Source organism: Tenrec ecaudatus, chromosome 11 (assembly GCF_050624435.1).
Source record: "Tenrec ecaudatus isolate mTenEca1 chromosome 11, mTenEca1.hap1, whole genome shotgun sequence".
In the NCBI taxonomy this organism is placed as follows: Eukaryota; Metazoa; Chordata; class Mammalia; order Afrosoricida; family Tenrecidae; genus Tenrec; species Tenrec ecaudatus.
The window spans coordinates 134,461,010-134,533,098 of record NC_134540.1 but is presented as its reverse complement, the minus strand read 5'-3'; positions in this window follow the sequence as shown (position 1 = coordinate 134,533,098).

Sequence of the window (72,089 nt, the reverse complement as noted above, 5' to 3'; positions counted from 1 at the left end):
CTAGTACATAGTAAACTGAATAATATATTGATTTTAATGGTGATGCATTTTTGCAAAGTAGGAGGTTTTAAGTTTTAGTTATTAATCCGTTTTATGGATTTTCTTTTGAAAATAATAAAGAGGCTATTTTAATAAGCATCAGTGAATTTATGCATTATTATAAAATATCAAAGTATACTGAGTAGAGCATTTTAAAGCAATGGAGAAGTTGGTATTACTTATTTTCACTATTATTTTTGTGGTCTATTCTTATAGTTATGATATCTATTAAGGATGTTTTGTTTTTACTATGCGTTGTAGTACATTTGAGAATTAATTATGTCCCGTATAACTTGCTAGGTAGATTATGTTTTAACTATCCAGGTGAAGAAGCTCATTTTATTACGTGTCTCCTTTAAATCTTCTCTCCTTTATTAGGATGCACAGAGTACAAAATCACAACCAAAGGAAAAAAGATCTCAACGGGCATAAAAATTCATTATGAGGGATCCAATAAAGAGAGTGGAGAGGAACAGAAATCAAAGTTGACCTGCTGTGTCTGCATCCGACAGGATATCTCTATAAGTCCTTCGTGAAATCACCATGCAGTAACCCAATGGCCCCTCAACCACTTATGATATTCTGTTTGGCCTTAGTATTTTTGAATTCATGTTATTGCTTTGCAAATGAATCACATATGCTATTATCTTTGTATTGTCAAATTATTTATGACTGATTCACCAAAGCTATATCCAGACAGTCATAGAGGTCAAGCCCAAACTTGCAAAGAGGGGAAATTAGAAGTGGAGAAGATTTAATTCTCCAATTACACTTTATGTCCCTCTGTCACACCACAGGATGAATAAGTGGCAAATAAATGTCTGAATGACTCAGCTTTAAAGAGAGAAAATCTCATTTAGAGTTACGATGGCTAACTCTTACTGCATTCAAGAGACACGCCTGACATATGGGGGAAAAGAAATACTCTATTTCTGAATTCTTGTTTTATCATTGTTACAAAGTAAACATACACATAGGGGAGATTTTATTACTATTGCACTTAACTTTTTGGTTCTTCCAACAATATATGTGAAATTAAAAATCATTATGTTAATTTTAATGTTATATGTTAAAACATACTCTATAGTTCATTTAAAAATATCCTTAAATATAAGTAAGCAATGCTTTCAGAAAGGCAGATGCATTTCTAAAGCATGGTCCTTAATCTTTATTGCTGATTAGCACTATAAAACCATGAAAACCATTAACAATCTTAAAACAAAAACAACAAAAGCTCCCCCTCTGTAACTAAACAGATATACAACCCTAATTATAACATTGCAATATATGTCTCCCCAAGAGGAAGCCAGAGTTATTGGTCCTGTCTGCATGTATTTCAGAAATACACATAGCATGTATTTCAGAAATGAAGCTGACTTTTTAATGGTAAATAAAATATTTGCTCAGGAAACAAAATGGACATATTCTCAGAGTTGAAGGACATCTTTGGATAAAAAATGTTTAAGTAGAAGCAGGGCTTTATTTTATCAGAAAAAAATATTTTTGACTTTCAATTATTAATAGCAGGTTAATTTGCAGTTTTCTTCCTTTTATTTTTCTCTTTTTAAATATCATTTTATTGGGGGCTCATAGAACTCTTATCACAATCCATCCATCCATCCATTGTGTCAAGCACATTTGTACATATGTTGCAATCATCATTCTCAAATCATTTACTTTCTACTTGAGCCCTTGGTATCAGTTCCTCATTTTTCCCCTCCGTATCCACTCCTCCCTCCTCTATGAACCCTTGATAATTTATAAATAATTATTATTTTGTCATATCTTACACTGTTGATGTCTCCCTTCATCCACTTCTCCACTGCCTATCCCCACAGGAAGGAGGTTATATGTAGATCCTTATAATCTGATCCCCCCTTCTCCCTCACCTTCCCTCCACCTCCTGAGGGATTCATCTGTCCTGGATTTCCTGTATTTTCAGTTCCAATCTGTGCCAGTGTACATACTCCGTTCCAGTCGTATTTTTAAGGTAGAATTGGGATCCATGATAGTGGGCGGGGGGAGCATTCAAGAACTGGAGGAAAATTGTATGTTTCAACATTGCTACACTGCTCCCTAACTGGCTAATCTCCTCCCTGCAGCCCTTCTGCAAGGGGATGTCAAATCCTTTTATTTCTTCTTGTTCAGGCACCCCAATAATTTGAATATTGTTTCACTCCATGGAATGCCACATCATCCTCAAGATTTCTTCAGATTCTTTTGCTTGTTTGTTTGATTGTTTCTTTCATTTGCTGAATTCTGCTTGGTTAGCTTCAAGATGGCTAATTCAGTTTTCCATTTCTTCCAGTCTGTTGTTGAGATCATTGACCTCTTTCTCTGTCTGCTGCAACCTTCCTTAACTCCTGGATTTCCCTTAAGTGCTAGGATTTTAGTACCTCTGTTTTTTCAATAGTTTTTAGGATTGATCCCCTAATTTCTTGTAGTACCCTAAGCATATTATCATGCATTCTTTCATGGCAGTTCACAGGCTGCTTCTTCTGTGTAAACCATTTGGTTTGGGTCACGTTCAGCAATTGACTTGTTTCTCTAGAATTTTTACAGTAGCTACTGGTGTTGACTGTTATGTGCATTGCATCTTGGTTGAGCATAGTCTTCTGCGATGTGTAAGGGGGAAAGGGCTGGCTCTTTAGGAGATGATCAAACAGGTGGTGGAAAGCATATTGTGTGTAGAGGGGGAGGAAGTGTTACTTGGGTGAATAGGAAGGTTAGGGTATGGGTGCTGGGAGTAGATTTTAAGTGGTGGTATTAATCATAGGAAGCCTTCCTTTAAGTATAGTAAGTTTTAATGAGTTGGAGAAGACAGTTATTGGAGATGTGATTTTACTTGTTAATTTAAAGGAGAGTGTGTGTTTGTTACTGAGGTGGAGGAAATGGGTTCCCGAGGTTATGGTGGTTGTGGTAAGTGTGGGGTATATTGAACCTATCAGAATCTCAAATCATCCCTGCTCTTCCTATACTCTGCTTGTAATGGTGGGTTCAGAAATATCCACTCCTTACACATGGTCCCAGGTGGAAATGGGCAATTATAGTGGAATGCCCCAGGAAAGAGTAGATCCCTACAAGAGGGCGATCTGGCTAAGGATCATGGGCCCTTGTTCCATAGGATACCCTAGCCTGTGCTGGGAAAGCCACAGAGAAACCTGGAAATTCTGGGTTCTGTTTCCTCTGGTGGGGTAAGGCATTGTGAGTTTCCTTTCTCCAAAGAAACTTGAAACCAATCTAACAACCTCCTGGACCCCACTGTACTGAGGTTTCCAACCTCTTCTCAGTCTCCCAGGTGCTGGATCCTGCTCTCACTAGCTGGGTGCATCTACCTTCACAGCACAGGCTTCCCCTGCCCCCAGGCCAGGGAGCTGGGCCTGGCTAGGGACTATCCCTGTGCTCCAAGGGCTTATGGCAGGTTCCAGCCTCCAGGCTTCCAGGAGTAGTTCTCAGGTGTTCATGAGATTCCCCCCAAGGTGTCCTGGGCCACCTCCCCACAATGACTAGCTAATGGATGGGGGGATTGGGGTGCTGTCGCTCCATAAACACGTTTGGCAGAGTGCAGGCAGGGGCTGTGAAAAGGAGACACATGATGAGCGCAGCTATGCGCTCTGAGAGAGACCTGACAAAAGAACCTTAGTGTGCTGTGAGATCGAGTCTCCTCAAACATCCAAGCACCCCAACTTGGCCTCCTCACCTGGAAACTGCCCGATCACACAGCAAGCTCTTCCTGCAAGCCATCCTACTCGAGTGCGATCTTCCTGGATGTCCTCAGGATTGGCAAAGTGGAGGGACTCCTTTCAGCTGTACTCCGCAGTGTGCCACTCAGTAGCACTCCTCCCCAAAGGCAGCTCCTCTGCCGGGGCTCCTCTAGCTGTTATCTTCATTTGAAATCTCAGAGGTTACCATTCTGTGTGTTTAAAGTAAAGGTGAAGAAAAATTTGTGAGAAACTCAATGTATTGGCAACCCATCAATAGCTCATTGCTTAAATAAATGTTTTAAAGAGATAATGAGCTATTTGGGAAACATGCACATAATGTTGAACGGTTTTGAGTCTTTAGAGTATTTATTGTCTTCACAAAACATAGGACAATCCTGGTTGCCACTCCTAGTCTCCAAAACAAGGTCAACAAACTGCTGCTTTTGAGGTGTATACTGCTCTTTCTGTATGTATATGTGGCTCTTAAGTAAAATTGAAAAAAATAAGTGTCTTATTCAGATAGTGGTCATTTCAATTATTTGTGAAAATGTATTTGGCTCTTGACTAACTTGTAAATTGTTACAAGTAACTGGATTCACTCTTCTGTCTCAAATGTTTGCTGACCCCTGCTCTAAAGAAAAGTTGCCTGCTGTTTTTTATATCTGTGGTAGATCAAAGATAGAGTAAACAGGGGGCAGGATCTTGTATTTGTCAATCTTGTTTTATCATGATTATTTATTTATCTTCTTCTCTGCAAAGTACATACATAGAAGATATTTTACTATTATTGCACTTCACTTTGCTCCTCCTCCTGACCCCTATTATTCCACTTTGCTCAATGACAGAAAAAATATTTGTCCAAAGAATCTCTCCCTAATACTCAAACCCATAGGCTGGATAACTCTGGGTCAGAAAGCGTCAGGTTTAATTAGAACAAGAAAGTAATTACCAAAGAATGCTAGTGACGAACCTCACTGCTGAGGGATATGCTCCAAATCGGAGCAACTATGCGGGACAGAACAGAACCGCCCTGTGAGCGTCTTTGGTCACAAATCTCTGAAACTGGAGTGGAAAGCCCCGTCTTTCTGCCACCAACTCCAACTTTAAGAATGACTTAATAAATAACCTTAACATTTGATTACTTTATCTCCAAATCGAAGTAAGTTTATATCTATCTAAATTTCCCCCTAAAGACCAACATTGTCCAGATAATTATACTATCTTCCATTAATAATAATTGGCTGAAACAATATAATGAAGAAACTTGTTCAGAGGTGTCAACCCCTCATGAACAAAGAATGGTCGACTTGAGCCCTTGACTTATTTGGGAATAACACAATTGGCACCAGACTCACTAAGGATAATATGAATATATTTTCTCTGTTACAACTGCAAGTTTCTTAACTAAGATACCACAATCAATTCCTTAATCTTATCCCCAAATCTCACATGTCAGTTGAGAAATCACTGGATAACTTGACAGCTTAGGTTTAGTGAAACTTAGTAATATACTATCCTACTATGATATATATTAAGAAAGAAGTCCTACTGTTAGATATATGATTTTATACAGTAAAATGATAAGACAAAGTACTCATCAGAGTACTTCCCCTGATTTTTCCTAACTGCTATCAAGTTCATTCTAATTTTTAACAGCTCTGTAGGTCAGTGTAGCACTATCAAGCTGGATTTCTAAGACTGTAATTTTAAGTGGGAATAACAAGTCTAGCATGACCTTCCTTCCTGAAAGTGGGGAAGACTTAAAGAACTTGCTAACTAGAACCAAATCTTGCAGCTTTCACTGTGGATTGCAACTCAATTTAAAGCTGGGCCAGTCGATAACATGGTAAGTGGTGAAAAGATGTTTCTATTTTTCCCATGGACTTTGTCTTGTTTGCATATACAATCAATTCTTATGGAACCATAAGTCAAGAGATAAAAAATGCAATGCATTTGGTTAAATCTGCTGCACAAGACCTCTTTAAAGTGTTGAAAAGTAGATGTTATGTTGAAGACAAAGGTGTGCCTGGCCAAAGCTATAGTATTTTCTACCATCTCATATCCATGTCAAAGTTCTGCATTGGTTAGCACAACCTAAGAAGAGGAGATGCACTTGAATGATGCTGATGAAGAATATGGAAAATACTATAGGCTGCCAGAAGAACAAACAAGTCTGTCTTGGAAGAAGTACAGTCAGAATGTTCCTTAGAAGCAAGAATGGAGAGACTGTGTCTCATACTATGGATGTGTTTTCAGGAGAGGACAGCAGGCTTAGCAAAATGCAGGGGCAAGGAAAAGGATGAATGGACACAGTCGCTGCGACAGAGGTCTCAAACACAATTGTGAGGAATAAGCACAAGTGGGCAATGTTTCTTTCTGTTGCACATAGGGCTGATCTGACTTGGAACTGACTTGTGTAGTACATGACAAAAACAACAAGGAAAGTGTAGTTTTGTTTCAATAGCCAACCCTCATCTTGTTATGGTGACAGCCATGCAAGAGGCTGCAGGGGAAGAAGGGGGACGAGAGAGAAGGAAGGCCAGAAGGATACAAGGAAAAGAGTAAGAGAGGGTGAGAAGGAGATTGTGAGAGGGGGAAGAGACAGGGAAAAAGGCAGAGGAAGACAGAGAAAGAGACAGAGGGTTTTAAGAATTGTACAGATGTGCTTTACACAATGGATGGATGTATGGATTGTGATAAGAGTTGTAGGAGTTCTTAATAAAATGTTTAAAAAAATTACTCAAGCATCCAAATCATAACAATGTACTCATTCTATCACTGAAACTATCCTTTCACGCCCATTAGCAGACAGAAGTAATAGTGGCATGGCCATTGGAGCAGACTAATCTTTCTTCCAGGGAAATCTAATATGACTGTCATGAAGTGAGAATTTGCTTGTCCATTTCCGAGGGTCTCTCAGGCTTCCTGTAAAAGTATGCCTACTGTATCAAAATTTTGTTCATTAATTCTTGACAAATATTACTCTGTAACTCCAGAATTAATGAGATGCGCAGTTCAGCTCTCCCTTAACTTTAAAAACGATATTGTCCTGGAGAGCATCTGAAATGAATTAGAAAGGGAAATTAATTCAATTGAAGTTGCACAATGTCATACTAATCATTAACCGAGACCGCATCCCTCTTCTGTTTCTCATCTCTAATTATGTTCAGTCACATCATGCAACCAACTTCACTTATTAGGCTTATTGAATGAGCTGCAGTTAAAATACAACCCAATAATGTAATTCCATTTTTAATACTCTTTAACCTCATCTCCTTATTAAGCATGCTGCTTTAATACAGGTACTAAATAGAAATCTAAAACAAGCAGCTTGCCCTAACTTATTTTTATTTTCTGAAAGAGCATTAAAGTTTTAAGATGTGTCAAAATAAATATCCAATAACACTTAATCCTATTCTATTTGTTTTAAACAAGAGGATTTCACACAAGTTCTGTATCAGATTATGAGTTCCACTGTCAACATCTTTAACCTAGGTCATCTTATAATGTAAGTCTTGAAATATAATTAATACAGAGTTTTTTTCTTTTATTAAGTTGATAAATATAGTACTCAATTTAAAAATTATTTCCCTGTATACCATTTCTAATTTAGAATTTAAAAGTTTAAGTAGATAAAAATGTTAAAATCATATAATAGCTACTGCTATATAGGGAAATAATAAACAGAAAATCAACATCACCAAGAGTAATACTTCAGAGTTTTATTTTCTCTAGCGGAAAGGCAGGAAGTGCTCTGGCCCATGTGATACATTTGGATTTATGAATCACAATGCCATCACAGGAAATTATAATTCAGTTCTTATATACCTATTACACACTTACATTAATATGTTCATACATACTTATATACAATATATTCTAGATATACTTTCCTCTTCTGGGGCAAACATCTTAGAAAATCTTAATTGCTCACTTTAGAGAGAAAAGTAAAAATAAAAAGAGAAAATAAGAAATTTTTATTGTTTGAACATTTTCATAATTCCTAGTTATATGTCACAGTTGTTCAGAGAGCAAATATGAGACTATAAAATTATTTCATTATAATTACCTCATTATAATGCTATCCCTATCTTTGTCCCAGTTTATTTAGTTGAATATTTTGTGAATCAAGTATATAAAATATAATATGTTCTTCTAAACTATCAATAAACTTAGGTAATTTGGAAATAGTTCTTGTTTAATAAAATTTCAAAATGATTTTAAAATCTATGACATCAAAATAGGATAAAAATGTATGAAACCTATTCATGTAAGCTCTGAAGTTTTTTGGCATAAAATGTAGTAACGTATTAATAACAAAATAATTATAGGTTTTATTTTAATGAGAATTTTGAGTATAACAGAAACATCTAAGTATATTTCTCAAAATTGATTTAATCTAATCTTATCAATTAAATACTTTTAAAAGACTATTTGTATAATATACTATTTTATTAAAGACTCTCATATCAAAATACAAGGGGGCCTCAAAAACGGCAGAAAAAAAATCTCAACAACCATGTTTTAATTCCATCTTTCCACCAACTTTCTGAAATTCCTAATGTGAGGATAAAGGCGTCATGGAGTCCCGGTGTGGCACAAGGGGATACACATTTATCTATCAGCTGGAAGCTTGGCAGTGCAAACCTAATTAAAGGGGCCTCAAAAGATGGATCTTCTCTTCAAAATCCTTCCTCTTTTTCTCCGCCCCCACTTTAACAAACATGATATCCTTCTCTGGAGACTGAGCTGGAACCCCATCATGCTCTCAGGCTGCTGTCTCCAAGGCCCCGCCCTCTCCCTGACCCCGCCCACTCTCCCAGGGCTCTGCCCTCTGAATCCACATTCCTCTTCCAGTCCTCCTTCCTTGTGCTTTCCTGCCCTCCCCTGGGGTGGCTGCAGTGAACATTTTCAGGTGTCCATTTTCTCCTGCCTCTGCCAGGCAGCCTTGCACACTTCCCCGGGATAGTGTGTACTTTCTGAGACTCTAAGACCTGAAACTTCCCTTTCCCTCTTAAAAATGACTCGGGCTTACTTCTGCCTTGTGAATTCCTTCAGCATTGAGAAGCAAGCACCAAGGCAAACCACGCCAGAAGCCTAACAGAGGGGCAGGGAAGAGAGGGAGACCTTTGACGAGGTGGATTGACACATTGGGGGCAGCAAGGGCTTTAAAGATAAGGACAAAGGTGAGGAAGGTGCAGGGCTGAGTGGTGTGCCTTCTCTTGGACACCAGGTCCCTATGAGTCAAAACCTGCTTGATGACATTTGATATAAATCAAAAGCTTTCCATACTCATAAGAATCGAGGACAACCTATGCAAGTGCCACAAGCAAACCAAGGCTAACAAGCCATGACAACGAGACTCACTGTTGTAGTCTTCACGGGGTCCTGGAACAGAAGCTATGCGAGGATGGCGGCTAAAAGCAAGAAATCTACCTACATCAATAGTGTTTGTTTACAAACTATGGTAGAAACTTCTAATTCTAAATACGATGAACTGATCTACAGAAGATCAAACCTACCTCCAAGCACCAGTGAGATGCCTTAAAAAATAATTTTAAAGGCATCAGAGAATCATCAAAGTGGCTAACATTGGAGGGACCGAGAACAAGGAAGAAGCAAAAAATCACTGCAATGAAATCAGGGACCATTTAATTTCTGGAAGGGCTTTGGGTGTGAACATTTTCACTGGTACTTATTGGCTGATTCAAGAAGGTGGCCAAGTGTGCCCTGTGAATTTGTCCAGGGTCCGCAGGAATCCCCAGCCATTTTTTAGAAAGGCTCCCGCACATATGGTCCTCCTTTAGCCCAGACAGTATGAAGTATAGTTAGAGCTATCAGGGGCGCCAGCCCCTAATGAATCCTCACAGGCCCGGCAGGCACAATTGTACAGCAACAATAAGTAAAGATTATAGTAAAGTCATAGAGAAAACCAGAGATAGAAGAGAGATCAAAATAATGGAGTCAGACACATTTCAAAGTAGCATGCTCACCTCAGCTCCTCTGGGTGGTAGAGGGCAGGAGAGAGGGCAATTTATTGCTAACCAAGGCTTATATATCTTTGAGGGTGTGCAGGTCTCCTAATTACAGGTAAAGACATGTGCCACAGAAAGGGGCTCCACAATAGGTGATATAAGCAACAGGAGGGGGAATGTACAATTGGTTTAAGTGTAACAGGAGGGGATGAGCTAAGGGTGTGTGCTTGATAGGAAGGGAGGGACTAGGGATATAGACGTGACAAGATGGGCAGACCCTAGATTCATGAGGGCGGCCTAACCTTTGTCAACCGTGAGTGGGGGGCTCTCCTTCAGGGAAACAATCTACTACTATCCTTATCAGAAGGGAGTGGGCACTACATAGGGTGGGATAAACTATACAGTCTGATTGCTCTAGATGGGTGATAACCCTTAGCGAGAATGAGAATAACCCCTGGCCTACTTTTGTTGACTTCCTAGTGTATAGTCATGGACCACAGTGTAGCAAGCAGCTAAGTTTGGCATATATTTGGGGGAGACAACTTGGGAGAAATCTTTCTGTTTCCCACAAAGGGACCCCTTAATATCCTGACATTAATACCCTTACATTGATGTGTGGTTACTTACAAGATAGGAAATGCCAAGAAGTAAGGTTCCAGAATGGGCTGGTGGGGGAAAATTTTTCTTTTTCAAGGTAAAAAGCAAGAGGGAAAGCCGAATAATTGGTAATAGCTTTTTGTGGTTTGTTTTGTTTTCAAGGGAAAAACAAAAGTTTTGTCCTAAAGTAAAATGTCTAGTTGTGTCAAATGTAACAAATAATAAAGCTAAACTTAAGCACATGTAGTAAGTTGCACAAGGCTTAAGAAAGTGAACTTCATTTGCCTTGGTTTACAATATCTGCAAATGACAAGGTTAAAAAGAAACAAAATGTTTTGAAGTTTTTACAAAGGAGTTGCCAGAGCAGCTCACTCAATTCTGACTAAACCAACAGTCTAGCTTGGTAGAGTTGCTCTGAAACAGATATTACAATCTTCATTTAAATCAAACACTTTTACTGTCACCCCAAGATGCCCAGGATGTGCACAAGGTAATGCAAAGTTTGCTCACCCTGCCCTTCCCAGGGTTAGAGACAAAGAAAATATGCCGGAAAACTGTTTCTTGATTGTTGTCTTTCATTATTCTTGTTTAAAATAAAAATGTAAATGTTAAGCTGAGGGGGCAGAAGGACCCTTTGAACCTCTCTGGTAGAAAACGTGCTTCCTCCTCAAAGTGGCTGATGGAAAGTCAAGGTGGCTGACAAAGGTCCCTGCCCTGGCTTGATGTGGTTAAAGGCTGAAGGCCATATTTTGTATCAATGGAATAAATTAAAATTTAGATTTTTGGTTCCTTTAATTATTTTGATCACTGGATGAAAAAGGGATGTAAAACAAAAAACCTGCTTCTGTCACCTTCCATCCCCACAGGTGCTTTCTCAGAGGCAAAACAGGGGCTCCTTGTGAAGCCCTGCTAGGGGTGTATAGGTGAGATACGTGGATGTTCTCTGCTCTCCATTGTGAGAGAAGGAGGGCAGGTGCCTGTGGGGGAAGCAGTCAGGGGAAGAGGTCATGGCAGACAGATGCAAGAAGGCAGGGTACAGGCAGAAGCAGGGTTGCCACTGGGAACACCCTAAGCCACAAGAGAACCCCTAAGCGCTGAGAGCGTGCTTTGCAGTGCCAGAAAGTCCTTGCACTGAAAGTTAGATACACTCAACAGCCAGCAAGTGTGACCCAGAAAACATGAAATAAGACAAGAGAGACCATTTGGAGAGGAGTCCTTTCCTTAGGGGCAGTAGCCATGTCCCCGAGAATGAACAGAGAATAACGGGGTCCCATTGCAAGCGGCAGGAGGAAACATGCACTTCCAAGAGTAGCCATTTGACTGACTTTTTTTTTTTAAGTTTAAACCAATAATTCCCTTTCAAAGAAGAGAACATATAAAAGGTTACTGGAAACCAGACTATGGCAAGCTTCATTCCAAACTGAGGGTGAACACTAGGCATAAGGGGTAGTTACCAGAAAAAATAAAGAGTAAAGGGGGAAAAAAAAAAAACACCTTTCACAGGCTGAACTCACAAGTGTTTATCGGAAGCAAAGATCAGTTACCCATTTGAAAACAGATTCTGGTTCCAAAACCTCTGGGTGAAACCACTTCAAGTCCTGTAACAGACTGAATGAATAGGGGAACACTTCCAACACACACCTTTACAATAGTGACAATCCATCTATCTCAACAACACCACAAAGCAGAACGCACAACACTTTTACAACATAAGAAAACTTGAATGTAAATTTTTGGTGTTGTTTTAACCTGTTGTCCACTCAGCCAGTACCATAGCAACCAGTTGGACAGCTAAGACCACAAGGAGAGAAATAGGAGAAAAGGCAAAAGAATTCCAGAGGCAACATGAAAAGGAAAATATAAAAACCAAATTGGGAAAACTGAAAACCAGACCAGACTTTTCCAGTATAAGCTGTTTTTAAATTATCTAGCACACACTGAAAGGGAGTCTTCCTGTGTTAGTCTGGGTACTTTAAAGAAACAAATCCACAGAAACTCACGTATAAGAGAGAGTTTTATATAAAGGTTAAGTGCTCATCAAGAAAACATCCCAACCCAGTGCTGTCCAAGCCCACAACTCCAACATTAACCCATTAGCCCGTATATCTGACACCAATCCACAAAGTCCTCCTCCATCTCACAAAACACAAGCAACGATGCTGACTGCAGGAAGAAAACCGAGTCAGTGAAAGTGTAAACATCTCAGTGCTGGCAGGGGTCTCCACATGGCTGCTCCAGCCCCAGGGCTGCATCCGGGTGGGTCCGTGGAGCTTCTCCTCAGGGATGTGTTGCAGGAAGTGAGCCTTGCCAGCTGAAGCAGGGAACTGGCTAAGGCAGCTGCACCCTGGTCTGACCATCAGAAAGCAAGAGACCTGAGAACTAGAAAGGGGAGGCTCACTGAGTCACTTATCCCTCTGCCCTTCAATTAAACCCACATGCGTTTATCGGCCAGATTGGCACAATAAACTACCTCACTTCCCTTCATGCAAGAGTTACCTATTTTCACAATAGAAACAAAAGCACACACTTAAAGCGATCCACTTTCCAAGACTTAAACTGTTGTAAAGCTTACCTGGGAGGTCAAGTCAACAATCCATTTACTTATTCTGTCCAAATCCCAGGTTTGTGGCTAAAACCACTCAATGTCCTTTCAAAGGCAATACAAAAGATTTCAAGTCTAAAAAAAATGTTTTGCCCAGATTAAAATTCACTTACTTTAGCAAATAACTTAAACCTGCCAATCAAAAGCTCAAAAAGACAACAACAAACAAAAGAAGCTTGCTGTCGAGATGTCCAGTCAGTCAGGCGTTTGATTGTGAGGCCAATGCCCTGAAATCCGGCCACCGGAGGGAGGAAAGGAAGAAAAAGAAACCACACAAGAGTTGGGGGGGAAACATAAGGGCACACACATACACAAAATCAAATAATCAGCTGACCAAGTTACACAAAAAGCCGCGGTTAACCACATTACTAAATTGACTAAGGAGAGGTCTAAAAGACAACAGCTGCCGACTTCACCAGGTTGCCAGACTTGTTAAGTGGAGGTCTGAACGTACAAGCAGGCAACTTTACCAAGTTACCAGCCTTCTCAAGGATTAAGATGAATCAATCCCACCACAACCACCCACCACTCCCCACCCCACTAAGTGAAGCAGGCGAAACAAGCTTCACAGACTCACCTCAGGCAGGAGCATGGAGCTGAATTTCAAATTCTAGCATCCCTGGGCAGTCACTCAGTGAGGCAGGTGGGAGTCTGGGGCCCTGGAGCTTCACCAGGGTCGCCCAGCCTGGATATCCTACACTTCTCAGAGTAGAATTCTGTGTTTTTTGATTTAGAACACATAAAAATAGCAATTTTTGTATACTGCAGGGACTCAAGTTGTGTTTCTTTTAAATGTTGCTTGTGTTTGGGGAACAAAAAGAAGTTGGAAAGGCAAGATGAAAACTGAGATGGATGGAGTAAAGTTTCCAAATGAAATTCTCATAAGACTGACCATGCTTCTCACAAGGAATGAGCAGGTGCATTGTCATGATGGAAACATGGAATTCCAGGGTGCACTTTTCCTGACCCCCATTTTGTCACCAATGCAGTTTTCAGTTTTCTCAAAATGTGTTTTAAATTTGCCACTGTGATTTCCTTATTTCTTCAAGAACATCTCTCCAGGTCTTTTGTTGGTGATACCCAGAATAGCATTGCCAAAGCATTTCATTGGCCCAGAAAACCCCGTCGCAGCCACGGTTCATGTAAGGCCCACTTTTAAAATGCACACCATTGAGACTAAATAGTCCTGCAGTCACACATTGGGCTGTTACCTGCAATGTCAACTTTCTGAAACCCACAGCCACTCCATGGAAGAAAATTGAGTCTTTCTCCTCCCATCAAGATTCGATCCTGTGACTCCCACAGGGGCAGCTGTGCTCTGTTCTCTCGGGTGACCATGAATCCGCGTCAGCTAGAGGGCTGCGAGTCTGGATTTTGGTTGATTGAGACTAAGACCTCTGAATTCTGAGAGAAGGTTTTCGGCAACCTTCTTCGGATCACAGAGCCACTTTTATTCAGGGTACATATGACCTGAAATTGGACTAGAAATACTTTTGACTGATCCTCTTATTGTTATTTGTTGTTGTTTATATTTTTATTTTTGGATGAGCTATGCCATCAGAATTTGATCTAAGAAACATTCTGATAAAAGTGGTTTTTTATTCCTATTATTTTATGAAACTCGATTTAGTTAACAATGAAAATGATGCATAGATACTGACAGGACATATCAGCAAAAATTATTTACAGAGTTATAAAACAGGTGCCTTATGCTTTTAATGAAATCAATATAAATAATCGGGGACTAAACTATGATTCTCCCTTTCACAATGATAGGCCACAACTGACAGGGTTTCCCACCACTTTGCCATAAAGGAAGACATCCACTTAACAAATCCAAAACCATAACCTTTAGTGATGGAAATGGAATTACTTTTTTAAGTAGCTGTTCTCGCTGATGTGGGAAGCAGAATTATAACCACTTCCCCTCAAACTTTGCTTTTTCAAAATCTATTCCTCTGGACAGAGATGGTGAACACAAAAATGCTTGTTTTTAGCGGTCCCCTGGGAACCATCTATCATCAGCAAAACCCTGGCCTTTTAACCTGAAGCTGGAAAAGAAACAGAATCAGCAATTGAAATCGTTAGTATTAAATCACAGAGAAGTCTTTGCCAGCATGTATTCCACGACCCTCTTATATAACGCTACACAATCAAAAAGAGTGCTTGCTTCTCTACTAACTATGCAGATGCAAGAATGGTTTCTTCTGTTTACTTTCCATAACTAAATTTTTAAGAAATTTAATTTATAATGCTGAAACTTTTTATTTCCCCACAGTCGTTTAAAGCCTTTGAATCTGACGTGACGAAATTCCTTGAATTAATGAAAACACTCCCAAGGCTACCATCCTCTTCTTCTCCCGTTTTTAATAAAAGTAGATGCGACCAAAATGTCATTCCATTACCTGATGCAAAGGGCTTAAGTGGAGAGCAAATGCTTTGAAAATGACGAGGGCAAAGAATGTACGGATGGGCTTTACACAATTGATGTAGGTGTGGATTGTGATAAGAGTTGTATGAGCCCCTGATAAAATGTTTAAGAAAAAAAAGAAAAAAGGAAACTACGGAAGGTTGGTTCTATACGAACGCTGCTTACAGTGCCCTCCAGCGGCAGTCCACTGTTATCAGGAAAACCCCAAATAACAAAACCCTATCCCACTGCCATCAAGTCACTGCCACTGACTCATAGTTGCTAAGAGGAAGGTAGGGTTTCCAAGAGTGTGAATCTTTAAAGGAGTAGAAAGCCTCATCTTTCTCCCGAGGAGCAGTCGGTGGCTTCACACTGCTGAACTTGCAGTTAGCAGCGCAAAGCATAATCCATCGCACCACCACGGCTCCTTCAGGAGAGACTCATCCCTGAAAAGGACATCACGCTTGGTGACGTACGGCCTCAGTTAAAAATAGAAACGCCCAAGAGGAGATGGATTGACATAGCTGCAAGAGTGGGCTCAAACCTAGCAAAGATCATGAGCATGGCACAGGATCAGGCAGTGTTTTTATTGTATTGCATCTGTTGCTACTAAGGCGTGGAACTGACTTGATCATATCTAATACAAAAACAGTCAGTGTCAACTCCAAACCCTTCTGTAGTGCGAGACACATGTATTCATCTGTAGTGAAGGTTAACTTTGTGTATAAGTTTGTTTTAATATATTAGTGAAACCTAAATTAGATTATGTTTTCATTAGTAAGCAAAGGAGCAATGCCCAAATAAATGGGTTTTCCATTTTGTGATTCATCCATTTTCTTGGGTGAAAGGAATATGTTATCCTTTTCAGCTGAAAGCTAAATCTGTGGAACACTTCATATAACAGTTAATTTTAAGTATGTATTGTGAAATGTCAATGTTTCAAAAATTCTGTCTTCTGGGAAGACCCGGGTATTTTCTGATGTCCACAAATTCAATATATGTTTCAGTCATAGTGAACCACTGAAATAATATGGAAGAATTCTGGTAAAATATCCTACATATATCAACATTTTGTTGGTTTTTTGTTTAATAATGACAGTCAATAAAATAAGAGGGTTAGCGATCAAACTTTTTATTCTTTTTTAAAAAAAACATTTTATTAGGGGTTCATACAACTCTTATCACAATCCATACATACATCAATTGTATAAAGCACATCCATACATGCTTTGCCCTCATCATTTTCAAAGCATTTGCTCTCCACTTAAGCACTTTGTATCAAGTCCTCTTTTTTCCCCTCCCTCCCCACTCCCCCTCCTTCATGAGCCCTTGATAATTTATAAATTATTATTTTGTCATATCTTGCTCCGCCGACGTCTCCCCCCACCTCCTTTTCTGTTGTCCGTCCCCCAGGGAGGAGGTCACATAAAGATCCTTGTAATCGGTTCCCTCTTTCAAACCCACTCACCCTCTACCCTCCCAGTATCGCCCCTCACCCCCTGGTTCTGAAGGTATCATCCACCCTGGATTCCCTGTGCCTCCAGCTCCTATCTGCACCAGTGCACAACCTCTGCTCTATCCAGACTTGCAAGGTAGAATTCAGATCATGGTAGTGGGCGGGGAGGAAGCATTTAGGAACTGGAGGAAAGCTGTATTCTTCATCGTTGCTACATCGCACCCTGAGTGACTTGGCTACAATCTTCTTTAGTTTGAATTTAGCATCTTCTTGGCCAGTGATTTTTAATTCACGAATCCATTTTCAATGTATTAGATTTATGTAAATAGAAGTGTTTAGGATTTCTGTCAGACTTACTTAATCTCTATACTTGGTGTTCTTGATATATTCTTGGTATGCCATTATTGGTACTATTTGGTGTGAAGTTGGCTTTGACTCATGTCACCCTTAAGAAAAGGAATGTCCCCTGGTCTTGCACCATCTTGAGTCCACTACTTCAGCTAGTGTACCAATCCGGCTCATTGAGCGCATCTTTGTTTTTGCTGAACCTCTACCAAACTGAGAGTCCTCTTGCTCTTTCCTGATAATGTGTTCGAACCAAGGAAGACAAAGTCTGTCCACTTTGTTTATAAGAAGCACACCAACTGTGTTTCTTGATGGAGTTTTTGTATACGCTTGGCATATTCTTGCTATATTAAGTAAATACGTATCATCGCTATAAAAATTACTTGAATCCTCAAAAAAATGTCATTCTCTTATCATATAACCATGGCTGGCCAGATAACCCACAACTTTGCCATTAAGGAGGACATCCACTAAAAAACTCAGAATGATTATACTTAGAGATTGAAGCCGAGCTTCTATGAATTTTAAACTATGCTCACTTGGTTAGTCTGGGTAGACTAGAGAAGCAAATTCATAGACACTGATATGTGTATAGGAAAGAGCTTTATATAAAGAGCCATTGTATATTGAGAAAACATCCCAGCCCAGTCCAGATCAAGTCCATAAGTCCAATATTAGCCCATATGTCCAGTACCAGTCTGTAAATTCCTCTTCAGACTGATACAACACATGCAATGATGCTGACTACAGGAAGATCACTGGCTAGTGGGTAAAAAGTCTTGTGGTTCCAGTGGTGATGGAAGCATCTTAGCACTGGCGTGGGCCTCCATGTGACTCCTCCAGCGCCAAGGCTCTGGCTGCCATCAGCACAGCTCCATGTGGCTTGTCAACAAGAATGTCTCGCAGAGAGTGAGAGTGTGTCCCACCTCCAGGAAATCTTTATCTCCTTAGCATCTTACAGTCTTGGAAACCCACAGGACAGTTCTATTCTGTTCTATGGGGTCACCATGAATGGATCAATTCAAGTATAGAATTGTAACAATGTTTCTTCTGTTTCCTTGACTATAATCATTGTGGAAGTACTGCAACCAGATTTTCATCCTCCACACCACTAGAAAGTTCAAATTGACAAACATCTTTGGGTTGGAAGTCGCCTCAAACCTTTTGCTCCACCCAGGAAGCTTTTACTTGTTTTTTTCTGGTTGTTGTTATTGTTGCTATCTAGTCTGCTTTCACTGAGAGCAACTTATGCATGTCAGGACAAACACTGCCTTTCCCTGCACTGCCCTGGAAAAGTGGGAGCGATGCTTTGAGCGACTGCTCCAGGCATTGTGTCTAAGTGTACATCTCTTTCCCTTACTCTTTATGAACTTCCCGTACCTTTCCAGAAACACGTCTCTCCCAATAAAATGTCCAAAGTCCATGGGAGAGAGTGTCACCCGCCTGGCTGTACTTAGGACTACACCGCTTTGCCGGTTCTTCTGGCCTGCCGTGGTACTCAGAATATTCTTCTCCAACACCATAACCCTAAAAGCTATTTTCTCCAATAATACTTATTTAGTGTTCAACTTTCCTGTGCAAATGAGGTGGTTAAAAACACAATGACTTGGGCTATGTGCACCTTAGTCCTCCTTGTTTTTTCCAATTTAACATTTTAAATAGTTCTGAGCTATTGCCCAGTGTCATTTTATTCTTTAACTGCTGCTTCCATGAGGATTGATAAAGGACCCAAGCACATATGGGATTCAAATAATTTAACAAACAGTTTGCTGCCCTAATGACTATGAACGGTAGTAAATGGAAGGTAGTATATTATTTAATAGAGTTAATAGTTAAGAACAATAAAGGAAGTATACAAACTGAATTATGTTATAGAAAATAGTTTTAAAATATTAATGGAAATGCTAAATAATGCAAGACAAAATAAATAATAAAAGCATTATTTAAGATATCTCCATGTTGCTTCTTCATTGGTGTCCTCATTTGCAATATTCTTCGCTGCTATCTGAGCATTGTTGGCTGTATGATTTATCTGAAACCATGTGTTCACTGTATGGTAGGAGCCATTCACTTAGCGGTAGGCCAATTAGACAACAGTCATTGTGTGAGATATATTAGAAAAAGCAAAATCTCCTCTACAAATATGTTATTTTAGTTCTTTGAACGCTTTCAGGAATTGCATAATTCATTCATAATATCTCCTGGGAATTTGGGGTATAACACAAAGCTGAAATGAATAACAATTGTCACCCTCTGGTTGTCTGGCATTTTTAACTTTTTTTATGTTCTATGCAGCAAACAAACGGAAATAGAAATGTTGCCTTTAATCAAAAGCATAACAGGTTTCATAATGTGAATAAATATTGCAAGCATAGTTTCATCTAATCTTTTGTACCAGGGGACGTTGTGAGCATAATTACAGGTGCTTAGGATACATTGGTTCACTGATGAATGTTAAAAAGGAGCAAGGAATGTAAACCTGTGATGTCCACATTGTGGGCTGCTGCCCAGTTGCTCACCTTCGTGAGAACCCTATGGTGACGAGTGGTATGTCAACAACTGGTTCACTGAATTCAACAAAAAAGTAGGTATCAATTCTGTTAACAGATGTGAACTGTCTGAATTCCCACCACTGGGACCAAGCAAAAAGAAACCCCGGACAAGTTCAGCTTTTCTCCATTTATCACGATGCTGTCTGTTGATCTATTTTAAGGAGGTTTGTTTTTTGCTATTGAGCTATAATCTGCAATAAAGGCTATCGGGTTTGATCTAATAAGTTACTGCTTCAAGTCTCCACCTTCATCAAGCAGGGTCCTGTTGTTGGCAGATGGCAGGTTGTAAATGATCTTTGCTCTAATCCTGATGCAAACTTCTTTATATAGTACAATTTGTTGGATCATTGATTAAGAATACACTTTGAATAGGTATGATGAAAGGGTACAAACCTGACACTCACTGTTCGGACTCTAAACCATGCAGAATCCTAGTCTTCCATGCCAATGACTATGTCTTTGCTATTGTACATGTTCTCAGTGAACAGATTAAGTGCTCTGGAAATCCCACTCTCTGCAGTGATCTCTATAACTTGCTATGCGGCACGTAGTTGAAAGCCTTTGCAAAGGGAATGCAACAGAAATAAATACATTTTTTGTATTTTCTGCTATCCACCAAGATGTATCTGAGGTAAGCAATAATAACTTTGATTCCACATCCTCTTGTTAATCTTCCTTAAATTTCTGGCAGATACTATCATTTTTTAAGTATATGTAGCAAAATTTTACTTGTATGTTATGTTAATAATATTATTTAATGATGTCCACCTTCTGGTGGGACACCTTCCTTTGGAGTGGACACAAATATAGATATCTTCCAGCCCTTTGGCAAGGTAGCTGTCCAGATCTCATTAGTATTTTTAAACGTTTTCATTGTTATTCTGTCCACACCTGATGCTTTGCTTTTCAGTAATGCCTTCAGTGCAGCTTAGACTTTTTCGCTCGGCATCAAAGCTCCTTAACCATATGTTACCTCTTGATACAGTTGACGTCTGACCCATTGTTGTTTTGTTTTGTTTTGATATAGTGACTCTCTTTATTGCTTCCATAGTCTTCCGGTGCTTCCTAAATCTTTCAATATTTGCCATGAAATCTTTAAATAGTGCAACTTGAGGATATTCAGTTCCTCTGTAATGAAGTATGCTGTGCTCCCTGCTGCCGTTCTAACTCCCAGTTTTGCACTATCATGATTCGCTTTTCTTCGGGAGCTTCGTTTTGATATTTTCTGTATAGCTCTGTTTTATCACTTCTTCCATTTACTTTAACTACTGTACATTTAAGGGTTAGTTTCAGAGTCTATTCTGACATGCACTCTTACTTCCCTGATTTGTTTAAATGACTTTTTGCTTTCTTCAAAAAGGATGTTATTGGTATCATCCTATACTTCACTTGAACTTTATTCATACGTGTTCATTGTGACAAATCTGCCCTTGAGATTTCTTCTAAGTTCAAGTGGTATAAACTGAAGGTCGCATGTTTTCTGTCATGGATGTGTTTTAATTTTCTTCAGCTTCAACTTCAAATTGCACACATAAATTGATAGTCTTTTTTCACAGTTGGTTCTTGACCTTATTTAGCCAATGATATTGATCTCTATTGTCTCTTCCCACAGATGTAGTCATGTTGATTCCTGTGTATTCCATCTGGCGAAATTCATGAGTAGGTCACAGTTTATGTTGTTCAGAAAGATATTTGTAATGTAGAAGTATTTGGTCTTGAAATATTTTATCATTTTATCTCCAGCACTCTTTCTATCACCAAGGCCACTGTGTCTTAGGGTCATGAGGAGGAGAAGAGAAAGTCAGGGTGCAGTGTAGCAATGATGAAGCATACAACTTTCCTCCAGTTCCTAAATGCTTTATCATCCCCAATATCATGATCCCAATTCTACCTTACAAATCTGGCTAGACCAGAGAATGTACACTGGGGCAAATAGGAACTGGAAACACAGGGAATCCAGGGCAGATGACCCCTCTAGGACCAGTGGTGACAGTGGCAATACTGGTGGAGGGAGGGTGGGGTGGAAAGGGGGAAAGGATGACAGGGATCTACATATAACCTCCTCCCTGGGGGATGGACAACAGAAAAGTGGGGTGAAGGGAGACGTCGGATTGTGCAAGATATGACAAAATAATAATTTATAAATTATCAAGGGTTCATGACAGAGGAGGGAGCTGGGAGGGAGGGGAAAAGTGAGGAGCTGATGCCAGGGGCTTAAGTGGAGAGCAAATGTTTTGAGAATGATGAGTACAATGAATGTACAAATATTCTTTACAGAATTGATGAATGTATGGATTGTGATAAGAGTTGTATGAGCCCCTAATAAAATGAATTAAAAAAAAAAGACTGTCTTTTCATTCTTCTGATTCCCATAATGGTGTTTCTTATGAAAATGAGCCTGAACTTCTACTGGAAACTAGCAGAAGAATAATTTACAACTGGGGCATTGTCAGTCTGTGAATCCAAAGTTGTAACTAAAAAGAGGGACCAGCTCTTGGTCCTGGACAGTAACCACCTCTTCTCTAATCTCAACCGTTTGTTTGATGCTTTGGAATCGGTCTACATTTTCTTCTGTTGACCCTCATAGCATTCTGAAAATTTCTCAAAATCTCTAAATCAATAATTGTAGGGTTTCTCCAAATAACAATCATGTGTCATATAGTTAAAAATTATTCAAATCTTAAATAATGTACTTTCTTTTCTTGTTTTAACAGATTAAGACATCCCACCCCCACTTCTTTACTTTTATTGTCATCTGAACATTGTGGTAAGATGTCTAAGAATGTCCAATTATGGCAGAAGGAAGGAAAATTAAAGCTTTCTCTTGGATAATTATTTTATTTAAAATATTTTAAATCAATTATTTTATTGCAAATTTTTAAATAAAAGATTTGCATTACATATAATTTGGCACTATTCATGATTTATTCTTGTGATTTATTCTTTGAATTTGTGAAGCATAAGATAATTTTCTCTAGCTTACCTTGGGTAAGAAAGGACCTTATACTACAGAACTTTGACTAAGATTTATCTTGATATCAATTGGGTTATATCATTCTTGTATACACTTTAATACATACCTGATTGTATAAGATGATTATTATGTCGACAAGCCTTCTGAATCCTGTATTTGGGTCACCCGAGTACAGTGTCATTCTGCAATACTGGCATTCCGGGAGAAAACAGAGTGAGTTCCAATCAGGGAGTTGAGGGAGCGTCTATCTAGGGAGTTCTCTAAGTAAATTACTTAGTACTTAATAATAAAAAGAAAAAGCCAAACTGATGTAGCCTGCTGCTACCTGTGAGCAGTGAATGATGCAACAACAGGACGTGTCAGAACAGAGAAGTGCGTTAAGGGACTCTCCTTGGAAGAGGAGCAGCATTAAGGATGTAGGCAGAAGACAGGTAGCAAGGCAGTGGTGTGGTGTTTGTAAGTACTAAGGCTGAACTACAGGGCATTGTCAAAACCCTCAGAGCCTGAAGAACATGAAAAACAGAATCCCAAAATTAATTTTTGAGCCCAAAACAGGCTACATGTAGTGAGATGAATGAGTCCATCAGCATTTGTTGGGAAAGCTAGGCATAATTTTTTGGACTACTAGATTCAGTTGACAAAGGTTTAACATGGCCAAGTCTCAGACAAGGAAGGCCTTTTCCTAAAGAATGGTAGGGGTGGTTGGTGAGGGGTGAGGAATAAGCCACGAGAAAAGGTGCTTATGGCAGTGGGCACCATGAACACGGCAAAGTGAGCATAACTAGGGAATAAACCATAATCTTGAAAGCCTGAAATAAATAGAGAGAAGAGATGTGGCTGAATACATTCTAGATGTGTTGTGTGGTAGTTACAGAATTTCATGTCCACTTGATAAATAAGTATAGGGATGGTGTGTAGCCTGTCAAAGAGGCCACATCAGAGTGATGTCTCCACATGGGAGTGGCCTTCACATGAAGATTCTGGGAACTTTCTCTTACTCTTTGCTTCCCCTTCCTGCGGAGAAGCCACCTGGAGACCTGCACCAGCACTGAGATGCTTCCACCACCACCACAAGACTTCTCACTCACTGGTGATCGTCCTGCATGTGGCACCAGTGCAAGGGGCTACATGAGTTTTAAGAGGAATTTATGGGCTAGAGTTAGATAGATGGGCTAGTAGAGGACTAACAGACTGGATCTAGATGGGTTGGGATGTTTCCTCAATGTGCAATAGCTGTTTGATGTAAAGCTCTCTTGCACATGTATGAGTGCCCCTGCATTTGTTTCTCTAGTCCACCCGTCTAACTCATGCTGAATATATATAAAATTTTCTTTCACCTCATATCAGTGATAGTGATTATTTGTTGATATTTTAATTTGACTATTTTCATGTGCTTGATATTTCAACAATTTTATTGCTATTTTAGTGTACAGGATTGCTTCATTTTGCAGAACTCCTGGCATGAATATATTTCCATTATCATGGCTTATTTAAGCAATACCAGTTTTCTAATAACCAGGCTCGTATTTTAGTTATCATGGCATACTAGCAAGGAGTGCTAGTACAAAGTACCAGCTTTACTGCTAGCTTGAAGATACATAACTCACTACACAAATAACAAAAGCACTTCATGATCAGTGATAGTTCACATCACTGCTTCAGATTCTCTTAGGAATCAGTCACCGAGCATCTATTATTCATTAGGAACACACACAGAAAAGCAACAGAGTTGTGTTGTTACCCTGTCATATTGTAATGAACTCAAATGACATTTGCAAAATTGTGACATAGATGAAATTGATCCACAAAATGAATGCTGCAAAAACAAAACAAACAAACAAACAAAAACCCTGGAGCGAGAACACTGGAAGTGCAATTGGATGTAAGTGGAAGATAGCTGACCTTGTAAAGGCTGCCCCTGCCCCTTTGAGAGAGTCTGGGTACGCAGCCAGAGCAACTTAGTGAGAGCTGGCTTACCAGCATGAACAAAGACAGTAGTAGGGACAGGTGAAAATCACTTTAAAGGAACTCTTGGGCATATTTGTGATATTGGAGGCACAAAGGCTAAACTACTGTAAGGTGATCAAAATTCAGAAAGCGTTGTGACATTTCACACAGCACAGATATGGTGTCCCTACAACAAAGAATTTGAGGATGAGTAACTAATCGGTTACCAAACCATTCTCTATAAAGTTTTTAAAGGAAATAAATGACTTTAACTATACATGTTTCTATTTTGAAAGCTTAAATTAGTGCACATTCTGCACCTATATTTTACTGTTTTCTCATAGTTTCCTGAAGATATATATCGTACAATGAAGATTTTATGGTTTTATCAAACATTTTGTATGTTACAAGTCAAAAATCTGATTTCCCATTGAATTTTGAGGTATTTTTGTTCATTTAACCTGCAATATTATTTATCCAGATGAATGACATCGGGAATATATTTTTCTATCAATCGAGTAATAACAAATGAAGAAATCTAGCAAAATAGAAACAAATAAAAATAGAACTTTACTTAATGCATTTTCAACCTATGTACAGTTTAATTTTTCCTCCCATTGAAAAATTGATTTAATTTTTGAACTTCTATTAATATTGCAACAGACTACTAAGGATTCACAGGCCATTCTCTCTCTATATATTGATATTGATTTATGAGCCCTGGTGGCATGGTGGTTGTGTGCTGGGCTGCGATCCACATGGTCGGCAGTTAGAAACCACCAGCAGCTCCTCAGGAGGAGTGGCTATTTGCTTCCATAAAGAGTTACAATCCCGATGACGCAGCCTGGCCCTGGCCCACAGCTTGCCTACCACCATTGGATCCAGGCCCATTCCCTGGTTTCCCACTGCATGATCTCCCATGCCACTACAGCTTCTTACACAACCAGCCTGCATAGCACCACCCTCACTGCCCACAACTACCTCACCCATGTTGCCTGAAAGGGTCAACAAAATAGGTAATCCTGACTCCCTAGGGAGAGAGTAAACCCTAGCAAGATAAAGAAGCCATCCAACCCCACCCCCCACCTGTGAAGTTGGCTACAGGTAGTCATTAGAACCATTCTTACTAGCATCCCAGAAGGAAAACTCAGAGCTTCCTGAATCCTGAGAAAATGGCTCCAAGCTCCACCAAAATGACACGCAGACAGAAAATTACATCAACAAAATCTACAAGAAGCAAGTGAAACAAAATGCAATATTGGAAGAAAACCCGAATCTATCAGCATTCATAGAAGAAGCAAATGTTGATCTCCCACCAAAAGAAATCTTCAGAATGTTGCTTAGTCATACAGGATGAGGGAATTAATACAAAAAATGGATGAAATAATAGTGAAGATAGGGGCACATATCAAAGGGAAATACAAGAGTTAAGGAATGAGGGAACAGAATCAAGGAACAAGGTAAGAGACCTCACCAACAGACAAGAAAAACTGATGAACTGCATCAGCAATTTCAAAGATAGCCATCCAGATTTCAACAAACAGGAAAGAAAATCAACAGAAGCTAAATGAAACTTGAATACAATGAGCGTTACTATGAAGAGGCACAACATATGAATAATTGGGTACCAGAACTAGACACAACAAAGAAATCAACAGCAAAAATAGTAAAGGAATTACTGGAAGAAAACTCCCCCAACTTAAAGAATGAGAATCAGAGGAAGCAGAGATTAGATTGAACAACAAGAAGAGTTCACCAAGGCACATAGTAGTCAAATTATCCAACTTTGAGGAAAAGGAGAAAATCATAAGAGCAAAAAGGGGGTGGGGGAAGGCAGTCACCTAGAAGGGTACTCATATAAGAATATGCTGAGACTTATCAGCAAATACCATGAAGAAGAGGAGAGAGTGGAGAAGCACCTTTCAAAAGTGGAAAGAGAATAATGCAACCATTAATCCAATATCTTGCCAAACTGTCTGTCAAAATAGAGAGGTAAGAGTTTCTTTGAACAATGATACATTTGGAGAATATGTTAAAAGAAACCCAACACTACAAAAAATTCTTGCCAACTCACTTTGGATAGAAGATCAACATGCACAGAGCATAATATGAGACCACCACTTAGCACAATGCCATCCAGAAGCCAACACACTGAAAACAACCCCCAAGAACACATTGGCCCAACAGTGAGAGGAAGGCAAGAATGAACCCCCCACAAACATACACAATGCACTGATAAGGAGGGAGGCAGGAAATGCCTAAAACATTATGTATGAGATGACAATAAAGAATCCACAGATGGATATAATAACTCTGAACATGAGAGGTCTGAATTCACCCGTTTAAAGGACAGAAGCTAGCACACTGGACTAGAAGCCAAACCCATCAGTTGGGTTTCTGTGAGAAATGCATCTTAAGTTTGCAGACAAAAGTAGCTTAAGGATAAAAGGCCAGTGAAAATATACTAAGAAAATGACAATTTTTTTAAAAGTAGGAATTTCGATCCATATCTCTTATAAAATTGATGTCAAGGTGCAAGTTATAACAAGAGCTAAGGAATGGGGACTATTTAATGCTCAATGGATAAGGAGATCATGAGCTGGTGAGAATAATAAATATATATGCACCCAACAAGAGACCTGTAAAACTTGTCAATCAAATTCTTCAAGCCAAGAAAAGGCATTTGATAATATTTAACACCCATTCCTAATTAAGGCACAGAAGAAGATAGGACTATCAGGAAATGACCTCAATAAAATACACTATATATATGCAAAACCAACAGCCAGAGTTATAATCAATAGAGAAATATGAAAACAATCCCACTTAAAAAGGGTACCAGACAAAGATGCCCATTTTCCCACTTTTGTTCAACATTATTCTGGAGATAATAACTAGTAACATAAGGCAACAGAGGACAACAAAAGTATTTGTCTGGGGAAAGAAAAAGTGAAACTATCATTATTCGCAGATGATATGATTCTATATATTGAAAACCTCAGAAGCTCCACAATAGGAGTGCTGGATGCGATAGAGGAATATGGTAGAGTGGCAGGATACAAGATCAACAACCAGAAATCAACTGAATTGATTTAGACATTGAATAAGATCACAGAAAAGAAGATATGAAGATAGTACCCTTTGTAATACCCAAGCACAAGTTGAGATATCTAGGGATATATATCTAACAAAAAAAAACAAAGTAGTTGTACAAGGAAAACTACAGAACATTATTAAAGAAACCAAAAGTGACCTTCACAAATGGAAGAATATCCCATGCTTGTGGATCAGAAGACTCAATATTGTAAAGATGTCAATCCTACCAAGGCACTGTGTAAGTTTAATGCAATCCCAATTCAAATACCAGCATGCTTTTTGAAAGAAATGGGAAAACTGACTGCCAACTTCATACAGAAAGGGAAGAAGCCCAGAATTAGCAAAGACCTCCTCAAGAAGAAGAATAAAGTCGGAGGGTTTCCATTACCAGACTTTCAAAACTATCATACAGCCATTGTTGTTAAACTAGCATGGTACTGGTATAATGACAGATGGATAGCAACATAAAATCCAGAAATAAAATCAACAAAAAGAACAAGGAAGTTAAAATTATATACGGGCATAAATATGGATATGTATATATGTAAACATATACATAAACACATGTAAAAAAGAAAGCAAATGGACTATGGGCCTCTACTTAAATCTCAGTACAAGAACGGTTTGTTCTAATAATGTGGCAATGCAGGATACTCAATTTACTGACATCACTGTTGAAGACAAAATGGTTGCATATTTCTGTTATATTTAATAGATGGAATAAAACTAAGGCAAAAAGAAAAATGTGTATGCAATTATTGCAAAGTGGTTATGCTTTTCTGGGATATGCAAGGTTAAAATGTTTGAAAAGAAAATGCTTTTTAAAACTATCAGTTAAGACAAAATCAATTATTTATTGATTAATCTTTGCAGTGAACACCTATTAACAGGTGTAGAACTTAGTTTCACAGAAAATATAATGGCAAGTGAGCTTGAAGTTGAAAAATAACTGAATTAAATTTTCTAAATTGTCTGTACTCAGATAAGTCACTTATTTTATTGTTCCTTGACATTTATGTCGCTCATGATGCTTGGCTCATAATGTATTCAGATAGGTTTTGAAAAGAATATGGCATGTGAGACAATATAATTTGTCAAAACACATAATAATATTAGAAATATTATTCCACTAGCACACTACCTATACTAGCGAGGAAGGGGACCCTGGGGCCTAGTGGTTACACGTTGAACTGCGAGCCCTGAGGTCCCAATTAGAAACCACTGGCCCCTCATCAGAGAGACAGGGCTTTCTACTGCAGTGAGAATTCCGGAAACTCAGAGGGCCATTTCTACCCTGTCTTAGAGGGACAGGATGAGTTGGTATTGGCTCGACAGCAATGTTTGCTTTTATTGTTTTCATATTGGTGTGGTAGTTCTTTAGTTTGTCAATGACATTTATTTGGACTAGTTACAATTATATTTTGACTATTCAGTTCTTATGTATTGTTTTTCTTAAATCTTTTCAGTATCATTCTAGAAAGTGTTCATCAATAATAGATTAGATTACTACAAAACCATATATATTCAATGGAGATCAGTGAACACAAATGTACTGTGAGTATAAGCCTTTATCAATGTGTACAAATCATAGATATGTTATACTAAACCAAGTAAAATGAAGGTACAGACTAATATGTATGTATATATATAGTTATTTCAATTTGAACTGAATAAAATTAAAACCAAGAAAAATTACATACACACATTTTATGAAGCAGGTATATGCTAAAACCATTAACAAAATGCAAGTGAATATACAAGTTAAAAGTTACAATAAGGATTTCCAAATTGCTGTTAATATCTAATTTCTCAATTCAGGTCATTTGGAAAATTGGTGTCTGTTTTTGTGTAATTTTTAATAGTGTGTGATAATTATATGTGGGTAAAAATATTGTATGACAATAAAGAAATAACTTCTATAAAAACAAGCAGTGTGTTATAATTTGCAGTAGGATCATTCAGCATGTTGCTACCAGGGTCACAGTAAAGATGCACAGGCTCACTCTGAACAAAACGCGTTTAGACATGGCTCATCATCAGTGGATGGCTGAAGTCGTGTGCTGTAAGTCTTGTGAGAATGTCTTAAAAATACAGGATGGTGCAAACAAACAGTGATTTCACAAGGGCTCTGCATGGTAATTCAAATAAAAAGAGCTCTCAGCGTGTACAGGGACTGACTTGGGATGCGGAGGGTTACTCTCAAGAGGAATTCTCTAGGGCCACAGAATAATCATGTGGATTCACTCTGAGAAAGTTTTAAGAAAATGAGCTGCAGTGGCACTAAAAACTCCATGTAAGTTGGAGCAAGAGTTCTTTTTTTCCATCTTGACAAGGCATCATCTCGTCCTTTGAGGTAGTAAACCAGTCCTATGAGACTCTCTTTGGGAAATTTTATCCTATCCTTTCTCTTCCCCAAACTCAAAGAACGTTTAAAAGGAACATCATAAGAATTCCTCAAGGATGCTAAAACTGAAGTTTTTAAAATTTCATTTTCAAATCATTTTATTGTGGGCTCATATAACTCTTACCACAATCCATACATACCTGCATTGTGTCAGGCACATTTGTATATTTGTTGCTCTCATTCTCAAATTTTTGCTTTCTACTTGAGCCCTGGGTATCAGTTCCTTATTTTTCCCTTCTCTTCCCCACCCTCCCTCACGAGCCCTTGATAATTTATTATTATTGTTTCATGTCTTACACTGCCCATTGTTTCCCTTCACCCACTTTTCTGTCGTCCATCCCCCAGGGAGGGGTTTATATGTAGATCATTGTGACCAGTTCCCCCTTTCTGCCCCACCTTCCCCTCCTGGTATCACTACTCTCATTATGAGTCCTGAGGGGCTTATCTGTCCAGCATCCTGTGCTTCCAGCTCTTATCTGTACCAGTGCACATGCTCTTATCTAGCCGGATTTGTAAGATAGAATTGGGATCCTTCAAGGTTGTAACTCAAGATATTAATTTTTTCTCAATTTTTAATCTTGGGTGACACGGAGCATCTTTTTACTTATAATTTTTAAGTTGCATGTCTTTGTACATTATAATATAATACTTTACTGTGTCTTTTCAAACTACCTTTTTAAAAATTCTGTTCATATCTTCCCCATTTCTTTCTTTAGCTTTAGGCACTTCATCGTTTCCTTTCACTGCACTTGTTCCTTCTGTATGTTGAGCACATAATCAGAGAAGCTGGCCTATCCGAAAAGATTGTGGCCTCAGGACCGAAGGAAGGCTTATTAGCAATCTACTATATGCAGAAGACACACTTTTGCTTGCTGAAACTGAGGAGGATTTATAGTGCTTGCTGGTGAGGACCAAAGATATGTTCTTTCACTATAGACCACTACTCGATGGAAAGAAGAGAGAAACCCTCACAACTAAACCAGTAGGTAGCGTCATGACAAAAGGAGAAAAGACTGAATTTGTTACGGATTTTGTCTTGCTTGTATTCACATGCAAGGCTCATAAAAGCAGCATTCATGAATTCAGATGATGCATTGCATCAGGTGAATCTGCTGCACAAGACCTTTTTAAAAAAAAGTAGTTTTATTGGCATACACTTCACATTTCCAATTTAATTATCCAATTATATTAAGAATTGTGCAATATTACCACACTGTATTTTCGAAAATTTTCTTCTTATATTCATTGTTGTTAGTGCCCCACTCTCCCTCATCCTTCCCTGCCATGTCTTTAATCCAGTTAATCTCTATAGATATATGTTTATTGGATTTAATATAAAAGTAACAATAGAAAACACAATCAGGAAGCACACAAACAAACAACAATACTGAAAACAATACAAACATAAATAAAATGCCTAGAGAAAACTCAAGAAAAATTCAATAAAAAAGAAAGTAGAAACTATTAAAATTGGAAATGTTTTAAATGGGTCAAAAGGAAGATCAATTGATAAGGGATTACATTTTGACCTAGCACCTTCTGCTATTATAGATTAAAATGTTCCATGTCTGATAGAGAGACTGTTCACATCTTTGGACTATTATCCAATGGGACTCACAGGAGGCTTATCTATGTGTGGATCCAGGCTCCTACTCTCATCCAGAGCCTTCTGCAAACCACGTTCACAGGTTGAGCTCTGATACCATTCCCTCCTTTGTGTTTGGATTTTATTTTTCTAATCTTTGGATCACTCAGGCTTATGTGCTTCTTCCATGTGGACTTTGTTGACACTTTGCTTAGATTGCTGGATGTTTTAAATTGTTTTTCTTTGTTCTAAGACAGATCTTTAAGACTCCATACACTTTTTTCTGATAGCCAGCAACTATTGGTTATTTTTATCACACTTTTCTATAGCACCTATATTTTCAGTGATCTCTTCATGAAGGTGAGTATCAATAGGGCCATGTCATAGAATAAATTGCTCAAGGGAGGTTAGGGGAAGGAGGGGGGAAATGAGGATCTGATACCAAGGGCTCAAGTATAAAGAAAATGCTTTGAAAAATGATGAAGGCAACATATGTACAAATGTGCTTGACAAAATGGATGAGTGTATGCATTGTGATAAGAGATGTAAGAACCCCCCAAAAAGTTTTTAATAAAAAAGGAAAAGAATGCATTACTCTTAGATTGGTATTAGAATGAATGCAAGTATAAAATTCATTCATGGATGAATGGTTTATGTCTCTAATTCACTTTAAAGACATCATTAACATTTTATGATAGACAACATTATAAATCATCCCCCTGGATTGCATGTTGATTCTATTGATAGTGCCATCAAATTATCCAATGGTATAGAATTTATAACATTATTATTAAAAGGAAATTATGCAAGTACAGGCCAGCTTCAGAGTGCAATGCATTAATTTTGAATTGCCCATATTAAACCCATTAGCAACTGAACACTGTTTACACAAACACAAAGTTGCTGATAGGGTAAAATTTTCCATCACACTCTTTCACAAAGGCACAGACATGCATACCAGAATAATATACTCTGTAAGAAAGCAAGGTGATCTTTGTAATAGTAACTAGAGTATGGATGAAGAGGATTTTTTTGTTTGTTTTGAGGACTACTGCATCCCTGACCCATAAAAAACTCAAACTTGCTGTTATCAAATCCATGAGGAAAAACTGCTCCTTTGGATTTCCTAGATTGTAACTCTTCATGGGAGTAAGAAGTCCCATCATTCTCCCAAAGAGTGGCTGGTGGTTTAGAACTGCTGATCTGGTACTTAGCAGCTCAGCTCAAGACCATTACACCACCAGAATATGTTCACATCTACATGCTGGACACTGAAGCAGGATGCCGAGAGAAGAATTCATGCATTTGAATCGGTGTTGGCGAAACATATGAAACGTTCCAAGGATTGTCAGAAGAAAAGTCTGTCTCACAAACAGTGCAGTCAAAATGCTTCCTAGGGTCAAGGATAGCGAGGCTTTGTCTCACGTACTTTAATCATGACCCACAATCAGGAGACCCAAGTCCCTGGGAAAGGACATCGTGCTTGCTCAAGTAGAGGGACAGCAGAAATGTGAAGTTGAGACAGGAGCTCAAGCATTAGAGCAATTGACAGTATGGCCCCGAGCTGGGCGGTATGCCATCTTGTAGGCAGTGATGCTGTGGGTGTGTAAAATGAGAAGAAAGGAATGGAAGCCGTTACAAAGTCTTAAATGAGATTATGAATTAAGTTCAATAGTGCTGGGGAACAGTGAGAATCTAATAGTGTAGGTAGTTTGTAATCTATTTAATCATCCTATGTGTTTTACATTTATATTCTCTAATTTAAAACATCTTGCTATATGCTTTCTGCTAACATTGGTTATTAAAATGTTGAATCAGACTTCTCTGTATAAAGCTGAATGATTTTAGTCAGCAAATACTAATAACATAAAGAGATGATCATGATTTCACATTGAATTATATTTAAAGATTTTTAAGTGATGTTTGGTCTAAGCATATTTTGCATGTACATAGCCATATATAAATATATATACATATATATATTTGCATCAGCAGGCGACTCTACTATTTTTCCTGAGATACACTTACCTGAAAATCCAAGCTCTACCTCTTTCCAATATTAACATGTCCTTCACCTCTCTTCCCCTGCTGCTGTGATTACAAAAGTGTAAAGATGAGGAATGAATTATGAAGAGGCACAATAGTGATTCATTTCACATCTTAATTCATTTGGTTTCAGCTCTGCCTCTACTGGTTTAAAGAGTGAAGGACTTGGAATTGAAGCAAAGGCAAGAACCTCAGCCACATCTAAATTAAAATTAAATTTAAAAATGTCTGCTCTGAGCACTGAAATGAAACACCATTGGAAGCTGTGAATCAAGAAGCATGCGACACCGTATGTCTCACTGGTTGAGAATGGAGGGTCATTTTGAGATCAAAGGAATATTAGGAATGAAAGAATGACAACACGTCCTGTTGTTTTCATCCAAAATGAATATCAGAAAAAATGCAAGAAAAGGATAAAGTAATCCACAAATATATATATATTTCTTAATTCTGGAGTTTTATTTATTTTTTGAAGAATGCCTCCAGGTTCCAGATAAAAGAAGATTGTTTTCATCAACAATGAATAAAGGAACCTACTGCCTACTGATCACAGTGTTTTCTTTTTTCCAGACATCCATGATTCCAAAGCTGTTAGAGAAAATTGAGTATTAAGACATCAGATTTCACATGACCTCTAAATTACATCATCATATCATTGCCAAATTACATCCTATGTAACTGCCAAATTGTAGTCATTAGGTGACCTAGAGTCATTTGTGCCTTATCAAACCCAAACTCACGACTGTTGAGTTGATTCTGACTTACAGCAACCCTTTAGAACAAGGTGGAACTGTCCCTATGGATTTCTCAGACTGTCACCCTTTATGGGATTACAAAGCCTCATGTTTGTCCTGGGGAATGGCTGGTGGTTTTGAACTACTTCCCTTACAAGTAGCAGTCTAGTGAGTAACCACTCCACCTCTAGGGCTCCTTCTGCCTTATAGCAGCCCTTAATACAATCATATGGAGCACTGCTCAGTCCTTTGAGACCCTTACTGAGTGCAATGAAGGGTTCCTGGCCGCTTGTTCTCGGCAATGGTCTCTACAGTTCGCTACACTATGTCAAGGTACCCAGCCTTCAGCAGTCGGGTGGGTCCTTATCATAAAGATAGACAACGGGGCACAGGGGCTCCTCTTCCTTATGTCAGAACCAATAGAGTTGCTTTATTTTCCATATAATTGAGGGGATCACAACTCTTTCAAAAGGCATACACATAATACAGTGAACACGTAAAAGAATGAATGGATAACATAATAAGCGGGCATTGGAAGGAGTCAGCTGCTTGACCTAGGATGTCCCTGAGCCTTCCTGGGGGAAAAATCTATGATAATATCAGAAGACATAAGGAGAGAATGTGTTACACTTGCGGGTGAGACAGGCAATAGAATTTGATGGATCATATCTACAGATAACCTTCAGGCACCCTGAATAGCTAGACACAGGTTTGAAACACCCTTTATGGTAGTTCCTTCATGGGGGGTTATTGTAGGGATTACGTTCAGTCATGAGAATGTGTATTCATGTGAATTTACATCCCATAACTAGGAGGACTTTCTCCTGCTGAAGCCAGCTTTCCAGATCCTGTAATTATGAGCATAGAAAATTTGTCTGCTTACATACACATTTAATCCCCTAGCTTACTGAATTAATGTATTTATATGCCCATAAAATACAGAAAAATATGTTTGTGATATCCTCTGCCTTCTTTGCTTCAGACAAGATTCACCTTGCCATGTTTGAGCCCATCAATGCAGTGATTGTGTCAGTCCATCCCATCAGGAGTCTCTTTATTGGTTCATCTCCTCACCATGACCCTTCTGTAAGGCAATGTCCAGTTTTCTACAGATGGGCTTTGGGTCCTGACACTGTACTCTCCCTCACTCACATTATGACTTTTTTTTTTCTTTGATGCCTGATACCTGAACCCATCAACACCTCGTGATCACACAGGGGTGCAGTGTAGCAATGATAAAACATAAAACTTTCCTCTAGTTCTTAAATGCTTCTCCCCACCCAATATCATGATCCCAATTCTACCTTACAAATCAGGCTAGACCAGCGGATGTACAGTGGTACAGATAGGAACTGGAAACACAGGGAATCCAGAACAGATGAACCCCTCAGAACAAGTGGTGATACCGGAGGGTAAGGGAAGGTGGAGTAGAAAGGGGGAACTGATCACAAGGATGTACATATAACCCCCTCCCTGGCCTTCACTTTCATATGAGGCAATTAAATACACTAAAGTTTAAATCAGTTGTACCCTATTAATCTTTACAACCACTGTGGAAAGTGATATGACAATTCCGAAAACAGATGGCAATAGAAATACCATATGATTCCACAATACCGTTACCGGGCACATACCCCAAAGGAATATGGAACAGATCATGAACAGACGTAAGCTTCCCATGTTCATTGCAGCACAGTTCACAATAGCAAGAAATTGGAAATAGCCTAAATTACCATTATAGAAGATTGTATTAAAAAGCCCAACAGCCTCTGTTACATACACACAATGAAATTTTAGGACTATAATTCAGCAACGAATCCCTGCAACATCTCATGGCATGGAAAACTTGCTGTGCGAATTTAGTCGATCACAAAAGGACAAATACTGTATGAGTCCACTGCTGTAGGGACAAGCAACAGGATGGACACAGCTCAGATTTGCAGGGCATCCAGTCTGCTGGTAAGGGTAGCCAGACAGCCTGGTAGAGAACCTGACTGGTGCCAATGGACCATACACTGTCTTCTCTAGGTATATACCTTGAATGTCGCTTTGGTGGACAAATCCTCATGTCAGCTGGGATCAAACTGTCAAGGGAGTGGGAGGGGGTGTTGACTACTTAGGGGCTGCCATACAAAGTTATGATGAGGTGTCCCTGGACAGACAGACATTCTTATAGAGAAATGAAGGATACTGATGTGAAAGTCAAGTCAGGAGAGTGAAAATGGAGTTGACAAGTCTAGGAGAACACATGTGTATGACTGTTGGTAGAGAAGGGGGAGGATCAACCTCTAAGTGGCTGCAAAAATGACTAAAAATATTTTTAAGGATTGTAAGGGGGAATATGCCTAGTAACATGCACAGAATAATCCATGCTGGTCTGTGTTTCTGAGCCCATCCTGGGGAATGGGGCCAAGTGTCATAGAACACTGAGACATTGGATCCTAGATCGTCCAGGAGCACAGCATGCTCCAGACACCACAACAGAGAGATCCAATGTGGAAACTCCACTAGGTGAACTGGACTCCACCTCAAACACCCTGGTAACCTGAGGACTTAAGACAGAAAAGTCACAGTCTTTGAAAAAGCAGAAGACCAAGAGTATTGAAGTGTTCATAGGTGGGCAATCACTGACTTGCTACATCAATTCCCTTTATGATGTATTAGGATATATATTATTCTGACAAGTCTGTGACTGACATTCTCAGTGAATAATATTATTGGACATTTCCCCTGACAACCAATTCCCATTTTTGTGTGTATAAATAGCATCCAGCTGTGAAAGGATTGACTCTGTACAATAATTCAGGTGAATAATTCAGGTGTTGAACAATGGAGTTAGCCTACATTGGCCCAATATCTCACTATCAACAGTGTTTTAAAAAATTAGTACCAGGGGCTAATCAGTGACAAAATTAATGAGAGATCTTTATGCTCCAGGAATATTATCAATAAGACTCTACCATAAATTATCAAGGAGGTCTGGAATGGGTGCCAAAGGCAGATAAAAAAACAAACCCACATAGATCCAGGAATGGTTTGGGGTTCACACTAAATCCTAGTTCCAATTTAAGAACAGCTAGCTCTTGCATCAGGGCCCTACTCAATACTCTCCCTCAGGAAGGGAACACAGAAAATGTGGGTGCTATGGCAAAATATGGTGAAGAAATTAGCTGGTGGCCGACTATCAGATAAAACATTGTCTGGGGTCCTAAAGGCGTGTTTCCAAACAAGCAGCCATCTGACTGAGATGTCATCTCAGGCCACACGGAACAAACCCACCAATGTCAGTGACTGAAAGACTATAGATCATATCATTGGAAACCAAAGGAGAGAATAATATGAGACCATAAATTGTGAGATGCTGGTTTGCATAAAGCCACAGATGACAGTGGAAGCCAAAGACATGCTATTGAAATTGACACAAGAGATCAGCCTCCGGTGATGTCTCTCTATCCATAATAGAAGGATGGGGAGAAACTCTCTCCCAAACAGTGCATTGGAGAGCTTACTATAGATCAAAATGGTAATTTTACCTTGTCAGCTGATCCCCCCTCTGACACATGTTGGGCTTCATCTGGTTTTTAACATTTCCTGTGTTTCTTTGTTTTTCCATATTAGGGTTTATCTCAGATGTGTTTTGTCCTTGGGGGCAAGCCTCTTGGATTTTGGTTATCAAATTTTTTTATGTTTCAGAATAGGAGACCCAGGATGATGAAACGATGGAGACAGAAAGTAGAAATAAGGGTCCCTGTGCCAGTCACTGGAGATGGGGGTCGAGTCGGGGGGAAGAATGCTGATATCAAGGGGCTCAAGGAAGAAGAGAAAGTTTTGAAACTGATGTGGTACCAATTGTAAAGTATTGGTTAATGGCCTTGAACTATGAAATGATATGATACCTGTATTAGCTACCAATAGAATGGTTTTGGAAAAATAAATAAAGAGATATTTGCGGCAGTTTTGCTCAATGCAATCTTTTGATTTATTCACTACTGCTTCTGTATATGTTGATTGGGACTCTCAATAAATGAATATCCTTGAAAATCTTAAAATTTTCAAGGTGGTTCTTATTGGGGCAGTTGTGAGGATTAATTTTATATTGATATTTTATCTATACTGACCATTATCAATTTTGATATTCATCAGTAAATGTTCCAAGTTCTCTTCATTTCCTGCAAGGTTGCATCATCTGTGTGCTACCGATTGGTAATGAATCTTTCTCACACCCCATGCTGCCTTGTCCTTCATATAGTACAGGTTCTCGCACTATTTGCTCATCATGTTGATTGAGTAACTGTTATTTCCACACCCTGTTCTGTTTGGGTGACTGCCTGTTGCTATACCTTCTCGTCCTACACGAACACAATGGAGTATTCCAGACTTCCCGTTCATTGCAATGCTTCCTATAGTTTGTTAAAATGTCTTTGCATGGTCAATTCAACACAGATCCCTGTGTGATGTTCTCTGCTGTCACTTAAGATCCATCTGACATCAGCCATGACATCCTTCATTATATCTTCTTTTGGATTCAGCTTGGATGTTGGGCAGCTTGTTGTTAAAGTACTACTTCAGCCAGTTTTTAAATTACTTTGAGTAGAATTTTAGTTTCATCTAATATTTGTGTGTGATAATTTCAACATTTTACTGCATACCAAAACTTAGCAAAAAATAAAAGATGGAGCAAGTAAAGATCAGTTTAAACAGTCAATAGACTCCAGATAATACATTCTTGGAGTCTATTTTATGCTAATTAAAAATACTCTATCTTCTACTTTGATGCGTGTTAACTAGTTAGTAGTGGCCTACCAGTACCAGCCACTCTGATTAGAATCCTATTACCATATCCTAAACAAAATGGGAGAATCGTATAGAGCAAAAAAATTGTAAATGGTTCAGATTTACTGGATGAATAAAGACTGGTGGAACGCTCTCTAGACAATGCTCTTTATATACCGGTCACATCTTAAACTGAACTCACCTCTGGGAGATAAATTCTCAGTCAAACTGTAAACCATCTCTCACTTTCACGAGTCCATGTGGACTCCTAGCGACCCCCTGTGGTTTTCTGAGCCTGACCCTGCAAACCGGAGCAGACAGCCCAGCGCCTTTCTCCTGTGGGTAGATGACGTTGATCGAAGACAGCTGACACTTAACTGCTCCAGCATCAGGGGTCCAGCAAACCCGTATATTGGGCTAAACAATGAAAAAACAAAGCGTATAGGGACCATCATGCTGAGATTCACAATCAGCCATACAAGACCAAATTGGCAGCATTCGCCCCAAAACAATGTTCAGAGGATAGGAAGGTACAATGAAGAAGGGCAAATAAAAGTGGGTGGAATCTTGGAAGGAAAGAGGAAGACTGTCAGTGCCCTCTGTTGAAGGGATTGCAATTCAAATCATAAAACACCCCGTGTGCAGTCATCTAATGAGACACTCAACTGTTCTGTAAGCTTTCATCCCAACCCCAATGTCACATGCACTAGTGTGCACAACATCAGTGGTAATAGACCGATGGTGCATCAATCGATCTAAAACAAAGCTATAGAGAAAGGGAAAGTAGACAAGGACATTGAACCTCTGAAATGGAATTAATGAAAGTGTCGCTACCTTATGAAACAATATGCAACTGACCAATATATGTAGTATTACTTAAGCCTTTGCTGAAAAAAGAAAACTTTTTAAGAAGAAATATTTTTTTGTATATAGATAACTGCTGTCATTGAGTTGATTCTGAATCATAATGATCCTGGAGGACAGAGTCGAATTTGCAGTTTTTGAATTGTAAATCTTCAGAGAAGCAACTAGTCTAATCTTTATCCTACTTTAAATAAACAGTTATTACATCAATCACCAGTCATATGTATAATAGCAAGGAAGAGAGGGGGAAACAGTTCTAATTCTTACAAGTGTTTCCTCTTTTTCTTAAAGTTGCCAACACAATTATGTTGAACTCAACATTAAATGGTGCTAAGAAAAAAGAGTTCCATTGGGATAATTGTGTTTTATACAGTAGAAATGCATATTAAATCATATTATATATAGAAGCTCCTAAGACATATTGAGAATAATGAATTTACTTTCCTTATTCCTTTTATATATTTCAACAGTTTTCCTGCTGAATGCGTTTTTCTTTCTTTCCTTTTTAATAGTTTTATTATATGAAATTCACATATCATACTCTTGCACAGTTAAGTCACCACTAGAACGAGTTGTATACACATCTTCACAATCAGTTCTAGTGCACCTTCCCCAGTCCTGCATTTATAATTTTCCCCCAATTCCTGCCACTCTTCCTTAAATCCTTGATAAAACATTGAATCGGTTATTGTCTCTCTGTACCTCCTCCCTCTGAGTTTCATAAAAGAGGAAACCTAGCAGAAACACTACAAAACAAAGCAGAAAGAAAATAATAATAAAATAAAGATAAAAATGTAAAATAAAAAATAAGGCAAAAAAAAAAGACAACCAGCAAAATTAAAATAAGCCAGAGAGGAAGTTTCTGTTGTGGAGCAAGCGAAAAATATTTAAACCAAGAGGAAATTCAGGTTGAATCGAGACAGAGGTCAATTGACCCAGGATCACATTATACCTTCGTGCCATTCCTCATCCGCAAGTTGAAGGCAATCTCTGTCTGACAGCAAAACTGTTAGTGTTTGTAGACCATGGACACGGCGATCCGCCAGACTCTGAAACTGACCATGAATTTTGGGGACCCGCTCTCCTCCATACAAATTGGGTGTCCACAATTTAAGCTCTGATGCTTTTCCCTCCATCATATTTCAATTTTGTTTTTGCCGTCTTTGGCTCACACAGGCTGGTGTGCTTTATCCTTATGGACTTAGCAGACACCTCACTTAGATCGTTTGTTTGAATGTATGCCTTTTAGATCTCAAAGACTATTTCAATGGATAGCCAATCTGTTCTCTCAACCACACTTTTCTGTAGCACCATATCTTCCAGCAATGTTTCCATGAAGGTGAGTATGGAGCAGAGCCAAGTTATAAGAACTAGGAGTTCTTGGATTGGGTCCAAATTAAGTGGGAGTCCGGAGACCATCTTTTTGTCTATGGGTTATGAACATCTCTGGATAACTTTTATGGTCTTCTCATTTTATGACAAAGAAAAAACAAAAGAAGCATTATTTATCATCCCTCCAATGTATGAGGTAATTCCACTGATAACATCAACAATTTATCCAATGGCATAGAATTCAAGGCCCTGTTGTTAAAAGGAGTTTGTGTGAGAACAGTCCAGCTGCAAACTGCCTTTCATAAATGCTTGTTTTGTACAGTTTGATTTATAAAATTATTGAGCTTTGTTTACATTGAGCATGGGGAGATCGTGCTAAGGGAAATTTTCCTATGAATTAATTTTTCTTATACAGTATATTTTCAATTTTTCCAATATTTTAAAGATAGATGAAAAAACAAATCCTTTTTCTTGAGCACATTTATTATAATTGCAAAGGATAATTTCACAAAGACGTGTTTTTTAAAATTTTAAAAGTAACAAATAATATCTAAATCAAGACAAATATTGATATAGTATTAAATATATAAAATTTAACACAAATATATGACTAGGGATTTACTTATTTATAGCATTAAAATAACTTGGAAATTAAGATCACTTTCTTTACAATGGAACATAAAACTATTTACCCAAAGTTAAAAGAAAATGTGCATTTAGTGACACTCAGTATCTATTTACTTGCTGTTTTCTATTGGTTATACTACAGAATTTTATGAAAGTTTAATTTCTCCTTAATGATTTTATTTAGTTGTTCTTATTAGCCAGAATCGAGTCCATGGCAATGAGTATGAATGGATGTTTTGCTTAGTATATAACAAAAAGTAAACTAAAGAAAAGTTCTAAAATAGAAGTGCCTAAGTTGAAAACTCTAGTATTAGTATCTCATGAGGCCCTGAAACCAGAAGACTACTTTGTGTATTGTTGGAAGATGTGGAAAACTAACCTCAGGACTAATTGTATTACTTAACATTTTACAATCATATGGCAATTATTAATGTAAAAAGTTCTATAAGTTCCATAGATATGTATGTTGTCACTCCACAGATGAATAACAACCTAGAGGTTCCATTTGTGATACTTCATTAGTCAATGGAATGAAATTGGGATAGAATGCATTAAGATTCTGTCAAATCGCAATCACAAGATTGTGGGGACAAATGTTATTCAATGCTGTGTGCTATTTTTCATTTTTCATCAAGTTTTAGAAGTGGAATAAAATAATGAAAAGATCATCAACTTTAAACTAGATTGAGCAGGATTCAATATTAGTCTCAGTGAAACAGGTTAAATTGTGGCACCAGAAAAATAGCTATTTTTAGGTAGGATGTACACATTTCAGTATAATAAATGTTTTCCAAAAAAATATCACAATGCACAGAGCAATATTTCCTAATTCAGTCCATTAACAATTTGCCTGGGAGTGAATTAAATAAATATCATTTAGAAAATGTTACTTTTATTAAAGTATTTCTTACATATTGCCTTTTACTGTATAGACATATTTCCATTTGAAATTCACTATCAATATAACAAATTGACTTTAAAAAGCTGGATAACATAACAAATATGGAAATCAATGGTACCATTAAAAGATTACATGGTATTATAATGGTTGATAGCCCAGTGGGCTATATTCTCATCATTAAATATACAAAGGATGGAGGGGCAGAACATGATATATGTTCAATTTGGCATCTGTTTTATGGTCGGGTGAATAATTAATGCAGTATTACTTGAAAGTCAGTGGAGAAGTATGGTTTTCTTTATGATGATGATGAACATATTCGGATTTGTCCGAAAAAGAATTATCTTTTGAAGTTATAATATAGAAATGAGTGGTATATGTGATTGGTACTAGGTAAACATGTAACAAATAATTGAGTGTATCAATGTACAGACTAATTTTAGGACAATGTAATATAAGCATACTATTTAGAACATACCTTTTCCTGGGACACCCAATCAAGACATCATATAGTAAAACAAGGTTTCAATTCAATGAAGTTGATCTTTATAAGGTAATCTGAAAGTTTCACACAATTGAAAATAATATAAAATTTATAGTAGAATTTGACTAAATGAATATAGTAAAACTATCTATTTGGATAACACATAGTTTCACCACACTGACTTGTAAAAACGGGTTACAAAGATAAGCAGTCAGTTAAATAGCACAGAGTAAAAATCAAATATTTAAGCAAATTGTATCCTGCAAAAATTTGAGTAATTAAAAATGCAGATTTCTTTCTATTGTGCAATTTTCATACCAATTATCTCCTTTAATTCTCTCAACAAAGTTGAAGAGGGAGTTGCAATGCAGGGAATTGGAATGAGTCCTCTAAGTGCATATGACTCCATGTTTCACATTTCATAATTGTCATGCCAATCTCATAGGTGGTATATTTGTCATTGTTAGGTGCCATTGAGCTGGTGTGACTCAAAGGGACCTCATACCAGCAGAAGGAAACACTAGTTTGCTCTGTGCCACCATCCCAATCACTGCTTTGAGCCCATTGTTGTAACTGCCATGTCAAGTCACATGGTTGAGGGTCTTTGGCTTTTTTGCTGCCCTGCTTTATCAAGCATGCCGTCTTTTCTCCGGGAACTTGTCACTCCAGATGAAATGTGTAAATGATGCTAGGTCCCTCAGTAACTTGATAAACATTTTGTCACATATTTTAAAATAACTGACCCTTTATTCTAAAATGCTACTCTTCACCCAACAGATTTCAATGAAATCCCTTTTTAGTAACAATTGCCATAAGTGCCCACTCTGAACTACACATCATCTGCATGGTATTAGCTGTTTGTATCTAGCTACTAAGCAAAAGGGTGATCGCATTTCAAAGTTCTTCATAGTGCAGCTGTTGTTGACGATATGGCTTACTTAAATATTTCATTTTTTCTTGGTGTTATCTGAGTGCTTATCTTAGTAATCAATGTTTAAAAGCCATTGTGGTAAAACGCATGTTCTCCAAGTGGACACTTTTATCGAATTGATTCAGTCTAATTTTACTATGAACTATTCCCAATAGTTCTGCACAAGAAAAGCCTAGCAATCTTTTTTTTCCTTTTTTTACATTTTATTAGGGGCTCATACAACTCTTATCACAATCCAGCATGGCAATCTTCTTTCACAACATTTGCACACAAGCAAATCCTGTGGAACTCCGTGCAATTCTATTGAATGATAATGAATCAGATTTGATTTAATATTAATGGATTGGTTGGACTTATTCTGGACTAGGAACTATTTCCTTTTATTCTCCAAGTGTTAATTTTGTAGTTATTAAAAGACAACATGTGATACTCCAAATATAGGACTTGTGGTAGTTATATACTCTCCTGTCAACTTATGGGTAGTTAGACTGAAGGGGTGCTGGTTAGCCTGTCAATCAGGTCGAAGCTTGATGACCTCATTTGTAGGTGCAATGGATATAAACAGTTGTTGAGACACTCAGAGAACTGGAAGAGCCATGTGGAGACCTGTGCCAGCGTTAAGATGTTTCCACTGCCCCTGGATCCACAAGACTTTCTACCTACCAGCCTATGATCTTCAGCATCAGTTCAAGTGCTGCACGAGTCTGAAGAGGACTTCATGGGCTAATATCACACGTGTGGACATGATCTGGAGTGGGCTGGGATGTTTTATGGATGCACAATGACTTCTTTCCTATACATATGTGAGTGTCTCCGGATTTGTTTCTCTAGTCAACCCTGACTCTCACAGGACTAGAACATTTCCTTCATCCAAAGATTAGAAAACTAGACTTTGAAATCTGTCTCATTATTTGTACATCCCTCAAACTAAGAAATGTTTTATATTTAAGTAAACTAAATTCAATCATATAATGTCGCGCACTCAGTCTCGCCAGCAAGAAGGACGCGCCACAACAGGATTCTTCCACAGGCGTTTAATGCGGGTTCGATTTGCAGATGCGGAAAAAGACCCCGAAGCCCCAAACTACTGCTGTTTATATGCGCTCTATGGGGACGTGCTGTGCATTGATTGGTGCGTTCGCCAGAACCCTTATTAGCATACTCCAGAGTGGAGTTATGACTACGTCATCTAAGCAGTGCGCATGCTCTAAGTGGTTGTTTACCACTTAACTGGGCCACCGCCCTGACTGCCCGGCGCCATCTTGTAATGGCGGCGAGAGCTGCGGCTTCCCACAATATAAAGGTCAATATATTTGATAACTGAACATTATATGTAATTCAAATTCTGCTGTTCACAAATATATTTAGATTTCAACCATTATGTTCATGGCTTCTTTTCTATTAAAAGTGCAAGTGAGTGTTTTTGATAGGATACTTACTACCGGACTGATTCATGAACATTTGCTGACCTATTTTCTATACTTTTGTGGTGTCTTACAATACTATATAATGTGTTATGTGGTCATTACTCATGATTCTGAGCTGTATGTGTTCTTTTAATCCTCCCACTTAACCAAAGGAGCCTTTGATGTGCTGTCTAGTAAGTATTGGACTGCCAAGGTCAAAGTCACACCTTCCAGCTGCTCTACTCCTGTCAATATTTACAGCTTCCGCATGTCTCTGTAGGGTCACTATGGGCCAGAAACAACTCCATAGCAGTAAATTTAGGCTTCCCTTTAGGCACTCAGAGCTCTGAAAATGTAAGGAACAGTTTGCTATTTTGAAACGCGTAATTAGATCCTAGCATTCCCAAATGCACGAAGAACAGTTCTTGATGTCATTTGTAGTATGGTAGTGAATGTTCCAATGGAGCTCATCAGACTGTGTCACCTATTCCTTTTATTTGGCCAAATGTGAAAAATGTATTCTTTGTTAAATTTATGTAGAGTTTATTATTTAATCTTTCTGAGTGGATAGTGAGCATGTTACATGTTCCAGAAAACATTATAAAATAATTGTTTGTGCATCCTTGTTCAAATAATTTTGTTCTCAGAGCATACCCATCTGAGGATACAGAAAGTCATTATTTCTCAAAATATCTATATTCTTTGATGTGGATTTTGCAATGTTTTATGCAAATCTTACCCATCTAATTCAGATGATTCTCCATAATTCAGATTGCATATGTCCTTTGAAGCACAGTTCATCTTCACAGCGCTGGGTGTGCCGTCCCACTGTAAAGGGAACATTTATTCTCCTCATACTTTTACTGTTGCTTTTGCTAATTAAACATTTTTAAAAACAAATTTAAGCTGAAGAATCTTGAAATTCTCCGTTTTCCAGTAAATTTCTTGCACAGACTCTAATAATGCAGCTACATATTTTTAAAATCATTTTTTGTGGGCTTGTACAACTCTTATCACGATCCATACATCCATCCATTGTGTCAAGCACTTTTGTACATTTGTTTCCCTCATCATGCTCAAAACATTTGCTCTCCACTTAAGCCCCTGGTATCAGCTCCTCATTTTTCCCCTCCCTCCCTGCTCCCCACTCCCTCATGAACCCTTGATAATCTATAAATTATTATTTTGTCATATCTTGCACTGTCTGACGTCTCCCTTCACCCACTTTTCTGTTGCCCATGCCCCAGAGAGATTATATGCAGATCCTTGTAATTGGTTCCACCTTTCCATCCCACCTTCTTTCCACCCTCCTGGTATTGTCACTCTCACCACTGCTCCTGAGGACTTCATCTGTGCTGGATTCCCTGTGTTTCCAGTTGCTATCTATACCAGTGTACATCCTCTGGTCTAGCCAGATTTGTAAGGTAGAATTGGGATCATGATAGTGGCAGCTATATATTTAACTCTCTCTTACTCAGGTGGAAATATTATTGTGTAGAAATGCGAGGAAGAGAAAAATAAGAATCGAAAAAGATTACAGATTCATACAAGTTTGGTTTTCTTCAAGGACCTTTTGGTTTTACTCTAGGCAATGCATGAGCTTATTCAAAGTTGGGCCACCATAGTACTTGCTCTACTAAATGCGTATTCTCTCTCATGGGAATCTCACTCTCCAGAAACTAACCCACTGAACAGGGACTGAAAAACAGTCACAGGCAGAGACTTCCAAATTGCAGATGGTCCCAGCCACGTCACAGAGAAGTGAGGAGGAGGTGATAGAGCACAGAAACTGGAAATACCTGTCCACTGACATATGTGGTGCTCGCTCCTTGCCCGATTTTATGTCAGGTATGACTAGCAGTCCCTTTCTTTCTATCACCTCTCCTTCTCCCGGAACCCCCAGAACCACTGGTCCCATTCTTTTCATCTCTGAATTGTTTGTCCTGCCTGTCTTATCTAGATAGATATGCAGCTTGACATTGCAAAGCACAAAAGCCAGGCAAAGCCAAACAAAACACCAAAGGAAGTTGAGAACAACAAAACAATAACAACAACAAAAACAAAGCCGCTGACAAAAAATGGAAAAGCCTATAAATAGTTCAAGGTCCCTCTGTTGTCCTTTACGAGTGTTTTCCAGTTACTGTGTGGAACACTCTGTCTCCAAAGTCTATCGCTGGTATTCCCTGGGGGTTTCATCATTCTGCACCCCTTGCTGCTCTGATGCATGCCAGGTCCTGTGTTTCTCCCCGGCGTGAGGGGGTCAGATTGGGCACAGTTCCCGCACTGTGTCTCCAGTGTTGTCCCCCACAACAGTGAGAGGTGTCGTGTCTCGTGGTGGCCCTATGGACCTCTCTGTGTATTGTCTGCTCTGAGCAGGAACATCATCTCCAGGGCCTGGTGGGCCAGGATGTCCTCCCCTCCCTCTCCATGCCTTTTCCTGTCTCCCTTGTGCTGTCTTCAGATGTGCCCCTCTCCCCAAGCTGTAGCCCCTGTGCTGTCCTCTGAAGTGCATTCTTCTGGCGGGGGGGGGGGGGTGAGGGGTGGAGAGGGAGCACTGTTCCACATAGCTTGGATTGAGGCCAGCCCGGAAGACCTCTATTGGTTACCTGGTACATGCCGGTATGTTGTATTCACGGCTTGGCGCATCCGGTTGAAGCCTGGACTCTCTCCCTCTCCTGTGGAGATATAAACCCACCCTTTGGGTGGGTTAGTGCCCTTTCCCCCCACCCAGGTTTTCTTCTTCTTCTTTTTTTTTTCCCTCTTTCTTTCTTGTCCTATTCAGTTGACTCCCATATGTTAAGAATTAAGGTTGCAGATGGATATTGGGTCTCAACTCAAGTACTCTCTCAACACAAGAACACTTTGTTCTAATAATCTGGAATTCTGTGATGCTCACCTTCTCACCACAATTGCTGAAGACAAAATGGGTACATAAGCAAATGTGGTGAAGAAATCTGATGGTGACCGGCTATCAAAAGATATAGCACCTGGGGTCTTAAAGACTTGAAGGTAAACAAGCTGCCATCTAGCTCAGAAGCAACAAAGCCCACATGGAAGAAGCACACCAGCCTGTGTAATCATGAGGTATTGATTTGATCAGGTATCAGGCATCTAAGACTCAGAACAAAATCATATCCAACGTGAATGGGGTGGGGCATGGAGTGGAGACCCAATTCCCATCTGTAGACAATTGGGCATCCCCTCACAGAGGGGTCACAGGGAAGAGATGAGCCAGTCAGGGTGCAGTATAGCACCGATGAAACACACAACTTTCTTCTAGCTCTTTGTTGCTTCCTTCACCCCACTATCATGACCTCAATTCTACCTTACAAATCAGATTAGACTAGAACATGCACACTGCTGCAGATAAGAGCCCTGAACAAGGGAATCCAGCATAGATAAACCTCTAGGGCAAACAATGAGATTAGAGATACCAGGGGGAATAGGGAAGGGTCGGGGGGGGGGGGGGGAGAAAGGGGAAATCGATCACAACAACCTATAACTTCCTCCCAAAGGGACAAACAACAGATAAGTGGGTGAGCGGCAATGGAGGATGATGTAAGGTATGAAAATAATGATCCGTAACTTATCAAGGGTTCTTGAGGGAAAGCAGCTGGGGGAGAGGGGGAAGAAATGAGGAGCTGATATCAGGAGCTCAAGTGGGAAGAGAATGCTTTGAAAATGATGATGGCGGCATATGTGCAAATGTGCTTGACACAATGGTTCAATATATGGATTGGGATAAGAATATAAGAGCCCTCAATAAAAATATTTAATTAAAAAAAGAAAAGAAAAATTTCCTATTTATGGAAAGCAAAGATAAGAGTAAAATTAAGGGAGAGATGCATCTTAATCATACACTTGTGCTTGTAAATTGTAACTAATTAAAAAAATCTAAATTAATGAATAAAATCTAAAGTGAATATATATTATGTATACATGGGAGATGCAGAGAGAGATATAAGGTGTTGTGTCAATGTGGCTGGGGCCTGGATTCTCAGGGGTTGGGCCGTTATGTCACTTATTGATGTAATTTTAGCATAATCATTTCCATAATGGGCTCTGCTATCAGGCGCTAATCAGTTAAGAAGATAAGCTATAAGAATATTAAAGTGGTGGAAAATAACCTTACTCCCATTATAATCAAGACGCAACCAATTGGAAGGAATTTCCCTAGGGGATGTGGCCTTCCAATAGACGTAAGTGGAGCCTGTGCCAACATTTGCATGCTTGTTGCTGTGTCTGGATCCTATTGAGTTGCTATTGTTATTAGATGCTATCAAATTCATTCCATATGTAAAACCTAATAAAACACTGCCCAGTCCTTTGTCATCCTCACAATTACTCCTATGCTTGAGCCCATTGTTGCAACTACAGTGTCAATCCATCTGATTGAGAATGTTCCTCTTTTTCACTGCCACCTACTTTACCAACCATGAGATCCTTCTCCGGGGACTGCCCTCCTGAAAGCAAGTCAAAAATATATGAGACAAAGCAGTGCAATTGGAATCCCCGCAGGATGCCCGACTGCTGTTTTGAAACGATGTTCATGTAAGAGTGCTTAATTTTACGGGAGGGGTTGGAGAGATGGAAATACCACCTACAGAAATGTATAGACCTCACTGAACAATATGCTGAGAATCAATAGCTTCACGTGTTGGTATTTGTGTTTAATAAATGTTTCTATGATGTGGCAGAAATACTTTTTTGGTTACTATCAAAATTCACATGCAAATTTCAGGAAATAAAATCTACATAACACACCACTTTATCATCCCGGAGACCAAAAGTAGATCCTGCCTACTTCAAATGCTGAGACTTCTGACCAAGGTCATTGTGGACGCCCTGGAGAGAATGGTAGGAAAATGCGGAACAGAACTCAACTTAAATTCTAATAAAAAAAAAATCAAAATGCATGAGAGGATTCTATGAATCCATTTTCCTGAGACTGTCTTCAAGCTTAGAACTGATTCTACTTCCCAAGATCATCTTTTAAAAAAAAATCATTTATTGGGGCTCATACAACTCTTATCACACTACATACATACATAGACATCAATTATGTAAAGCACACTTATACATTTGTTACCCTCATCATTCTCAAAATTCACTTTCCACTTGGGTTCCTGGAACCAGCTCCTCATTTCCCTTTTTTCTCTCCCCTCCCTTCCAGCTCCCCCCTCCCTCATGAACTCTTAATAATTTATAAATTATCATTCTTTTAATGAAATATCAGGGTGGCACATGAAATGAAAGCTATCAATTGTAAGATCTCAGTTTTACTTGACAATCATGTGTATGAGAGCAGAATTCAAAGAAAAGTGAGAAAATAAAGAGACACGAAAACTACGGTAAAGGAAATAGAACAAACATAATATATTTTAAGCAAATACTGACACTGTGATAAATGTATCTAATGTCATTGAAAATGTTTGCAGAAGTTTCAGAACAGATCCTAACTTGCTATGCACACTGTCACTAAAATCTCACTAAAAGCCTAAATTAACAAATAATAAAGAGAAATAAAGAAAATAGATGGATGGATGGATGGATAATGATAGATAGATAGATAGATAAATAGATAGATAATGTGGTAGGTGGGTGCCATCAGTTCAGTCCTAACTCATAGACCCTACTAAATACAGGAGAATGGAACACAGTCCAGTCCTACAGCACCCTCAACCAGGGTTACTTAGCTTAGTCCCTCCGCACAGCTATGGTGTCAATCCATCCCCTCACTTTACCAATGCCATTCTCCAGGAACTGGTATTTCTTGACATGTCCAAAGTATGTGCAACAAAGTCTTGCCATCCTGCCATTAAGGAATATTCTGGCTGTACCTCATCTAAGACAGATTTGTTTGTTCTTTTGGCAGTCCACTGTATTTTTTTGCCAGGAGAACACTAGGCCCTATTTCTAATCCTAATTCTGAACCCAAGCCTATTCCCACAGGTAATGTCCCATTCACATCATGATGGTCGACACAACCTTGACAAGGAAGCTCTTCCTCAGTTATATGTAAGTGCCTTAAGGCCTGAGGGGCTCATCTTTCAGCTCCATCTTTAATATGTACCATTCCTTAGACCTTCAGTATCTGACAAGATTTTGATGCTATCCATAAGATTTGTAATTGCTAACTCCTCTAACGTGCACAGTCTATTGCTTCTTTGCCACCTGTTCTTAAATTTTTTAAAACAATTTATTGGGGCTCATGCAACTCTTATCACAGTTCATACATATACATAAATCAATTATATAAAGCACATCTGTACAGTCTTTGCCCTAATCATTTTTTTCTCCTCTTTTCTTTTTTTACATTTTATTAGGGACTCATACAACTCTTATCACAATCCATTCATATACATACATCAATTGTATAAAGCACATCCATACTTTCCCTGCCCCAATCATTCTCAAAGCATTTGTTCTCCACTTAAGCCCCTTGCATCAGGTCCTCTTTTTTTTCCCCCTCCCTCCCCTCTCCCTCCTCCCTCATGTGCCCTTGGTAATTTATACTTCGTTATTTTGTCATATCTTGCCCTATCCGGAGTCTCCCTTCCCCCCCTTCTCTGCTCTCCCTCTCCCAGGGAAGAGGTCACATGTAGATCCTTGTAATCAGTTCCCCCTTTCCAACCCACTCACCCTCCACTCTCCCAGCATCGCCCCTCACACCCTTGGTCCTGAAGGTATCATCCAACCTGGATTCCCTGTACCTCCAGTCCTCATATGTACCAGTGTACAGCCTCTGCCCTATCCAGCCCTGCAAGGTAGAATTCGGATCATGGTAGTTGGGGGGAGGAAGCATCCAGGATCTGGGGGAAAGCTGTGTTCTTCATCGGTACTACCTCACACCCTAATTAACTCATCTCTTCTCCTAAACCCCTCTATGAGGGGATCTCCATTGGCCGACACTTGGGCCTTGGGTCTCCACTCTGCACTTCCCCCTTCATTTAATATGGTGTATATATATATATATATATATATATATATATATATATATATATATATATATATATATATATACATACACACACATATATCTTTTTTTTTTGCATGATGCCTTATACCTGGTCCCTTGGCACCTTGTGATCGCACTGGCCGGCGTGCTTCTTCCATGTGGGCTTTTTTGCTTCTGAGCTAGATGGCGGCTTGTTCACCTTCAAGCCTTTAAGACCCCAGACACTATCTCTTTTGATAGCCGGGCACCATCAGCTTTCTTCACCACATTTGCTTATGCACCCATTTGTCTTCAGCGATCCTATCATGGAGGTGTGCAGTCAATGATATGATTTTTTGTTCTTTGATGCCTGGTAACTGATCCCTTCGGGACCACTTGATCACACAGGCTGGTGTGTTCTTCCATGTGGACTTTGTTGCTTCTGAGCTAGATGGCCGCTTGTTTATCTTCAAGCCTTTAAGACCCCAGTCACTATCTCTTTTGATAGCAGGGCACCATCAGCTTTCTTCACCACATTTACTTGTTCACCCACCTTGGTTCCAGCAGTTGTGTTGGGAGAGTGAGCATCATAGAGATTCGATTTAATAAAAGAAAGTATTCATGCATTGAGGGAGTGTTTGAGTAGAGGCCCAAGGTCCTTCCACCACCTTAATACTTAACCTATAAATATAGACATATAGATCTATTTCCCCATCTTCCTATATGTATTTGCATGTACATATCTTTGTCTAGACCTCCATAAATGCCCTTTGACTCCTAGCTCTTTCCTCCATCTCCCTTGACTTTCCTCCTGCCCTACTACCATGCTTCATTGCCACCTGGGCTAGAGTATACCTCTTCTCTAAGCAACCTTACCCTTGATCATTTCCCACCAGGCCTGCCACTCCCCCCTCTCTACCATTTGGGGTCCCATGTTTTTCCCTTGTCCCTGTGTTTGTTAATACCACTTCCTTACCCCCCCTACCCCCCCCCCACAAGTCCCCCCGGAACTGTTGGTCCTGTTGTTTTTCCTCCAGATAGTTCAGACAGACCTGTGGAGACACTAACATGCACGAAAACAAGACAGAGGAAAACAAAGCAACAGTATACAACCAGACAACAAAACAAACCACTGACAAAGAACAGAACAAAACAGTTCACAAGAGAAAAGCTTGTAGTTAGTTCAGGGATCGTTTGCTGGCCCTTAGGAGCGTTTTCTAGTCCAGTGTGTTGGGGCACCACGCCCTGGCCCCAAAGACCACTTTCAGCATCCCCTGGGGACCTTGCCACTCCATTCCCTTTCTACCTGTTCTTAAATTTAAAGAATAGAGTTATGGTGACATTTAGAGTTATGGGTAGGCTTAGGATTTTAATAAAGATTGTGATTATATTATATAGAATTAGAGATAATATTACAGCTAGATTAAGATTTAGAGTTAAAGTAAGGTAGGGTTAGATATTTGAGTAATATTAAGTTTAGAGTCATGTTTAGTGTTAAATTTAGATTTAACTCTAATCTGTGTTAGGATTAAGATAAGGGGCAAGGTTCTGATGAGTAAGTGTTACTGTTAGAATTAGGGTTACATCTCAGTTTAAGGTAAAGGTTAGAGTTAGGTTAAAAGTCAGGTTAAGGTTATCAATATGACTAAAATTAAGGTTAGCGTAAGAATAAGGGTTAGTGTAGATTTTGGTTAGATTAAAATTGTTGTTGTGGTTGATAGCTTCCATCAAGTCACTTCTGACCCATAATGACACAATTGAATGAATCACTGCCTTATCCTGTGCCATCCACACAATTGTTCTTACGCCTGAGCTCATTGTTGAAGCCACTGTGTCAGTTCATCTCATCAAGGGCCTTGCTCTTTCTAGCTGCCCCTCTTCTTTGCCAAGCATGATGTCCTTCTCCAGGGACTGGTCATTCCTGATAGTATGTCCTAAGTATCTGTAACAAAGTTTTGCCCTCCTTGCCTCTAAGGGGCACTCTGACCATACAGACAGATTTCCTCCAAGATAGATTTGTTCATCCTTTTAGCAGTCCATGACACTTTCAGTATTCTTCACCAGCACCAGAATTCAAATTCATTAACTCTTCTTTGGTCTTCCTTATTCATTGTCCAACTTTCACATGCATCTGTAAATATCATGGCTTGGCTCAGGTGCTCCTTAGTCCTCAAAGTAGAATCCATGCTTTTCAAGAGTCTTAGTAAGTCTTGTGCAGCAGATTTACCTAATGCAATGTGTCCTTTGATCTCTTGACTGCTGCTTCCATGAGCATTGATTGAGGATCCAAGCAAGACAAAATCCTTGACGCCAACCTTTTCTCCATCTATCATTATATTCCACTTGGTCTAGATGTGAGGATTTTGGTCTTAATGACATTGAGTTGTAATCCACACTGAAGGCAGCAATTTTTGATCTCCATCGCTAAGTGCCTTAAGTTCTCCTTATTTTCAATAAGCAAGGTTGTGTTATCTTCATATCATAGGTTGTTAATTAGTCCTCCAATCTTGATGACACATAATCCTTCACGTAATCAAGCTTCACTAATTATTTGCTCACCACAGAAATTAAAGAAATTTGATGAGATGATACACCTTTCCTAATTTTAAGTCATGCCATTTTCCCTTCTTCTATTAATACAATTTCCTCTTGATCCATGTACAAGTTCCATCTAAGCACAATGAAGTGTTCTGGAATTTCCATTCTTCTCAAGGTTATCCATAGTTTATAATCATCCACTCTGTGAAATATTTTGACATTGTCAATAAACACAAGTAAACATATTTCTAGTATTCTCTTCTTTCACCCAAGAGCCATCTGATAACAACAATGAAATCCCTTGTTCCATGTCTTCTTCTGAATTTGGCCTGAATTTCTGGCAGCTTCCTGTCAATGTACTGGTACAGCAGTTGTTGGATGAGCTCCAGAAAAATTTTACTTATATGTGATAAAAATGATATAGGGTTATCTTAGGCCACCTTTCTTTGGAATGTGAATAAACATGGATCTCTTCCAGCAGTTGTCCAAGTAGCTGTCTTCCAAATGTCCTGGCATACAGAAGTGACGGTTTGACTACTTCATCAGTGTGTTGAAACATTTTAATTGATAATCTATCAACCCATGAACCTTGTTTTTGACTAATGCTTTCAGTGTAATTTGAATTTCTTCCTTCAGCACTACTAGTTCTTGTATCTATGTTACCTCCTGAGTTAGTGGAGTGTTGACTAGTTCCTTTTGGTATCTTGACTCTGTGCATTCTTTCGATCTTCTCTCGATGCTTCCTTCATCATTCTCTATCTTTCCCACAGAATCGTTCAAGATTACATCTCAAGACTTGAACTTCTTTTTCTTCATTTCTTTCAGTTTAAGATACACTGAGGGTGCTTGTCCTTTTCTAATTCTAATTATTTGCACGTTTCACTACCATATTTGGCTTTGTTTTCTGGAATTGCCCTTCAAATTTTTCTAGTAAGCCCTTTGACTCCATCATTTCGTTCATTTTCATTAGCTACCCTATGATTAAGAGCAAGTTTCAGAGTCTTGTCTGACATCCCCTTTAACCTTTTCTTTCTTTACTGCCTATTTAATAGCCACTTGCTTTCTTCACGAATGATGTTCCTGGTGTCCTCCCAGCTCATAAAGTCTTTTATCATTGGTGTTCAATCGATCAAGAACAGATTTGAGATTTACTCAAAATTCAGGTGGAAGAAATTTCACTTTGTGTTTTGGCTCTCCTGGACTCGTTTTCATTTTCTTCAGCTTTAACATGAATTTACATTTGAGCAATTGATGGTTTATTCCACAATGAACCTGTAGTCTGGCTTAAGCTACTAATATTGAGCTTCTCCATCTTCTCTTCCCAGAGATGTGGATTGATTTCTGTGTATTCTGCCTGGAGAAGTCTATTTGTACAGTTTCCTTTTGTGTCTTTGAAAAAAATTATTTGCTATGAAGAAGTCATTGATTTTGGAAAATTCTATCAATTTCCAGCTTCCTTTCTATCACTTCCTCAATATTTTCCAACTATTGTTCCTTCCTCTTCGTTTGCAATGTTTTTATTCTAATCACCAATAATTATCACCACACCTGTATTTGATCAATTTCAGACTGAAGGCATTGGTAGAATAATTCAGGTTCTTCATCATTGGCTTGTGTTTTTGGTGCAAAAAGTTGAATAGCAATCGTATTGATTTGATTTCCTTGAAGGTAGATAAATATAATTCTATCACAAACAGCACTGAATTTCAAGATTTTTTTTTTTGCATTGTACTTTTTGGCAATGATTTCAATGCCATTCCCCTTGCTTGTGTTATTCATGACATAGTAAATCATGTAAGTTTTAAAATTTAAAATGGCCAATATCAGTCCATTTCAAGTCATTAATGCCTAGGATATCAATTTTTTAATGCTTTGCATTTTTCATTTTGGACTTCTTCCAATTTTCCTAGATTCATACTTCACACATTTCAAGTTCAAATCATTAGCAGTTTTGTAGCAGTTTCTCCTTACCTTCAGTCATGCTCCATCAGAAAATGAAGATAGATTCACCCAGGCTATAGTCCATTAACATCACCATGGTCAACTCCACTCTGAGAAGTCAGCCCTCTCCAGTCAAATTTTGAGGGCCCTCCAAACCGAAAGGTCCACCTACCCTGAAGAGCTCTGATTATGATAAAATTCTGTTTTCATTCATTAGGCATTCAATATTTAACAATGTTTTGATGGTATCATAGGGTTTTCAGTGGCTCCTTCCTCTGAAGTGAGAAGTTGATATCTTCTTCGCTGTCTGTTCTTAGTCTGAAAACTCCACTGATCCCTGTTTACTTTGAATAACTGTGCTGGCATTTGAAACAGCAGTAGCATAGCTTCCAGCATCACAGCAACACACCAGTCACCACAGTGCGACAAAGTGTCCAGTGGTGGAAACTAAGATTAGAGGTGAGGACTAATTTATGTATAACTTTAGATCTTGGATTAGGTTACTGGGTAGGTTTAGGATAAGAAGGGTGTACTAGTGCTATGGGAAAGTATAACAGAGCAGGCTGGATGTGCGTGTCTAAATCAATGGAGATGAACATCATGAGTCATTTAAATTAAAAGCATCGATCTATGATTAGAAAATGTAGGCAATTTTAAGTGCAGGTATATATATATATAAAGCAAGCTATATAAATAAAACGTAAACGACAAAGGGATAAATGGTCATTGAGAAGAAAGTGCATGCTTATTGAAAATATACAATTTATATTTTCTCTGGAAAACCTTTATTTACAACAGTCACACAGTCAATCATAAGTGACATCTAAATTTATCATTCTTCTAATATATATTATTATGTTTTCTTAATTAATGCCATTTCATGTCCTCTTACGAACAGAAAATTAACCATTAATTTAATTATTATCCGTTGAAATCTCATAGTGTATGACTAAGCAAGCTTGAGGAACACTTAAATATTTCAGAAGATTATACTTATCTACACATGGGTTAATTTTAATTCCAACAAATTTTCCAATGTCAATTTATTTTAATTTTCTGGTTCAGTGTTATAACAACCATATTTCTTCTCTGGAATCTTTTGGTGATAGCTTTCCTACCAAACATTTAGTGTTGCTGAGTACTGAATCCAACTTCTAGTCAAGGCTGCTGGCAGAGTTTTAACTGCATTTTCTAGTATTCAGTAGTTTATATGTAATCCTTGGTTATAACTCCAAGTATTTAATATTCCTCACTCTGAAAGACATTGGTCATAGTAATTTCCAAGTTCTGCTTACAAGATTAGATTTCTTATTTTAATTTAAAATGATAGAATTCATCCATAATTCAAAAAATGCACGACTGATTAAATAAATAAATATGATTAGCTTGTTGTCATGCTAGAAAGGAAAGCAGAAATCAAATTATTCCAAAGGATGAATTATATTAAGTTACACAGTCCATTGCAATGTTCCAATCTCTTAAACAGAGCTGCATCACAGCTTAAATGAGTACAAATCTCTTAAGGTTTTGAATTTTTGTTTGTTTTCTTTGCTAAGTAAGAGTGTTGTAGAAAGACCAAAATATGTGCCCTCAGATGAAATACAGGTCATCGAGTCATTAACATTTGACCTATTTGTTGATTGTCTTCCCCACTCCCACCCTCCATACGTGATGGTTTCCATGGGGATGGTTTAATTGGTACTCACCCAAGTAGAAGGTGTTGCTTCCAGCAAGCTAGAGCAGGAACTTCTTCTCCACTTGACCCCAATTAGTTTTAGGTCAAACTTGATGCTTTATTTTCCCTCTGGTGCCTTTAATGCTTTTAAACTTTCACAACCCATATGCATGAGAGAAAGAGATCTACTCTTGATATTGAGTCAATTGTACAAGATTTTAGTTCGTTGTAACCACATGAGACCTTAGAGAGTATATGGTGGAACCTCTTGAGTTTATAAATCAAGAACTAGAAGTACATGGTAAATATGATTTCAGCTTCATAATTTGGATTTCAATAGACTAAATAATATTTAAAACTAAGATATATTACCAAGTTAGTCCATCATTTAAATGTCCATTATGTTTATTGTGCTGTATAAAATATACATAAGGTCAGCATATTGCTAGATTCAGTAACACAATATTTACTCAGACGTTAACATAAATTAGATTCTTCAAAATGAGTATCGTAAGGTATATACAACAATAATTACCTAATGTCACATGAGAGAAGGGAAAACCAGTCTTGGGCACTATAAAGTTTTATCATAAAGATAGGTTACAGGAATTGCTAATTGCCATTCAATATTTCCCTTCCTCCATTTGTCTCACAATACATCAGTCCTTGTTTCTTTCTGGAGTACAATATATACGCAGATGAAATACTGTTTCCTAGCTTACTTTGCAGTGAGACGTGTAGATTTTAAAAAGAAGATTTAAATAAGGTTTCAAAGGTTATATTAACAATTCATCTTGTTAGATATATACATATACATTTCCATTTTTCTTCTCTGCTTTCTTAGTTTCCTGTATTATAAAATAGGTGTGATATCTGGAACTTTGAGTTTCACAAAATAAATATGGGAACAGAAACCACTGGGTATGTTGATGGAGTGGGAGGAGAGAAAGGACCTGACTACCTGCTAAACTTATAGTTTCTCCATCAGGCCTAGACTGGGATTCATATATTTTGAAGGAGGGAAAAAGAGCTTTCTTATTTTAGGTAATATTATTTTAGGATTTTTTCTAAAGCTGAAGCTTATCAGAAAACTGTGAGGGTTATAGTACTTGGAAGTATTTGAATAGTGATTTTTTTCCCTCTTGTTTATGCAGTATCACTAACACAATCCCACTGAAAAAGGGGACCAGGCAAGGATGCCCCTTGTCCCCACTCTTATTTAATATCTTACTGGAGGTTTTAGCTAACAGCATAAGGCAAAGAAGAGACATCAAAGGTATTCGTCTGGGGAAGGAATAGGTGAAACTATCGTTATTTGCAAATGATATGATTTTATATATAGACAATCCCAAAAGCTCCACAAGGGGAGTACTGGAAGCAATAGAGGAGTTTGGCAGAGTAGCACGATATAAGAACGACAAACAAAAGTCCATCAGACTGTTATACACATCAGATAAGACAACAGAAGAGGAGATCAAAAAGGTGGTACCCTTCACGATAGCCAAATACAGATAGAAATATCTAGGAATATACCTGAATAAAAGAGCAAAAGATCTATATGGGGAAAACTACAGAACACTATCACAAGAAACCAAGAACCTCAACAAATGGAAGAATATCCCATGCTCATGGATTGGAAGACTCAATTTAGTCAAGATGTCAGTTCTGCCGAAGGCACTATATCAGTTTAATGCAAACCCAATACAATTACCCTCATCTTTCTTCAAAGAAATGCAAAAACCGATTACCAACTTCATATGGAGAGGGGAGAAGCCCAGAATTAGCAGAGAACACCTCAAGAAGAAGGGCACACTGGGAGGGCTTGCTTTACCTGACTTTAGCACATACCATACAGCCACAGTTGTCAAAACCACAGGGTATTGGTACAATGACAGATACTCAGACCAATGGAGAAGAACTGAAATGCCAGAAATAACATCATCAGCATACAGACAGCTGATCTTTGATAAGGCCCCCAAAAATATCAAATGGGAAGCAGATGTGTTCTTTAACAAGTGGTGCTGGGAAAAAATGGATATTTACCTGCAGAAAAATAAAGCAGGACCCTATCTCACTCCATGCACAAGAATAAAATCAAGGTGGATCACAGACCTTGAAGTTAAACCCCAAACTATTAGGGCCATCAATGAGGGAATTGGAACCAACTTGAGAACTTTGGCATAGGGAATACACAGGCTATCAGAAATAGGGAAGGACACAAACACAGAGGAGGCACAAATTGACAAATGGGATATACTGAAGATAAAACACTTGTGTACATCTAAAGAATTCACCAAGAGAGTAATAAGAGAGTCCACGGACTAGGAAAATATCTTTAGCAATGACACATCAGACAAAGGCTTATTACTAAAATCTACAATACCTCTGCTAGCTTCCAAAAGAAAAACACTAATTGCCCACCTGAGAGGTGGACAAACAACTTGAACAGAAGTCTCACAGGGGCAGGAACCCGAATGACCAACAAACATGGGAGAAAATGTTCCCAATCATTAGCCATAAGAGAAATGCAAATTAAAACAACAATGAGGTACCACCTAACACCTTCAAAGGTTGCCCAATTCAAAAAATCAGAAGGCAACAAGTATTGGAGGGGTTGTGGGGAGACAGGAACTCTCATTCACTTCTGGTGGACTTGTAAGTATGTACGACCACTATGGAAATCGATCTGGTGATATCTAAAACAGATGGAAATAGAGTTAACATAAGACCCAACAATCCCCGTTCTGGGCATATACCCAGAAGAGGCAAAAAGCAAACCAAGGCCAAACATCTGTGCTCCAATGTTCATTGCAGCACAGTTCACAATTGCAAGTAGCTGGAAGCAACCCAAGTTTCCATCAACTGACGATTGGATTAAAAAACTGGTATATGCATACAATAGAGTACTACACATCACTAAAAAGCAGTGATGAACGTATGAAGCACATAGCGGCATGGGAAGAACTGGAGGAAATCATGCTAAGTGAAGTAAGTCAGGCACAAAAGGACAAGTACAACATGAGCCTGTATACAACATGAGCATTTAAAAAATTGCAAAAGGGGCATAGGGAAAAAGCTACTGTATACAAACATTCTTGAGGGGAGGGCCATGTAGTATGGCAGGTACCAGATAAAATGCAGGGAGGCACATGGTAGACAACTGGGGAGGAGGTGGGCAAAGGAAAAAATAATGAAAATAAGGAAGAAATGGGTAGCGGGTGCACGGGGTACTAACCCACCCAAGGGAAGGGTATTGTTTATATTTCCACAGGGAAAGGGGGAACAGACAACAACCCAGTTCCCCAACGTGTGAATGTAACATTCCGACGTGGAGTAGGGAACCAGTGGAGAGGTCTGGGCTGCTGGCCCCAGTCCCAAATGCTAAGTGGACACCTGCCCCTCGCCCCAAAATAATTTATTTCAAAGGACGGCATCTAATTTGCAGCTCCGGGAGACGGACATATCTGATCAGAACACGTGGGCGTTGATGAAGGGGGGTAAAGAGAGAGTGGAGCACATCCTGGCACACCAGGCCTTGAGGATGATGACCCAAATTAGAGCAGCTAGTCCACAGACAGAACTACATGGCCAGCCCCACTACGAGACATGATGCCCCTCATTGACCCAAAGCCCTGCAGGGAACAGCACCAGAGACACAGTGTGGGAATTGCACTTGACCTGTTTAGGCCACATCAAGGCAAAGCACTGGGGGAGTGCAGCGTAAAGCAAGGGAATGGAGCGGCAAGGTCGCCAGGGAATGCTGAAGGTGGACTTTGGGGCCAGGGCACGGTGTCCCAACAGACTGGACTGGAAAACACTCGTAAAGGCCAACAAATTCTGCTTGAACTAACTCCAAGCTTTTCTTCCTTGTTGTGTTTTGTTTTGTTCTTTTTTAGTGGTTTGTTGCTGTTGTATATTGTTGCTTGGTTTTGCTCTGTCTTGTTTTTGTGCATGTTATTATCTCTGCAGGTCTGTCTAAATAAAATAGGCTGGATGAACAATCTGGAGGAGAAAACAACGGGAATGACAGTTCCCGAGGCGACATGGAATAGGGGGAGGTGAGGGGAAAACAAGTGATGTTAACAAACCCAGGGACCAGGAACAAGCAGTGATCTAAATTGGTGGTGAGATGGGAGTAGGAGGCCTGGTAGGGCATGATCAAGGGTAATGTAATGAAGAGGTATTGCTGAAACCCAGGTGGGGACTAAGCATGATAGTGGGGCAGGAGGAAAGTCCAGGGAAATAGAGTAAAGAGCTGGGAGGCAAAGGGCATATATATATGGAAATAGATCTGGAAATAGATCTACATATATATGGAAATAGATCTGTGTGTCCATATTTTTATAGGTTTAGTATTAAGGTAGCAGAAGGACATTGGGCCTCCACTCAAGTACTCCCTCAATGAAAGAATACTTTCTTCTATTAAATTGGAAATCTCTGATGCTCACCTTCACAACACAACCGCTGAAGACAAGGTGGGTGAATAAGCAAATGTGGTGATGAAAGCTGATGGTGCCCAGCTATCAAAAGATATAGCGTCTCTGGTCTTAAAGACTTGAAGATAAACAAGAGGCCATCTAGCTCAGAAGCAACATAGCCCACATAGAAGAACACAGCAGCCTGTGTGATCCTGAGGTGCCAAAGGGATCAGTTATCAGGCATCAAAGAACAAAATATCATATCATTGTGTGCACACCTCCATGATATGATCACCGAGGAAAAACGGGTGCATAACCAAATGTGGCAAAGAAAGCTGATGTTTCCAGGCTATCAAACGGTATAGCATCTGGGGTCTTAAAGGCTTGAAGGTAAACAAGCGGCCATCTAGTTCAGAAGAAACAAAGCCCACATGGAAGAAGCACACCAGCCTGTGTGATCACAAGGTGTCAAAGCGATCAGGTATCAGGCATCATCAGAACAAAATACTTTACCATAGAGAATGAGGAGAGGGTGCAAAGTGGAGACCCAAAGCCCATTTGTCAGCCACTGGACATCCCCTTGCAGAGGGGTCTAAGGGAGGAGATGAGCCAGTCAAGGCGTGATGTAGCACCGATGAAAAATACAATGTTCCTCTAGTTCCTAAATGTTTCCTCCCCCCCCACCCCCTATCATGATCCGAATTCTTCCTTGCAAGTCTGGCTAGATCAGAGGATGTACACTGGTACAGATAGGAAGTGGAAACACAAGGAAACCAGGGTGGATAATATCTTTAGGACCAGCAGTGTGAGTGGCGAGACTGGGAGGGTAGAGGGTGAGTGGGTTGTAAAGAGGAAACCCATTAAAAGGATCTACATGTGACCTCTTCCCTGGGGGATGGACAACAGAAAAGTGGGTGAAGGCCAGGGAGACGTCGAACAGGGCACGATATGACAAAATAATACTTTATAAATTATCAAGGGCTCATGAGGGAGCGGGTGTGGGGAGGGAGGGGGAAAATGAGGACCTGATGCCAGGGGCTTAAATGGAGAGCAAATGTTTCGAGAATGATGAGGGCAATGAATGTACAGATGCATTTTCCACAATTGATGTATGTATGGATTGTGATAAGACTTGTATGAGCCCCTAAAAAACGATTAAAAATGAAATTAAGAAAACAAAAATATGTGATAACTGATATGTCTGCACATTTAAATAGTCGCCTTCTGTTGACTAGGAAGAAGAACATGAAAGTCTAGCTGAAGAGAGAAGCCCGAGAGGTAAGAAGCCACTTTGAGATGTGTCAGAAATAATGTTGATAAGCCCACAAACTTTGACAAAAAATATTTACAGAATTTCTGTTAGGATAAGCAAGCACAGGTTATTGAAATACTCTATAAACTGATATTTTACTAGACCTCAATTAGAAAGATTATCTATTTGACCAGTGGACACAGTTTATGACACTGGCCATTTGTGTGACTTTTGTTTTTCTCAGATCTATAGCAGCTAAAATCATTCACTCAATGTGCTAATGTAAAAAGAAGACTATGGAATAGCTGCAAAAATACTAATTTTATTTATTTATGCTTATTTTTCAAACTCACAATATTATAATAGATGTATATTAAATAGCAACTTAAACATAATTAGTGAGGGTTCTATATCCTAATACATAAATAAAATTATTATCCCTACATTTAATCTGTTTTAAGAACACATGAATAATTTATGTAGCATGATTCCTGATAAAAGATTATGAGAAATTGTGGTATCAATAACATATCCTAAGTGATATGCAGGATCACATATTGGGCTTCTAACAGGAAGGAGAGCAATTAAAAGCCACTAGCAGCTCTGCAGGAAAAAGAAAAAAAAAGATATGTGTGTATGTATGTGTATATGTATATATGTATATATATATTATGATTTAATATGATATATATATATATAATATTAAATGAAGGGGGAAGTGCAGAGTGGAGACCCAAGGCCCAAGTGTCGACCAATGGAGATCCCCTCATAGAGGGGTTTAGGAGAGGAGATGGGTTAATTAGGGTGTCAGGTAGTATCGATGAAGAACACAGCTTTCCCCCAGATCCTGGATGCTTCCTCCCCCCAACTACCATGATCTGAATTCTACCTTGCAGGGCTGGATAGGACAGAGGCTGTACACTGGTGCATATGAGGGTTGAAGGTACAGGGAATCCAGAGTGGATGATACCTTCAGGACCAAGGGTGTGAGGGACGATGCTGGGAGAGTGGAGGGTGAGTGGGTTGGAAAGGGGAAACTGATTACAAGGATCCACATGTGACCTCTTCCCTGGGAGAGGGACAGCACAGAAGGGGGGAAGGGAGACTCCGGATAGGGCAAGATATGACAAAATAACGATGTATAAATTACCAAGGGCATATGAGGGAGGGGGGACTGGGGAGGGAGGGGGAAAAAAAAGAGGACCTGATGCAAGGGGCTTAAGTGGAGAGCAAATGCCTTGAGAATGATTGGGGCAGGGAATGTATGGATGTGCTTTATACAATTGATGTATGTATATGTATGGATTATGGTAAGAGTTGTATGAGTCCCTAATAAAATGTAAAAGAAGAAAAGAGAAAAAAATGATTAGGGCAAAGACTGTACAGATGTGCTTTATACAATTTATGTATGTATATCTATGAACTGTGAAAAGAATTGTATGAGCCCCAATAAATTGTTTAAAAAAAAAAAAGAATGACAGTCTCTGAAACTGACAGGCACAGTTCTACACTGTCCTATTGGATCACTATGAATGGATTTTTTAAAAGTCATATGCAACCTTCAATATGAACTGCAATTCAATGTAAAGAAAATAAAAATCCTCACAACTGGACCAATAGATGATGTCATGACAAATGGAAACAAGACTGAATTTGTCAAAGATTCCATCTTGCTTGGATTCACAATCTGTGCTCAAGGAGACAGCAGTGAAGAGATCAAAAGCCACATTATATTGGGTACATCTGCTGTTCAGGATCTCTGTAAAGTGTTGAATAATAAGGAGGTTACCTTGAGCACTAAGATAAACTTGACCCAAGCCTTCGTATTTTCAGTGGTCTCTTATGCATGTGAAAGTGAGACATTGAATAAGAAAGGCTTCAGAATAGCTGAAGCATTTGAATTATGGTGCTTAAGGAAAAAATCCATCTTGAGTTTCCCTTCCCCCAATAGAAGGGAAGAAGGTCAGACTTCCTTATGTACTTTGACAAGTACTCAGGAAAGACAAGTCTCTGGAGACCGATGCCATGCTTGGTAGAGAAGATGGGTAGCAAACTAGAGGCAGCCCTTCCCTGAGCTGAATCTACACAGTGGCCACAGGAATGAACTCTTGCATAACAACAATTGAGGGTGGGGTCAGCTCAGGCACTGTTTAAGTGGGTGGCCCAGAGGGTCCCTGTGAGCTGGACCTCACTTGATGGCACCTAACAGCAACAATTCAGTTACATTTTGTTTGTGAAATAAAGTCAGTCAATAAAAACACTTACAGCAAAATAATTCATGATAAATAAGTGATTGCATAACTCTTGGTAAATTAATTCTTGATTTTTTAGTGTGTCTTTACTGTTATTGAAATTTTAAGAAGTCCTATGTAAACTATCAGGATGTCTGTTATGGGTTGAATTTTGGCCCTCAAAAATTTACATTCAAACAATTAACAAGAGGTCATAAAAAACAAACACATACCTAATTCATTATGATTAGCACTATTATGAATAGTGTGTCATATAAATATGGATGCAGAAATTAAAGTGTTGTTCCCACTAGCCAAGAAACAAAAAGGATCGATAGGTATAAGAGAGAGGCATGAAATAAATTCTTCCTAACACTCCTCAGAAGGAATCAATATCACAAACATCCGTGTGATTGCTAAATAATCTGTTGTCAATTTGAGAAGAGTGAAGGGGTGGAGTTTATCCTGTCAATCAGATCGTAGCTTCATGACCCCATGTAGAGGCGCTGAAGAGATAAATAGCTCATTGGAAGTGGGCCACATGTTCAGTCCCTGTGAGACATTCTTGTTGACAAGCCACATGGAGATAGGTTGACTGCAGCCAGAGCCTCGGAGATGGAGAAGCCATGTGGAGACCCCTGCCAGTGCTGAGATGCTTACATTTGAATGAAAATGATACAGAAGCTTTCCTCATAAGGCACTGTTTTGAGGGATCATTTTTTTAATCGCTTTGTTGCTAAGCACCTTACCAATACGTTGACAAGGCTATTACTATGGAAACATCTCTGTAGCCGTCCACATATATCAGGGTCATGTTGAAACACATTTTCTTTGTCATGCATCTATGAACTGGGACCCTAGCAACAATATATTTTACTTAATGTAGTATATTGTTTTGAATGCATGCTGCTGGATTAACTTGCTGATACTGATTAAGAACAAGGAGCCCTAGATTGGGCTGCTAACTGCAGGTTGGTGGTTCAAAACCAACAGCCAATCCTCATGGAAGGATAAGGCGAACCGCTCCCATAATGATGTGTAGTCTCAGGACGCTCAGGAGCTGTTTTACTCTGTTACATGAAGGACATTATTAATTAGAATAAACTTGATGGATGTGGTTTGGGCTTTGTTCATTGCTTCCACAAATTCAAGTTTTTCCATTGTTATATTCACAGTGTTTTTGCATTTCTGAACTCATAGCAACATCATATGATAAATAGAACTGCCCCAATAGATTTTCTAGACTAAATATTTAGTGGAGCAGAACTCCAGGAATGAAAAATTGATATACTGGAGTCATATCTGTCATGAAAAAAAGAATATTTCATTATTTATACTAAAGTACAATGCTATCAGTGATAGTATAATATTTATATGCTATCAAGGAAGAGCAATTATATGACCATTATTCAAATACATACCAATCAATAAAAGTATAAATGAAGAAATTGAAGAATTTAACCAAAATCTATAGCCTAAAATTGATCAAATATGAATTTAACATGAATTGACCATTCCAATGATTGGAATGAAAATATTGGAAACACTACGGATCAGGAACTTAAATATATTATTTTGGTGATTGAATCAATGTAGGAGATTGCATGACAGAATTTCACAAGACCAGTGAGGTTTTAATTGGAAATACCTCTTTCCAATAACATAAATGGCAAATATATACATGGCCTCAGGTGAACACATGGGAAACAAATGGACAATCTGTAGAAAGAGATGATGGAGGAGCTCAATCTTATCAATTGTAACAAAGTCAGAAACCATAATCATACATGTATAAGACAAGTTGAAGCTGAAGAAAATGAACAGGAGCTTATAGGACCATACTTCGGGTGTGTAGTCTTCTTTTAATTTTCTTCAACTTCAATTTGATCTTATATATTATGTTTGCAGATCCCACTTGAATTGAGCAACCATTTCAAGAATAGATTCAACACATTAAACAGTATTAGCTGAAGATCCAACAAGTTGTAGGAAGATATAAAGAACATTATACATAGAGCAACAAGTCACTAAAAGGACAAGAAACAAAAATAAACTCTGAAATATATGGTGCAAGAGACTGACATTTCTCTTGAAAGTAAAATAGCTAAAGCAAACAGAAAAAAAATTAAGTAAAGAGTTAATGTGTGTTGATTTAAATAACCTTTTTAATCATTATTTTTTATTTAATCATTAATGATTTAAATAACCTTTTTAATCAATTTTAATTGTCCATATTGTACAAGAGGATTCTTTAGTTCTCTAATAATGTATTGGGTTGGAAGTAATTAAAATTTTTATGTATACTATTTTGGAATTTATCTATTTTATAATTTTGTACACATTTGAGAAGATGAAAAATATTCAATATGCTGCTAAGTAGAAAAAGAAATTTAGTGTGAAATGAAGCAATGATCAAACATCAAATCACATATTCACATGATTTCTTTCTCCCATCCAACTTAACTGGATAATTACTTAATCCATTTACTGTGCAGTAATTTAATGGCATTAAACTTCATAAACACAGCATTTAGGCTTTGCACATCTATATATAAAATTGTTAGACTATTACAAATCTAAGTAATGGCACATAAATCTGATTTTAATTATCAGCTATATTTTTGGCACTGTTTTTTTTCAGTTAAATATGGCACAGAATTGAATCATTTGTCATCTTTATTATCAATATGGAAAAGTTCATAAACACAATTTTTTCCAAACATGTACTCCAAGGTTATTATCTATGCTTTCTCCCTGTCACAAAAGCAATGGGTAGAGATCAATTAGGTAAACATATGTCTGTGATACATGTAATTGGAATGAAGATGTTGGAAACAGTAAGGATAGTTTCTGAAATGCAAAAATATCAGGAATCTGCTAGATTAAGCATTTGATATGAGTAAGTAACTTTTATTATATATTCATTTTAAAGTCCATTTATAGTCATATGTGTGTATATGTATACACTTAATGTGTTTCGATAGATGGAAAGATATTATTAGTATTTAAATATGGAAGTTAAATATTGACTGAAAATAGGATATGAAGGACTTTGACACACTACATATAGACCCCTAAACCCACCGCCTTCAATTCAGTTCTGAAGCAGACTGACACAGCTTTTTCCTACATAGCAGCTCATGGGTTTAGGCTACCTGCCTTTTGTTAGCAGCCTAGTACTTTAATCACTTTGATAAATATAAATGTGTATTTAGGATTCCTAAATAGAAGAGGAAGAAGATGCAAAATATTTACAGAAGAAAGAATGCATTTCTCTAAATAGGCACCCTCAAACTGGAAAATACAGATGTTTTCCAACATGCTACTGACAATAATAGTGTTGATAACATCCAGATTAAATAAAATAAGCAAAAAAGAAGGTAATATTTATATCATGTTCCAGTAGAGAGCTAAATAAAGTGTTGTGCCTCTCTGGCACGAATGCTCAGAATATACAATATGCTTTAGAGCCCTGGTGTCATACTGGCTATGCACTGAGCTGTCAACTACAAGATTGGCAGATCAAAATCCCCAAGTCCTCTGCAGGAGAAGGAAGGTGCTTTCCACTCTCAAAAAGAGTTACAGCCTTGGAAATCGACAGGAGCAATTTCATCCTACCCTAACGGGTCTCCATGAGTTAGCACGCTGGAGTCCTTCTCCCTTTCTGGAGAAGAAAGAGTAATGAGTAACATATCCTTCCATAAACCTAAATCTTATAATAACATCTTTGTCCGGAACCAAAAAAGCAGAATTTTCTTCAAAGTTATGTATTTAATATTTTTTTTTACATAACAACTTTATCAACTTCAAAGTACTCTCCGTTACACTTAGTATATTTGTTAAATCTGCAATTCCATTCTTGGAAATATTTTTCAAACTCGCGTTCAGATGGCTGAAAGAATCGTTCTCATTATATTCTTCACCTCATCGTCTTCGTCAAACAGCAGCGCTTTCAGGTCCCTCTTCATTCTTGGAAACAATAAGAAGATGCACAGAGCCAAGTCAGGTGAGTTAGGTATGAGGGGCAAGAGAGGCATGCTGTTTATTGCCAAAAAGTTTATGGAGGGCCTCTCCTGACTTGGCTTTGCTTATGGATGTAGAATTCACAAGATTCTAACTGGAATGAACATTCTTCACGTCAAACAATATTATTGTCTCCTCAGCGCACTTGGTTGATGTAAGCAGGCAGTATAGAAATTGGATACATAAATGGGGTGGAAAAAGACATTAAGTGGCTGCCTTACATACATTCATAGGTGCTGGAATATATTAATAGGATTAAGGCATAGGTGTTACTTAACTACAAATGTTAGACATAGAAAATTATTGTGTTGTTCACTTATAGACTCTTATGTCTAAATGAGGCATTGGCACATATTGAATTGCCTGCATTTTAGTTTTATCCTATTAGGTACAGATATGATTTTATTATTGTTTGCTTGAAAATCGTATATGGCTAAAGAGTTGTATCAAATTCAAAAGGGGTTGTCTGTGGAAGTTACATAATCTATTGTCAATTTGAGACTTATGAGGGAATAGGTGAAATTTAGCCTGTCAATCAGGTCACAGCTTGATGAACTCATTTGGAGGTGCTAAGGAGATAAATAAGTAGGTGGGACACACGCTCACTCCCTGGGAGACATTGCAACTGACAAAACATGGAGCCACACTAGATTCCTGGAGCTGAAGGAGTCCCCTGAAGATCGCTGCCAGCACTGAGATGCCTCCACCATCACTGGATCTACAAGACTTTCCACCCACTGGCCTGTGATCATGCTGCATTCAGCCTCATTGCATGTGTTTATGACTCTGAAGAGGAATTTATAGATTGGTATCAGATTTATGGGCTAATATCAGACTTATGGACTTGATCTGGACTGGGCTGGGATGTTTTTCTCAATGTTCAATTGCTCTTGTCTATAAAGTTCTTTCTTCTTCACATATGAGTCTCCCTTGATTTGTTTCTCTGGTCTACCCAGACTAACACAGGTGCCATCAAGTCAATTTCAAATACTGCCCAGTCCTCCACCATCCTCACAGTTGTCCCTTTACTTGAGTTCATTGTTGCAGCAATTATATCCGTCCATCTCTGGAGGGCCATCCTCTTTTTCATTGTCCCTTTACTTTACCCAACATGATACCCATATAAGATACCTTCACCAGAAACTGGTTGCCCTGACAACCAGCCCAAAGTCTATCGGAGGAAGCCTCAAAGAAACATTCTGGCCATACTTCTTCCAGATGTATTTGTTTGTCTTTCTAAAAGTTCATGGAATTTTCAATATTCTTCTTCAGCACCACGATTCAAATGCA